Below are 72,089 nucleotides of genomic sequence, written 5' to 3' on the forward strand. Positions count from 1 at the left end.
TGGCAAATCGAAGGTACACTAGTGAAGAGGCCTACACGTTTCTGAGTATGACAGATAGTGAAGAGGAAGTCACTCATCTGTCAAGTTCAGGCTCAGAATACGAACCTGTAGAGGACAGCGGCCACATGACAGATAGCTCTGATGACAGAGTTGTGGTCCCTGCTAAGGTCAGGCGTACCAGACCCCAATCTTCTTCTGTCCTTGAAGTGCAAGAACCGCAGGGCTCTCGTATGGAGCAGAGAAGTACTAGCGCCGCTATTCCTTCTGGTGAACTGGCAAGCACCAGCGGCCTAGTACACCCTGGTCGTACATCCAGCACTGCAGTATCACGTGGTGACGTGGCGAGTCCCATAAGTGCAGTTCAAGCTGGCGAGGTGGCAAGCACTAGTAGTGTCCCGCTGCCACCAAGAAGACAAAGACAGGCCCGTCGTGCCCATAGTGCCCTTCCTGCTGCATTGGCCAATCCGAATTGGGAACCCACCACTTCTGCAGCACCCGTACTTCCCCCTTTCACTGGCCAACCCGGAATTCAGGTGGAAACAGTTGACTTTACGCCACTGGATTTTTATTCACTGTTTTTCACCGAAGATCTCTATAGATCTATTGTGGACCAAAGCAATTTATACGCTGGTCAACACATCGCCGCTAATCCCCAGTCCTCCCTTGCCAGAGATTGGAGACCAATTACGGTCTCCGAATTTAAGACCTTTCTGGGCCTTTCCCTCCTCATGGGGTTGAATAAAAAGAGTAAGTTGCGGTCATATTGGTCCACTGACCCAATTTACCATTCACCCTTGTTCTCTGCTTCCATGGCCAGGGCACGATACGAGCAGATTTTGCGGTTCATGCACTTCAACGACAATGAACTCTGTCGTCCTCGTGGAGACCCTGCATACGATCGGCTCTACAAAATTCGGCCCCTCGTAAACCACTTCAACCAACTTTTGCAGACTTGTTTACCCCCCATCAAGTTGTCTGCATTGATGAGTCCCTGATTAAATTTTCTGGCCGCTTGTCATTCAAACAGTACCTTCCCAGCAAGCGTGCCAGATACGGGGTCAAGATGTATAAGCTCTGTGACAGGGCCACAGGCTATACATATAGTTTTATGGTTTACGAGGGCAAAGATAGTCACGTAGAGCCGACAAACTGCCCTGACTACATAGGAAGCGCTGGCAAGATAGTGTGGGACTTGGTGTCACCCTTATTCGGAAAGGGGTACCACTTGTACGTGGACAATTATTATATGAGCGTGCCACTTTTTAGTCACTTGTTTAATCAGCAGATTGGAGCATGTGGCACCGTGCGACCTAATCGCCGGGGCTTTCCCCAGCGGCTTGTAGATTCCCGTCTTAGGCTGGGGGAGAGAGCCTGCTTGAAGTATAATAATTTGCTCACTATGAAGTGGAGGGATAAGAAGAATGTTTTCGTTCTCACCTCCCTTCATGCAGACACGACGACCCAAATTCCTACGGCGACTGGTGTTGTGGAGAAACCCCTCTGTGTCCACGAATACAACCTTAATATGGGAGGGGTGGACCTCAACGACCAGTTGTTGGCGCCGTACCTAGTTGCCTGTAAGGCCAGACGCTGGTACAAAAAAGTGTCTGTTTATTTATTTCAATTGGCTTTGCTGAACGCTCATGTGCTATACAGAGCTTCAGGACAGACTGGATCCTTCCTTAAATTCCAGGAAGAGATCGTCAGAGCCCTTCTGTTTCCAGACGGTGCTCTACCTCACCTTCCCCAACCAAATGCAGTAAGCTGGCTGCATGAGCGGCATTTTCTTTATGCCATCTCGAGTACCCCTACCCAACGAGCCCCCCAAAAAAGATTTTGTGTCTGCAGCAAGCGCGGATTTAGGCGTGACACCCGGTCTTATTGTCCCTCCTGTCCTGGCAATCCTGGTCTTTGCATGGGTGAATGCTTTGAACGCTACCATACATTAGTTGAGTATTAGCGTAGGGTTCAGCACTGCACAGACTAGGCACACTAACACAGGGTCTCCCAAGATGCCATTGCATTTTGAGAGACCCAAACCTGGAACGAGTTACAAAAGTTAAAAAATACTAAAAAAAAGTGTAAAAAAAAAAATAAAAAATAAATAAAAAAAAATAAAAACACAAAAAAATATATAAAATAAAAAAACCAAAAATAGTTGTTGTTTTATTGTTCTCTCTCTCTCTATTCTCTCTCTATTGTTCTGCTCTTTTTTACTCTATTCTATTCTGCAATGTTTTATTGTTATTATGTTTTACCATGTTTGCTTTTCAGATTTTTTATACTTTACCATTTACTGTGTTTTGTTGGTAACCATTTTATTGTTTTCAGGTACGCCATTCAGTTGCAGCGCGGATTTATTTATCTTGACAGCAACAGCGTTTGCTCCCACGATATATAAAGCCGTGACTCCAGCGCTGTCGGAGGTGATTTCACCACCACAGTTACATACTTCAGCATATATGCCGAAGCGTGGGGGCAGCAGTGGGTGGAGGAGCAATTTGCTCCTGCCTTTTGCGGGAGGATGCCCCCATGCTTCGGCATATATATATTTTAGGCACAGGTTGCGTTAAATGTTTTATTTTTTACTATGTTTTTTTTTTCGTATTTGCTTTGCAGGTATGGTAAGTCTTACTGTTATACTGTAATGTTACTTTGTTTTATTGTTAACCATCATTTGCTTAGCAGGTACGCCATTCAGTTGCAGCGCGGATTTATTTATCTTGACAGCAACAGCGTTTGCTCCCACGATATATAAAGCCGTGACTCCAGCGCTGTCGGAGGTGATTTCACCACCACAGTTACATACTTCAGCATATATGCCGAAGCGTGGGGGCAGCAGTGGGTGGAGGAGCAATTTGCTCCTGCCTTTTGCGGGAGGATGCCCCCATGCTTCGGCATATATAAATGGTGCATGTATGCCCATCATTAGAAGTGGGTGGATGAAGGGAGGTATTCTAATGGTGGGCATACCCACCGATCAATATCTTTTTTTCATTCAGCCCACAGGCTGCATGAAAAAAAAGTTTACAATATATGCCTAACAAGGACCAGCAACGTACTGGTATGTTGCTGGACTTTGAGTGGTTATACCAGAATGATGCCTGCAGGTTTAGGTATCATCTTGGTATCATTCTTTTCAGCCAGCAGTCGGCTTTCATGTAAAAGCAATCCTAGCGGCTAATTAGCCCCCACCGTCTTCCATGTTTTTCTCTGGCTTTCCTGTCCCAACAGGGAACCTGAAAATGCAGCCGGTGATTCAGCCACCTGACCATAGAGCTGATCAGAGACCAGAATGGCTCCAAACATCTCTATGGCCTAAGAAACCGGAAGCTACGAGCATTTCATGATTTCGCCGAATGTAAACAGCGCCATTGGGAAATTGGGAAAGCATTTTATCACACCGATCTTGGTGTGGTCAGATGCTTTGAGGGCAGAGGAGAGATCTAGGGTCTAATAGAGCCCAATTTTTAAAAAAAAGAGTACCTGTCACTACCTATTGCTATCATAGGGGATATTTACATTCCCTGAGATAACAATAAAAGTAATAAAAAAAAAAATAAAAATGAAAGGTACAGTTTAAAAATAAGATAAAAAAGCAAAAAAATAATAAAGAAAAAAAAAAAAAAAAAGCACCCTGTCCCCCCCTGCTCTCGCGCAAAGGCGAACGCAAGCGTCGGTCTGGTGTCAAATGTAAACAGCAATTGCACCATGCATGTGAGGTATCACCGCGAAGGACAGAACGAGGGCAGTAATTTTAGCAGTAGACCTCCTCTGTAAATCTAAAGTGGTAACCTGTAAAGGCTTTTAAAGGCTTTTAAAAATGTATTTATTTTGTCGCCGCTGCGCGTTTGTGCGCAATTTTAAAGCATGTCATGTTTGGTATCCATGTACTCGGCCTAAGATCATCTTTTTTATTTCATCAAACATTTGGGCAATATAGTGTGTTTTAGTGCATTAAAATTTAAAAAAGTGTGTTTTTTCCCCAAAAAATGCGTTTGAAAAATCGCTGCGCAAATACTGTGTGAAAAAAAAATATGAAACACCCACCATTTCAATCTTTAGGGCATTTGCTTTAAAAAAATATATAGTGTTTGGGGGTTCAAAGTAATTTTCTTGCAAAAAAAAATTATTTTTTCATGTAATCAAAAAGTGTCAGAAAGGGCTTTGTCTTCAAGTGGTTAGAAGAGTGGGTGATGTGTGACATAAGCTTCTAAATGTTGTGCATAAAATGCCAGGACAGTTCAAGACCCCCCAAATGACCCCATTTTGGAAAGTAGACACCCCAAGCTATTTGCTGAGAGGCATTTCGAGTCCATGGAATATTTTATATTGTGACACAAGTTGCGGGAAAGAGACAAATCTTTTTTTTTTTTTGCACAAAGTTGTCACTAAATGATATATTGCTCAAACATGCCATGGGAATATGTGAAATTACACCCCAAAATACATTCTGTTGCTTCTCCTAAGTATGGGGATACCACATGTGTCGGACTTTTTGGGAGCCTAGCCGCACACGGGACCCCGAAAACCAAGCACCGCCTTCAGGCTTTCTAAGGGCGTAAATTTTTGATTTCACTCTTCACTGCCTAGCACAGTTTCGGAGGCCATGGAATGCCCAGATGGCACAACCCCCCCCCCCAAATGACCCCATTTTGGAAAATAGACACCCCAAGCTATTTGCTGAGAGGTATAGTGAGTATTTTGCAGACCTCACTTTTTGTCACAAACTTTCGAAAATTGAAAAAAGAAAAAAAAAAAACATTTTTCTTGTCTTTCTTCATTTTCAAAAACAAATGAGAGCTGCAAAATACTCACCATGCCTCTCAGCAAATAGCTTGGGGTGTCTACTTTCCAAAATGGGGTCATTTGGGGGGGGGTTTGTGCCATCTGGGCTTTTTATGGCCTTCAAAACTGTGATAGGCAGTGAGGAGTGAAATCACAACTTTACGCCCTTAGAAATCCCGAAGGCGGTGCTTGGTTTCGGGGCCCCGTATGCGGCTAGGCTCCCAAAAAGTCCCACACATGTGGTATCCCCATACTCAGGAGAAGCAGCTAAATGTATTTTGGGGTGCAATTCCACATATGCCCATGGCCTGTGTGAGCAATATATCATTTAGTGACAACTTTGTGTAAAAAAAAAAAAAAAAATTGTCACTTTCCCGCAACTTGTGTCAAAAAATAAAATATTCCATGGACTCAACATGCCTCTCAGCAAATAGCTTGGGGTGTCTACTTTCCAAAATGGGGTCATTTGGGGGGGTTTTGTGCCATCTTGGCATTTTATGGCCTTCAAAACTGTGATAGGAAGTGAGGAGTGAAATCAAAAATGTATGCCCTTAGAAATCCTGAAGGCGGTGCTTGGTTTTCGGGGCCCCGTACGCGGCTAGGCTCCCAAAAAGTCCTAAACATGTGGTATCCCCGTACTCAGGAGAAGCAGCAGAATGTATTTTGGGGTGTAATTCCACATATGCCCATGGCATGTTTGAGCAATATATCATTTAGTGACAACTTTGTGCAAAAAAAAAAAAAAAAAGTGTTACTTTCCCGCAACTTGTGTCAAAATATAAAATATTCCATGGACTCAATATGCCTCTCAGCAAATAGTTTGGGGTGTCTACTTTCCAAAATGGGGTCATTTGGGGGGGTTTTGTGCCATCTTGGCATTTTATGGCCTTCAAAACTGTGATAGGTAGTGAGGAGTGAAATCACAACATTACGCCCTTAGAAATCCTGAAGGCGGTGCTTGGTTTTCGGGGCCCTGTATGCGGCTAGGCTCCCAAAAAGTCCCACACATGTGGTATCCCCATACTCAGGAGAAGCAGCTAAATGTATTTTGGGGTGCAATTCCACATATGCCCATGGCCTGTGTGAGAAATTTATCATTTAGTGACAACTTTGTGCAAAAAAAAAAAATTGTCACTTTCCCGCAACTTGTGTCAAAAAAGAAAGTATTCCATGGACTCAACATGCCTCTCAGCAAATAGCTTGGGGTGTCTACTTTCCAAAATGGGGTCATTTGGGGGGGTTTTGTGCCATCTGGGCATTTTATGGGCTTCAAAACTGTGATAGGTAGTGAGGAGTGAAATCAAAAATTTATGCCCTTAGAAATCCTGAAGGCGGTGATTGGTTTTCGGGGCCCCGTACGCGGCTAGGCTCCCAAAAAGTCCCACACATGTGGAATCCCCATACTCAGGAGAAGCAGCTGAATGTATTTTGGGGTGCAATTCCACATGGGCCCATGGCCTGTGTGAGCAATATATCATTTAGTGACAACTTTTTGTAAATATTTTTTTTTTTTTTGTCATTATTCAATCACTTGGGACAAAAAAAATAAATATTCAATGGGTTCAACATGCCTCTCAGCAATTTCCTTGGGGTGTCTACTTTCCAAAATGGGGTCATTTGGGGGGGGTTTGTACTGCCCTGCCATTTTAGCACCTCAAGAAATGACATAGGCAGTCATAAACTAAAAGCTGTGTAAATTCCAGAAAATGTACCCTAGTTTGTAGACACTATAACTTTTGCGCAAACCAATAAATATACGCTTATTGACATTTTTTTTACCAAAGACATGTGGCCGAATAAATTTTGGCCTAAACGTATGACTAAAATTGAGTTTATTGGATTTTTTTTATAACAAAAAGTAGAAAATATCATTTTTTTTCAAAATTTTCGGTCTTTTTCCGTTTATAGCGCAAAAAATAAAAACCGCAGAGGTGATCAAATGCCATCAAAAGAAAGCTCTATTTGTGGGAAGAAAAGGACGCAAATTTCATTTGGGTACAGCATTGCATGACCGCGCAATTAAAAGTTAAAGCGACGCAGTGCCAAATTGGAAAAAGACCTCTGGTCCTTAGGCAGCATAATGGTCTGGGGCTCAAGTGGTTAAAGTTGCCACGTTGGCAGAGCACGAAGTTTACAGCACGGGACAGTTTCTTGTTTTACATTCACCTGTTGTTGTGGGGAAGCTTTTATCGGCACGGGAAAAACGCAGAGTATATGCATACTAACTTGATCAAGACCATATTGTTCTCATTGTATACGCCGGATCCAGAGGAACCACAGCGCGGATGAGGATACACCGACTCACATATTTGCAAATGCATGTCCAGCCACCGAACACTGTTCATCGGAAAGCATGGCGGACATCCCTATAGTATCTTGGAACGTTAGGGGTCTCCACTCCCCCTTAAAGCGCACCATTATTCCCATGTGCTTAAAGAAATACATCCCCGGAATACTTTGTGCAAGAGACCCACTTGACTGCGGACACTGTGAGTTTTCTGAGATACTGCTGGGTGGGAAAGGCCTATCATTCCACACACACTTCCTACTCTAGGGGGGTGAGTGTGCTGATTCACGCAACACTGGACTATGAAGTATTTGCAAGTGAAATTGATATTGAGGGTCGTTATGTTTTTCTCCATTGCAGGTTGGGTACATTGATATGTGTGTTGGCTGTTGTATACATTCTTCCTCCTTTCACGGCGGCGGTGCTTAGGTCTCTGCTTATATTTCTGGATGATAGGTCTGACGCGTCGTTGGTGACGAGGGAACTTTAATTGTTGTCTGAACCCAGTTGAGGATAGACACCTGGGCCCAGGACCCTCTGCCCTCACCAGAGGTACCCCCCTGTCGCGGTTGTTGCAAGAGGTGGGCTGGGTGGATATCTGGAGACACCGGAACCCCGGGGTCAGACAGTTTACTTGTTTTTCCAAAACACATGGCAGTCTGTCCAGAATTGATCTGGGGGTGTGCAGCTTAAACATGCTCCCTTTTGTGTCTGACATGATCCAAAAGCCCCACAGTGTATCCGACCATTCTCTGGTGGTTATAATGATTACAATAGCCCCAATACTTACACTACCTAAGGCCCCTTGGAAATGTAACGCCTTTTGGCTAAAACTGTTCCGCTCTTATGAGGGGATAGTGAGGAGCATGCGTGAGTTTTTTCACACCCAGGATCCAAATGAGTCCATTGTTGGGCAATGGGATGCCTTCAAGGCCTATTTAAGGGGAGTTTTAATTGCTGAAATGAATAAAGTCAAACATGATTCTTCTATTCTTAAAACCGAAATGGAGGCCAGAGTCCAGGAAATGGAGCAAATGTATATTACAGACCCTTCAGACTCGACCAAGGAGGCCTGGCAGGCAGCTCTTTCTGCATATCACCACCTGCTGTCCTCTTCTGCCGAAAAGAAGAGGTTCTTTGCAAAACAGGCGTTTTTTGAAGAGGGCGAAAAAACGGGCCGCATATTGGCGAGGATTGCGAATTCTTATCAGAAGTCATCAACCATAGGTGCCGTTAGAACTAAGATGGGTAAGATAGTTAACACACCTGAAAAGGTGTTGCAGGAACTAGCTGATTTTTATGAAGACCTATATAGGCCGGGTACATCCTACACATCAGAGGATCTAGAGCAGTACTTAGGACAGATTGACTTCCCTGAATTAAATGAGGGTCAGAGAGCAGACTTAGAAAGCGCCACTTACTGTAGAAGAACTACAGAATGCAGTTACTGAATTACTGCCACAACTACTCAAAGTTTTCAATAGATCCCGGGAGGAGGGACACTTACCAATGTCCAGGGCCAATATTGTTTTGCTCCTTAAACCGGGCAAAGATCCAGTAGATCCAGGGGCATATCACCCGATCTTATTGCTACAGAGCGAAGTGAAAATATTAGCTAAAGCACTGGCCATTAGAATGAATGGAGTAATTACCTCTATTGTGCATGGAGACCAGGCTGGCTTCATGCCCAATAAATCAACTGCCGTCATTCTCAGAGGGTTATTTCTTAATATTCAGTCTAGAGCTGACAATGTGGGTAGTAGGGCCCTATTATCGTTAGATGCTACTAAAGCGTTTGACAGCATAGATTGGGACTATTTATGGTCAGTGCTGCATAAATTCAGATTCGGCCCGAATTATATTTCCTGGGTCAAACTCCTTTACAGCCAGCCGGTGGCCGCTGTTAGGGTGTCTGGCTTCCTGTCCCCGAGCTTCGCGTTGAGGAGGGTACAAGGCAGGGATGTCCCCTGTCTCCCCTCCTCTTTGCGCTGGCCATTGAACCATTGGCGATTGGGATCAGGGCAAATTGGGGCATCACTAGCTTTTGCTATAGAGACATGCAGGAAAAAGTTATGTTGTATGCTGACGATACCATGCTTTTACTTGTTGACACTGACCTTTCCCTTCAAGAGGCCATGTCAACCATATCCAAGTTTGGGAGGTTTTAGGGTTTACTTATAAATTGGTCAAAGTCTGCCCTTCTCTTACTGGACGGAGATGTCTCACAGACGGTGAACACCTCTTGCCCCATACCGATTGCTAACGCCTTTAAATATTTAGGGATTCAAATTACTTCCCAGCCTAGGGATTTCATCCACTTGAACATTTTTCCCTCCTACAATGATTCTGGGACAAAATTAAAACTTGGAACTCTCTCTTTCTGTCAGTAGCGGGTAGAGTGAACCTAATAAAAATGATTCTTATGCCACAGTTACTTTACCTCCTACATAATACTCCCATGGTTATTCCCTTAAAGATATTCCATATAGTTAATGCCATCTTCCGAACCCTCATTTGGAAGAATAAACCTGCCCGGATCAAATTAGAACACTTACAGAGGCCCAAAGACAGCGGTGGTCTGGCATTGCCCAATCCATGGTTATATTATTTGGCTGCCCAATTGCAACACTTGATAGGTACATTTGTACCATCACAAGACTCGTCTCATAAACTAATGATTCACACAGTAGGAAGGGGCCCGATTCACATGGCTCTGGAAGCCTTAGCCTTCACTAAACCACACAGAAAATACCCAACTTTCAGTTTGGTGCAAAAGGTATGGAATAAATCCAAATACCTCCCGAATGTGGATGGCTATATAGAGTATGGCATAATGATACCTATGGGGAACTAGCCAAATTACAATGTGGGGCTCGATGGAGGAAGTTCGGAGTTACACACATTAAACATATATTTAGGGACAGGGTGTTGCGTACGTTTGCTGACCTGAAGGAAACGTATAATTTGCCTCCCTCAATGCATTTTTATTATATGCAACTTAGACATGCGGTGGTGGTTCAGGGCTGCTCTTCGGAGTGGCATTTGTCCCCAACCCCTGTATTTAACCTTCTGGGGATGCTGGCTTGTCTAAAGGATTTATCTCTCAATGCTATGCCATCCTGTTGCAATCCGTGATGAGGCGGCATCCCCTGAAGGTAAGGGAGAAATGGGAAACAGAGGTGGGACAGCTAGACGGTGATCAGTGGGAGGAGATTTTTCAGGCGGTGAACCTTTATTCACTCAATGTGTCCCAAAATCTTACCCAACTCTACATACTGTTGAGAACGTACTATACTCCACACAGGCTACATCTCATTAATATGCAGGCTGAACCGACATGTACGAGATGCAAACGAGACCATGGGGACCTTATACACATGCTGTGGAGGTGTCCCAAGCTACATACATATTGGGTGGGAATGGTGCGGAACATCAACTCAATCTTTACTGTGAATCTTCCACAGGACCCTAGAGCATGTCTCTTGGGAGCTCTGGAGGAGTATGAGTGGAAAGGTCACTGTAGAGAAGCTGTACATAGAGTACTTTTTCAAGCTAGAAAACTGATTATGACTCACTGGAAGTCTGAGACGCCCCCGACTATTAAGGAATGGACTGATAATGTTAACGTAACTCTGAGATTGGAAAAGTTGATATATCAACGTAGAGGTAGCATGCAAAAATTTGAAAAATTATGGGCGTCATGGTTAGATGTACCGGGATTGGCCCCTATGGAACTAGTGGCTGACAGGTTACTGGGAATCAATGCTGGGTGAAGTACAGATTAAGTTAGGCTATAACTGGGATTAAGTGTTAATGCTGTTACTTTGAGGTTGATGATTGTTAACCGGATTGTGTACTGTACAGAGGTGTTTTATGGTCTTGAATACAATGAATACAATGTCTGTAATGTTTTTCCTGCAAATTTAATAAAAATCTTGTTTAAAAAAAAAAAAAAAAAAGAAGATTATTTGGCCTCCCATGGCCTACCTGACATTCCAGCAAGCTCTGTCTGGGACTTAGAGAAACCTATTTCTGTCACATAATTTTCCATAGCACTAAAGCAAATAAAGCCTGGCAAGAGCCCTGGTCCTGACAGTCTTGTTAATCAATATTACAAGAGTTTCTCAAACTCTTATGCCCCAATTTTTATGTACCTTTAACTCTCTCCCACAGCATTCCTCACTCCCTACACAACTATTGGAAGCGCACATTACTATCATTCATGAGAAAGGAAAAGTCCAATTTTACTTTTAGACATTGATGCCAAGATCTTCTCTTAGATCCTCGCTAATAGACTGTTACCTCCTCCACCATCTCTCATATCATTGGACCATGATACTTTTGTCCTGGAAAGGGAGGTTTGTGAAAATACTATAAAATCTATCAACATACACCACTGTTTGTCCAGTTCTGGTACATTAGATATAGGCCAAACACTCCCAAGTTCAGTTCACGCCAGAACTCTTAAACAAACATCGCAAAAGTTCAGACCCAAACGGTTAACTCCATTGAAGTCTATGGGACCTGAAGTTGAAAAATCAAAAATCCTCATTTTGAAGGCTATTATTAAAGTTATTAACCATAAAAAGGATATGGGGGCCGGGCTACTGCCCTGGGGGACATATACCCATGCAAAAAAAACCTTTTAAAAAACATCATTTTTAAAGGAGCAGTGGTTTTATTGACACTTAAAGTGAAACAATAAAAATGAAAAATTCCTTTAAATATAGTGCCTCGAGCCCCCCTTAGTCTGCCTGTAAAGTGGCGCATCTGTACCGTGTAACGAACTTTATAACAAATTTCTATCATCGCAAATAATAATAACCTTAATCACTAAATAGTTATATGTGTAGTAGTTAATATTACAAAAAATCCTGAAAAAAATACCCCCTCATCTGGCTGCTGCACACACAGAAAATGCATTCACTTCACATATAAAATATACATAACAAAACAGTTTTGCGCTTCCTAAATAACTCCCAATAAATCCTTAAATAAGAATATGTAATTAACTTGCAATATAGCAAGATACTGAGTGCACAATCAAATATTCATGTTCCCTGACTGGGAATAGTGAAAAATAGACAATGATGAAATATACTTGTTCCCTAACTGGGAATAGTGAACAATAAACAATAAAGATAAAGTCCACACACTCAAAAAATGAAAGGAATAAAAATACAAATGCACAAATATAATCCTCAGAGTCTTCTGCGCAAAAAACGCACAACACACCACCAGTGCATAAACGTTGAAAATGCAAGTGCTTGCATTTTCAACGTTTATGCACTGGTGGTGTGTTGGCCACCATGCTGTAGCTCAGTTTCAGGGTCTTGTCAATCTTCTTACAGGGCATAATACTTGGCTATGTGTTTTACTTCAAATGATAGTTTGGGAGTAGGCAGTTAGATTAAAAAAAATAAAATGTAAAATTAACAAGGGACACCAATATAGTTGTATCTTTGATCTTAAAAACTATTTGATAATGGTGTTGTGGTAACTTGCCCAAATAAAAAAAAAAAAAAAAAAGCATAATAATATTATTTTTGATATCACTAGAAAAAAAAGCCTTTGAATATCTGTGTGCAATAACTCCATCAGTATCACTAGGAAAGCAGCTTAATTATTATCCCATTAAAGAAAAAGAGAATGTGCGCTGCATTTCAAGATTTCATAATTTGCCACGTCACGAATGTTAATTCTCAATTAAGAAAAGAAAAATGTGACAGTGCTGCAATTGTACAAACTATATGAATATAAACAACAACTGACTGTGCAATATGTGTGTAATAATTGCAAAAAAAGGTCCAAACAATAAAACAGAGAAAATAATTCTTCAACTGATGTGAAAAAATGTGTGTGATGTTTCTTCAAAAAAACCTCCTCATCCAGAGTGCTCCCACCACCACATGCAATGCTCGCTCGCCTCCTTTACACGACCCTGCAGGGGGTTAAACACACCTTGCACGTTGTGCCAATACTCCCTCCAAGGGATCCTCAGTGATCTTTACTTGCTCAAGGAATATAAAAAAAACGATCTATAACTGGTGTATGTTCCATCCACTGTGCTGCTTCAAACCTTAATCCACCGATATATGACCGATAGATGCAGAAATACATGGAAAAAACAAAAAAAGTGCCTCCTATAGTGCTGTATCCAAGGGATTAGTAATGAAACCTCTCCACCCCAGCTAGCAATACACTCACATTTATTTAAAAGATTAAAAGCATTGATAATATAATCAGAACAGTCTCACTCAGTTGGGATAAAAGTCCACTGCCAGGCTCCACCTCTACTAGTTTCACCACCTCCCACGTGGCTTTATCTGGAGGAATGTGCCAAGCAGCTGTGATGGGACCAATTTATAATGTACAATATGGAAATAATCAATTAGCTTATGCATTAGGCAGCTGCCGCTTTCCCAAGACGCCTGCACATGAGCAGTAGAGATGCCTCACGTTAGTACGATGCAATGTAAATACACATCGCGCTATTATGACGCACTTCCGGGTGAAAATCGGAAGTCACTGGATGGTGACTGCTTCCGGTCACGGACTAAGGTAAACATAAAGAGCTTCAAGAAAATGGCCAATTATTGAGGACATAATGTTAGGAGATAGAGCTGGAACCCTCAATGGAAATGATATTTCACCAGATATCTTTAAAATAACACAAACAATGAATATATAAAACTTAATTAGCAAATATATCTGTAAACATCTGGACAATATCTATTAAGAAGTGGAGATCAACAAAAATAAATGTTTAGAAAAATATAACATTACATTTGATATTGTTTTATAAATGATTTCTAAGGTCATATTTCTCTTTATATTTCAATTTTATTTTTCATTTCTGTGAGTCCTTTTACATTAGATATATATAGGATAATATTTTATTTTTATATATATTTTAAAATTACTTCTGGATTATTATGATTCATTTTTATCCTGTAATTTTAGTATATTACTTTAAAATATTTTTATTAATTTTTGAATGGACATTAAGGACATTTAATTTTAGGTATCATGAACGATTTTGTATTATTGTTTGTGAAGATTGTTATATTTTTCTAAACATTTATTTTTATTTTTGTTGATCTCCACTTCTTAATAGATATTGTCCAGATGTTTACAGATATATTTGCTAATTAAGTTTTATATATTCATTGTTTGTGTTATTTTAAAGATATCTGGTGAAATATCATTTCCATTGAGGGTTCCACCTCTATCTCCTAACATTATGTCCTCAATAATCGGCTATTTTCTTGAAGCTCTTTATGTTTACCTTAGTCCGTGACCGTAAGCGGTCACGATCCAGCGACTTCCGGTTTTCACCCGTGCGTCATAATAGCGCGATGTGTGTTTTCATCGCATCATACTAACAGGAGACATCTCTACTGCGCATGTTCAGGCGTCTTGGGAACGCTGTCTAATGCATAAGGTAACTGGTTATTTCCATATTGTACATTATAAATTTGCCCTGCCACAGCCACTTGGCACATTCCTCCAGATGAAGCCATGTGGGGGGTGGAGAAACTAGTAGAGGTGGAGCATGGCGGTGGACTTTTATTCCAACTGAGTGAGACTGTTCTGATTATATTGTCAATGCTTTTAATCTTTTACATAAATGTGTTTATTGCTAGCTGGGGTGGAGAGGTATCATTATTCATCCCTCAAATACTGCACTATAGGAGGCACTTTTTTTGCTTTTTCCCCATGTATTTATGCATCTACCGGTCATGAATGTGGATTAAGGTTTGAAGCAGCACAGTAGATGGAATTTATACCAGTTATAGATCATTTTTTCTATTCCTTGAGCAAGTAAAGATCACTGAGGAACCGTTGGAGGGAGTAGTGGAACAAAGTGCAAGGCATATTTGACCCCTTGCAGGGTCGTGTAAAGGAGGTGAGCGAGCACTGCATGTGGTGGTGGGAGCACTCTGGATAAGGAGGTTCTTTGAAGAAACATCACACACACGTTTTTTCACATCAGTTGAAGAATTATTTTCTCTGTTTTATTGTTTGGACTTATTATTTGCAATTATTACACACATATTGCACAGTCAGTTGTTTATATTCATATAGTTTGTACAATTGCAGTGCTGTCACATTTTTCTTTTCTTTTGTTGTTATCTGTGGTAGCACATAGTGATAGCTGCAGCGATTTTAGGTCTATTATTATTAGTTTAATTATCCAATCATTTCTGCATATTAGCGCGCCACTTCCTTAATTCTAATTCTCCATTACAAAGGCTAGTTTTCAAGACCGACCGCTTCTGGCATGTCCTTGCTTCTGAGCATGCATGTTTGTACTTTGGACTTTTGTCCGACGGACTTGTGTACACGCGCTCTGAAAATCCGACAACAGACATTTGTCCGTGGAAAATTTTAAAACCTGCTATCCAACATTTGTCCCCGGAAAATTCGACAACAATTGTCCGATGGAGCATACAAACGGTCGGATTTTCCGCCAACAGCCTGTCATTACAGATTTCCCTTCAGAAAATCCGATCGTGTGTATGAGGCTTTACTCTCTACACTCAGAGTCACAAGAATACACTAACTAGTTATCACTGTCTGAGCCCTGCTCTATCTCCACTCCAACAACACAATACAAAAGTTTTCTGTGGGAAGGAACCTTTTATAGTGTGGGGTGGGACTATGAGCATTGAGCCATGATTGGGCTCTGTGCCCTAATTGGGCAAAGCCTTGCACCTGATCAGCGGACTTCATCCAATTAGGGCTCTAGAATGCACTGTGCAGCGAGTGCCCCACAAATTCAGGGGTTTGTCAAATGAGTGAACAGGCAATATTCAGCCAGAAATTATTATGTCTGCACTGCTCTCCCATACAAGCAACTATGTTCAACTATGCCCCCCTGCCAAACTGAAAACTGCGAGACCTTGGAGGTGTCCAGGCCCGCCAAAACCGAGTAAAGAGTGGATAAGGTTTTATTCTCCCCCTCCTCGCTCAACAACCGTTCAAACCCAGTGGTTCCCAGCACCGTTGGCGTGGGAAACTGGGATTTATAGGCATGACGGAGTTGCAGGTACCTGAAGAACATGCGGTTAGGTAGCCCTCTTTGTTGCATCAAATGAGAGTATGAGAGACAATCACAAACACATAACATTTAAAAAAATTCACATATAGATCAAAAACATTATCAAAAACCGTATGAAAAAGCACACCCAAATAATAAAGCTTAATTCTCAGAAAAATTTGAAAAAAGGGGGAAAAGAAAAAAGCTTCCAAAAAACATTCCATGTTACAGCACAATCCCCTTCTAACCTATAATACCATATAATAAATAAACAAGATTACACAAGTTGATGTATCAAAAAAGTAGAAATGGGGGGCATCCCTGTGGCAATTCTTACAGGGAAAAAAAGGAATAAAAAAAAAAAAATGAACATTGTGGTTGTCAATAGCAAAGAAAAGCAAAAACCTTATTCTGGCTGCCCACAGCAACCAAAAAACACATTTTTTGGTTGCTCATAGAAACAAATAAACATTATGATTGTCCATATCTAAATAAAAAAATATATATAATATATTTTATATATATTGTGGTTTACAGTAGCAACCAAAATCATTGTGGTTGATCATATCAACAAAAGGACATTATGATTTTCCATAGAAAAAAAAAACAACACATTGAAATTGCCCATAGCAATGGAAGAAAAAAACAAATCAACTCCAATAATTACTTTTAAAACAAACTCAAACCCCAACGATGGTTCAATTCTTCAGGTGTCCTAGACCGATAACCTGTGTATCCAATATACCTGCTCCAATAACTTACCAAGTAGGTCACTTCCTCTCTTACCCAGAGTAAACTTCTCTATACCATGAAAGGAAAAGAAAGTTACTTTCCCCCATGCATCTCCAAAAAATGCTTGGATACATTATTAGGGGGTCTTGAAGCCTTATGCCGTGTACACACGATCGCACATTCCTACAACAAAATCCATGTTATTCCGATGGAAAATGTCAAATGGAGCCTACACACGGTCGGAATTTCTGACAACAAGCTCCCATTGAACATTTTCCGTTGGAAAATCCGACCGTGTGTACAGGGCATTAGAATTCTGTCCATCACCTATCTGAATTTGCAATGACCTTATTGTGCATCCTACATATTGTACATTACAGGTCTCACATGTGATCAAATAAATAACATTGCATGTGGTACTATTAATATATTGTATAACAGAAGAAGCCTGTCCTGTGATCGCAGACATCACTTATTTCACTTTTGATGTATCTTGCACAATTTGCACATTTTCCATCCACACATGTAGAAGCCTTTTGTTTTTAACCAATTATTCTTCCCCTTCTCGGTACTGGTATATAAACTCTGAGATAATAAAGATCTTAAAAAGAAGATGCTAACAACTTACTAAGCCATTTATAACTCTGCCCCCAGCTACATCACTAACCTAGTCTCAAAATACCAACCAAATCGCTCTGATTAAAGAAAGAAATAACTGAGTTGTGGGGTGCCATCATCCCTGCTATGAAATATATTAAACAATTAACCTCTAGAATTGGGACTATGTGGGCACTTGGTAGTAGTCAAAAATTATGTTATTTTAAAAAAAATATATAATTTTATTAGTACAAAAGATTAAAATTAGAACACATATCTGAAGTAGCACTATATAGGTACAAGTATAGCAACATTTTGACAGAAAAACATATACAAGCATATTAAATGACACTTAACACGTTTCAAGAAGGTGTCAAAAGGATAACGCAGAAAGGTAAGTAACAGCATAAGTATAAAAGCATTAAACATAAAGAGATGCATTTAAAACAGTGAATACTACTATACTGTCCAAAAAATGGTGGTGGAGAGTGTGCTTCTGTAAATTAAAACCAAAATCAAAGGAGGGAGGAAGGGAAGTGTGCTGATGCCTACACCAAGAACCCACTAGTAGCCCTTCTTTTTACTTTTGCTTTCATCTAGCCCCTCTGATTGCCAGCACTACTAAGTACAGTCTTAGTATTTTAAATTACCACTTACACCTCAAAGGACCCACATTTACTGACCATTAGGGGTGGGTCACATTACCTCATCTTTAAAATGTAAGAAACTGTTGTCTGTAATAATCTCTAGAAGTACATAGGTATAAATTTATTGTTTGATATATGCTGTTTCTCCTTTCCCCTGATACAAGGACTCTCATTTGGTCCTCTATTATGAATTTCTGCTTTATGCCCTAAGATCTGGCCTGTTCATTTACGTTGGCTTAATTTTCAACATACTCTTTACAAGAAGCCCAGCCTTATAGTTGCTTGTGAATTCGGGGAGATCTTTTGCAGCCCGGCATTCATTTTGGGTGGTCCAATCTGATGGTAGGGGCCTCCTTAGTGTAGGCATCAGCACAGTTCCCTACCTCCCTCCTTTGATTTTGGTTTTAATTTACAGCTGCAAACTCTCCACCACCATTTTTGGTCAGTACAGTATTATTCACTGTTTTAAATGCATGTCTTTATGTTTAATGTTTTTATACTTATGCTATTACTTACCTTTCAGAGAGTTTTCTGCGTTATCCTTTTGACACTTCTGAAGAAAAGTCCTTCGAAGCATGTTAGATAAAATTTAGTATGCTTGTATATGTTTTTTTTGTCAAAAATTTTCTATACTTATGCCTATATGACTGTATTGTGCTACTTCAGATATGTGTTCTAATGTTAATCTTTTGTACTAATCAAATAATATTGTTTGTTTATATAAAAATAACTTAATTTTTGACTACTACCAAGTGTCTACACTTGTTTAATATAAAACAAATCCCTCTCTTCCTTCTTCCTAAGACCTCCTGCTCTCCTGCTCCCTTGTCACCACCTCCCATGCTCACCTCTAATCCTGCGTACACACGATCGGATTTTCCGCCAACAAAACTGTGGATTTTTGTTCGAAGGTTGTTGGCTCAAACGTTTCTTGCATACACACGGTCACACAAATGTTGGGCAACAATTCCGAACGTGAGAACGCAGTGGTACAACATGTACGACGAGTATATAAAAAGGAAGTTCAATAGCCAGTGCACCACAATTTGGGCTCCTTCTGCTAATCTCGTGTTTATCTCGTGTTAGTAGAAGTTTGGTGAGAGATGATTTGCACTTTTCAGCCTCATGCTTTTCAATTTGTTTCTGCTTTTTAGTTTGTGCTTGTGGGTTTGTATCTGTTCTTCAGTGCATGTTGTCAGTTCGTTCCTGTCTTTCAGTGCGTTCTATTAATAGTTCGCTTCTGTTTTTCAGTGCGTTCTTGTGCACTCGTTTCTGATTTTCAGCTTGTTCTTCTTAGGTCCTTTCTGATTTTCAGTGCGTTCTGTCAGTTCGTTCTGAGCAGCTGTTCATTTTCTAGCCATGTTGCAGTTAAATATTCATCGTAGAGTTCGTGATGTTGTTGGGCTTTGCATTGGAGTTCTTGCTTTGACCTAAGTCCAGTTCATGAACAGGGTGAGGAGTAGTTCATGGACCAAGAATTGGTTACTTAATCGTGACCAATTCTCTCACATGCCTTTGCTGGGAGCCCCCCAGACGATGTCCAAGGAGATGAAACGCATCGGTTAGGACCCCACTGCCGCCATTTTATTCATACAGCGCTGTTTTATCCATTTTGTCATGTGAGTGTATTTCCTTTTTTAAATAAATTGGTACACATTTTATACAGAGTTACATTATGTGGCCTTTTTTTCCTTTTTCCTTATTCGTTACCATTTCCTTTCATTGTGGACATCACGCCTGAGGGACATACCGGTGGACAGACCATCTTAGGATTTTCCTACAGTCTCTACAGAAACCCATCAGTTGCTCTCCATTCAAACTTGTTTGACCCAATCGAGTGTACGCTTTTTTGGGTCCAAACATTTCAGTAAGCCTCTCCAATATCGGTGGTGGTGTTCCTTTCATCATGGATGTTACGTGCACATAGATACACTTATGGAGCCTTATTTGTATTGAGGACTATCACTTTTTTATAGGAGTCACAAATTCACTGAGGACTTTCATTTTGTTGAATGTACCTTCTCTGCTGATAATCCGCTTTTTTTGAGTTTATTATGATGATGTAATGGTCTTCTCAGGCTATTTTATTCATTTCCGTTATTAGCGCTACACTTATTTTGTTTTCTGATTTATGCACATATCCTACTGGCCGTGTTAGCTGCTTATTTTTTAGGGCAGCACAGAATTATTTGTTTTATTTTGCTGCAGGAGCTGCAGGAGAATAATCCTGACGATTTCAGGAATTATCTCCGGATGACGGACCCCGTTTTTCACCGTCTGTTGGCTTTGCTTACCCCCTATATTACCAAGCAGGACACCTGCATGTGGAAAGCCATCACTTCCGAGCAAAGGCTATACCACCACCTTGTGGTACTTGGTGATGGGGAGAAGTCTACAGGATATTACGTTTACAACTGGGATCTCCCCCAAGGCTCTGAGAATCATTATTCCAGAGACCTGTTCTGCCATTATTCAGGTCCTGCAGAAGGACTATATTAAGGTAAGTTTTATCCTTTAACATCACATTCTATGTATTTAATGGTTGCTAATGTATTGTATTTATTTCATCATTCCATAATTATCATGATTGTAATATGCTGTGAATGTCCTCTTTGTCCTCATGCATGTTGTAAGCTTTTAATGCTCCTTTCTTGTCCTTCATGCATATTTGCCTTCACTAACCTCCCCATGCTATCCTGGGCCCATACACACCTAGCCTAGTCATTTAACAATGTATTTTGTCTGCTCCATTGTAGTGCTTACCCTAAACACCCTCTAAAATGTGTAAAAATGTTATTGTTGTGCTTAAATTCATGCAGAGTGCAATAGGCTTTTTTTCTGGGGCCCAAACTCATTTGGAACCCTCCCTCCCCCCCAACCGCTAAGTCAATTGATACCAATACTCTGTCTGCTGACTTTTACAAACCCATATACACTATACCTACCTCTTTTGTGGTCAGATTTATGGATGTATTCACCAAAGCATGTAGTGCAAGGGCCTGCCTGAATATTTTCAAATGATACTGTTTAAAGATTTGTTCTCCTATTTTCTTGATAGGTAATTGCAAAATGTAAAAATGTGCTTCAATTTGGACAGTGTGTATTCATATTTTTGGATTATGACACTTCTTACCTGTTCATTGGGCTGCCAATAGTGTAAGTAAGGAGGGGCTGGCCAAAGTAACACACATTATTTATGCATTCAGCTACCTGTCCAAAACATCTCCCCCCACCCTAAAATTTTTGCAATGGGCCATCAGAGGGGGTGAGGAATCTGATAAGTGGACCTTATATTTTTTACTTTAAATATTCATTTAAATAAATGTTATACTTATGTTGGCCCAGAATGTTTGTGTCTAATCTGCTTGCAATGTTATGTGCAAAAGTACAATTTTTTTTCTTGTTTGACTTCACAGTTTCCTTCCAACCCACAGGAATGGCAGACTGTGGCCTCCAAATTCACCCAGCAGTGGGACTTTCCCAACTGCGGTGGTGCGATAGATGGGAAACACGTCCAGATCATCCCACCCCCAGCTCGGGGTCGTACTACTATAACTACAAGGGGTACAGTAGTATTGTGTTGTTGGCAGTGGTGTCAGTGACTTATGAGTTTTTGTATCTGGACGTGGGGAAGAATGGCCGTATGTTGGATGGAGGAGTCATCACCCAGGCTGAATTCTACAGGCATCTCCAGAATGACAGCTTGGGCTTGCCACCTCCAGCAGACAACGTGGCGGGCCTCCCATTTGTGTTTGTGGCAGTTGAGGCATTTGTGCTGGGGGACCATCTGATGCAGCCGTTCTCAACGAGGACCCTTACCCCGGACCAGAGGGTTTTTAACTACTGGCTGGCCAGAGCCAGAAGAGTGGTGAAAAATGCCTTTGGCATAATGGCCAGCCGGTTCCAACTATTCCTAACATCAATAAATATGGCCGAATACAAACCTAATCATATTATTCTGTGCTGCTGCATTTTGCATAATTTTATGAGAAAAAATGCAGCCAACTATCAGGGCCTTTGCGACTGAGGCCGGCTCACCAGAAGAAATCATGATGGCTCTTGAGGCTGGCCGCCCTAGCCGCACATTGTTGAGTATAAAACATTTTACTCCAAACACATTCACATGTGTGTTATAAAAGGGTTTTTAAACAAACCAACATCTTTGGTGTATAACATGTATGTTTGACATTAGATATAGCCATTTTTGTGGCTAAACAGGCATGTTTAAATCCATAACATACACATCCCCGACTCAGGAACTTACAAAGTTCAACTTTGATAAAGTGAAGGCCACATGAGACATTAGTATGTCAAAACTGTGTTGATTTTGCCTTCATCAGATTCCTTTAAATTTCGTACCTGGGGGGTGTCTATAGTATGCCTGTAAGGTAGCGCATGTTTCCCGTGTTTATAACAGTCCGAGAGCAAAATTACATTTCTAAAGGAAAAAAAGTAATTTAAAAGTGCTAGCGCTAGTGCCGGCTATTAATGAATTGTCGGTCCCGACAATACACATAAAAGTCATTGAAAGTCATTGAAAAAAAATGCATGGGGGTCCCCCAAAATTCCATTACCAGGCCCTTCAGGTCTGGTATGGATATTAAGGGGAACTCTGCACCAAAATTTAAAAAGAAATGGCGTGGGGTTCCCCCCAAAAATCCATACCAGACCCTTCAGAAATGTCATTTTGCTCTCAGACGGTTATAAACACGGGAAACATGTGCTACTTTACAGGCATACTATAGACACCCCCCAGATACGAAATTTAAAGGAATATTTCACTTTTATTGTTTCACTTTAAGCATTATTAAAATCACTGCTCCTGAAAAAACGGTCGTTTTTTAAAACTTTTTTTTTGCATTGATACATGTCCCAGGTCCCCAAACACTTTTTATGACACTATCTTGCATATTAACTTTTAAAATTAGCACTTTTGATTTTTCATGTTCGTGTCCCATAGACTTTAATGGTGTTCGCGTGTTTGAACAAATTTTTTGCCTGTTCGCATGTTCTGGATGCGAACCAAACAGGGGGGTGTTCGGCCCATCCCTAATTATAAATATGCAGGCATACATCTATTACCCAAAGCTGTGGTCTCAGACACTGACCTGTTGTTGTCACCATTTCGACCACTTTCTGAACCTCAGAATCCACATTCTCAGGTTGTGTGCCAAGTTCCCCTTCTTTAGGAGGTGTGGGGTTCCTGGTGTCCTCAGATGTCCCGATTCTTTTCTCCCCTATGTGAATAAAAAAAAGGTATACTTAGCAGAGAGATATTTGGGGCGAGAAATAGTAATATGAAACATTGCTTGGAAGTGTCATCCAATTGTCTATTGGCAGAGTTCCAAGCTGAAGACCTGATTTTTTCCCAAACAAAAGCTGGAATACTTACCTATTTTGTTAAAGTTTCACACATGGAGAGACCCCTAGTATCCACTGGAGCACCTGCATGGGACACCATAAAAAGGTTGTTCTGGTGTCCCACACTAGTGCTCCTGCGTCCAGATGTGTAAACAGCTGCTAATTGTCTTCTACTTACACTGAATCAAGTTTGCATTTCATTCTAGTAACAAACACATCTAGACAACAATGTAATAAACTTATTTTAATAAAAATAGGCATTAACAAATGTAATTAACCTGCATCTGCCAAAAACGTTGTATTAGTGGTCGAACGAACAATGTTTAATACGAACAATTACTGCACATGTACCAGCACGAAAGTACTTTTAATAGGAACACACGACAAATACTTACTTTTTTGTAGCACTTTCCTGATCTTTCTATACTGATCGTGCGCCCTCAATTTCAGGTCTGACCAGCGTTTCCTCAATTGCTCCTTGGATCGTTGTACCCCAAAATTCCTGAGCAGACTTCTCACAACTTTAGTCACGATCATATCAGCCCTCTTCAAGATGTCAACCATCCCCATCATCTCTACAAAGGACATATTTGAGGCCTTATATCTCGTCCTGGATGTGGAACTGCCTTGCTCCAGGCTTTCCTCGTCCTTGTCATTGCTGCTCTCTGCAGGCACCTGGTGTATCTCCGCCATGTGCTCTCCCTCTGCCCTGAAAGAGAAGAGGTGGGGAAAACACTAGAGAGAAGGACAGGGGCGGAGTTTCACACACAGTGTATATAAAGCATAACATGTGGGCATCGTACATACGATCTGTGTGTGGAGGACAGAGGATCATAAGCGTGATCGTTTAAACAAAGGTACAATTGTAACTTGGGACATCAGTGGTTAGTGGCCTATACTGCTTATAGTTTGAGGCCTATATTGGGACAAGATTAGGAGAGTTTAGCCTGACATTAGGGTTTGTCTTGTGTTGTGTCTTGCAGCTAAAATGGTGGATAAATTCACTGATCCAGATTTCCTGCCCAAATTCTTTGACATGTACAGGGAGCTGCCATGTCTCTGGCAAGTGACATGCAGAGAATACGCCAACAAGCAAAAGAGGAAGGCAGCGCTGGAGAAACTGCTGGAATTGGTGAAGCCGGTGTTTCCCACGGCAGACATCAACTATTTGAAGGCCAAAATTGGTAGCCTGAGGACCACATATAATAGGGAGTGCAAGAAGGTCCAGGATTCCATGAGATCCAGAGCAGCAGCAGATGACGTATATGTACCCAGGCTGTGGTACTACGACAGACTGCGTTTTTTGTCAGACCAAAGCGAACCCAGGCCATCATTATCTACACTTCCTTCCATATCAGCTGAGGCTCCTGAAGTCCAACCTGGGCCTTCCACCCAGGAAGAAGATGTGAAGGAGCCCAGCTTGAGCCAGGTATAGCACTGTTGAACATATTTCTTGTCAAAAATTGAATGATGTTAACTAGATGCTATCATCGATCACTAATTTCGGATTTAACAAAGTGGTTTACATATCAATAGACAATAGTAGCCAAAAATGATTGGGAGAAAAATGAAAAATGCTGGAGTCAGAATGATAGTCTTTTCTAGTTGTTAACATTGAATTTGCAACAGTCATGAGCTCAAAATTGTGTGTGATTGATGACCAAAAAACTAAAACTATGTATCATTTTCATACACAGGAAAGTCTCAGCCAGGAGGAGGCCGTGGAAAGCAGCCTGACCGAATCCCAGGTTCCTCCCCTCCACCTTCCAACCAAAAGGACCAGGAAGGTGAGAAACCTGGAGGAGTCCGTGACTGCTTTAGTTCGCCAGGCTGCAGCGGTACTTACAACGACCCTTGGTGGCACCGAGTCATTTGGAGGTGTGACAGCAAGTAAACTCGAACACATGGAGGCCCTAAACAAGGGGATGAAGGGCCAACTCACAAATAAAAGCCATGTGTGTGAGTTGGACTATACTCTTCCAGTAACACCACCAACACCACAGCCACCCAACCCACCACAGCAGCATGGAAGGAAGTGTTGAGATAAGAATTCAGTTTGTCAGAACTCTGTGAATATCAGCAGCAAAGCAATTTCATTATTCTAGCATTATAAAGAAGATTATTATTATATCATTATATATCATATTATATCATTATAAAGAAGAAGAGCATGCGCTGCATTGAGAGATTTCAAAATTTGCTGCGTGACGAATGTGCCATCTCCATTACGAACGTTAGCTTTACAAGACCGAGCGCCTCCTGCTCGGTCTTGATTCCGAGCATGCGTAAACTTTTGTGCACGGACTTATGTACACACAATCAGGCTTTCCGACTACAAAGTTTTGTTGGCAGAAAATTTGAGAACCTGCTATCAAACATTTGTTAGCAGAAAGTCCAACAGCAAATGTTCGATGGAGCATACACACGGTCAGACTTTCCGACAACAAGCTCACATTCAACATTTCCCGTCGGAAAATCTTATCATGTGTACGCGGCATAAGGCTTCTCCCAAGCCTCCTCCATCCTCTGGAACTCCCAATAACAACCTGTCTAACTATTTACTACTCTGTCCACTTTTAGGTGATCTCTGAAAATCCTTCTCTTCAGAGAAGCCTATTCTGCCTCCACCTAAAAACTGTACATTTATTTTCGCTATCAGTCCATTCCCCACAGTTATTACTCTTTGTATCACTTGATCCTCACTTTTAGATTGTAAGCTCTAATGATCAAGGCCCTCTGATTCCTCCTGTATTGAATTGTATTATAACTTTACTGTCTACCCCCATGTCATAAAGCGCTGCACAAACTGTTGTCGCTATATAAATCCTGTATAGTAAAAATAGAAGAAGTTGGTCCTTTTTACTAGAAAATTTACATCCATCCTGTAGGACTTGTAATAATTAGTCACCGTAAAGTATGGGTATATTATTTTTTACAATATCTATGATCTGTGAATACTGTGCATGTAGTGACAAAATTAACCAACCTTTCTGTCTCACATGTTTGTTTTCTCTAATCAGTTACTTACTGAAAAAATTTGTTGATTTACTAAAGGCAAATAGACTGTGCACTTTTCAAGTGCATTTTGCACACTGCAAAGGCATTTGCTTCAAAGCTTAGTAAAAGAGGTGAAACTTCGCTTTACAAAGAATACCCAATAGCATGCAAAATAAAAAATACAATTGATTTGATGATGTAAGTCAGCAGAGTGTCCCCTTATTTACTAAGCTCTGGAGCAAATATTCTTTCAAATTGCAACTGCACTTGTACAGTGCAAAGTCTATTTGCCCGTACTACATCAACCCCAAAGTTTCTCTTTCCCTCTTATTTACACTCTTTTTAGCATGTTGTATTAACATATCTGCATACAAACTCTTTTCTTCAACAACTTGGTTATTAATTCCGATTCATTCCATTAGAATTTGTCACTTGAACAGTTCCTGAGTACCCAAGTAAATGATCCTAATTGAGTGGCTTGGATGGTGTGGAAGTAGTGACAACTAGTAGCTCACAGGACAGTATTGCCCACAGCTTCTGAAAGGTACAGGTTAAAATGCCACCATTCCTCCCATCACCCTACAGCAATATGTCATGGAAATTTATTATTACAGGATGCCAGCAACAAGTAAATTGTAAATCACATTTATTTGTATTCAAGATTGTAACAAATTGTTCCCAAACAACAAATATATTACCCCTTTTACCAATTTTAAAAAAACATTGTCTCAGTCTCATCTTGAGTATGCAGTTTAGTTGTGGTTCCCAATCAAACTGCAAGTGAATCAACATTTTACAGAGCATCTTTCTTTTTAAGTCTGATGGCTACCCTCTCAACCCTGTAATATGCTTCTTCTCTCTATCCTTACTTGCCAAATTACTGTCCTCTTACCTCAAATTTTTCTTTCTTATTATTCTCTTCAGCCCACAGCCTACATATTTCACCCTCGCTTCTACCCTCTATTTATCCACTCACCACCTCCTCTGAATACTGAACCCATATGCTGAAATAAACACTGGAAAAGTAGGGTATATTCACTGTTATACATCTCACTCCCATCTTAATTGCTTCACTTTCCCACTTCCCCTAACGTCTGGGTATTTTTCCTCTAATCCTGGTCCTCCTCTATCTACTGTAACTGTCATCAGGGCCAGATTAAGAACATCATGGGCCTGGTGCTGAGGATTTTGGTGGGGCTTTTTATAAAAAAAATAAATGAAACCATTTTTTTTGTTATAACAAATTAAATTAAATAGAGAGAGGGAGGATGAGAGAGAGAGAAAGGGGATGAGAGGGAGGTGAGTGGTAAGGGAGGGAGGATGAGAGAGAGAGGGGGGATGAGAGAGAGAAGATGCGCATGAGCATGCGTGGGAATGACAGCAACGCAGCCCGGCCAAGGCAAGTGAACGAAGAGCACAGAACCCGGAAGGAAGACTGGATGAAGATGGATGAAGATGGATCTATCACAGCGCAGCGCTGGAGGGCTCAGTCTGATAGGTGAGTGTACCCTAATGTGCTAATATGCTGTGCATACTTGTACATTATGGAATAACCTACCTCAGGGCCTCTAGAAAGTAGTAATGTTAGTGAAGTTTACTACCGCTTTAATATCACAGGATCCCAGGAGCCTCTCATGGGACCCCCTACTGACCTGGTGGCCCTTGGGCAGTGCCCAAGTGCATAGTTGTCAACATTTCAAAAATATTTTCAGGGACACTTTTTTTACCAGTGGTATATTTAGAGTAGCTGACATCCCCTATGTTCCTCTATACATCACAGTAGTAATCACAAAATGAAATGAGTACTACTAATGGGCAGAACAAATATGAGGTCTGAGATTTCCTTTAGTTGAAGAGGCATAAGGAAGGAGTATGGATGATATAAAAGTGGAAAGTATGTGCAGGTGAGGGAAACTAATATGGAAGGTATAACAGTGGGCACTATGTACAGGAGAGGGGTGTGGAGGGTATGGCAGTGGGCACTATGTACAGGAAAGGAGTGTGGGGGTATGACAGTGGGCAGTATGCACAGCAGAGGAGTGTGGAGGGTTGACAGTGGGCACTAATTACAGGAGAGGAGTGTGGAGGGTATGCCAGTGGGCAGTATGTACAGGAGAGGAGTGTGGAGGGTGTGATGGGGCAATATGTACAGGAGAGGAGTGTGGAGGGTATGATAGGGGCAGTATGTACAGGAGAGGAGTGTGGAAGGCATTATGTACAGGAGAGGAGTGTGGAGAGAGACAGTTGGCATTATGTACAAGAGAGGAGTGTGGAGGGTATGACAGTTGGCAGTATGCACAGGAGAGGAGTGTGGAGGATATGACAGTGGGCAGTATGTACAGGAGAGTGTGGAGGGTATCATAGTGGGTGGTATGTACAGGAGAGGAGTGTGGAGAGTATGATAGTGGGCAGTATGCATAGGAGAGGAGTGTGGAGGGTATGACAGCCAGTACTATGTACAGTAGAGGAATTTATGAAAGTGGGCAGTATGTACAGGAGAGGAGTGTGAAGGGTATGACAGTGAGCAGTATGTGCAGGAGAGGAGTGTGAAGGGTATGACAGTGGGAAATATGTACAGGAGAGGAGTATGGAGGGTATGACAGTGAGCAGTAGGGATGAGCCGAACACCCCCCAGTTCGGTTTGCACGAGAATCTGCGAACGGACTGAAAATTTGCACAAACTTTAGAACCCCATTGAAGTCTATGGGACTCGAACGTTCAAAATCAAAAGTGCTAATTTTAAAGGCTAATTTGCATGGTATTGTCCTAAAAAGGGTTTGGGGACCCGGGTCCTGCCCCAGGGGACATGTATCAATGCAAAAAAAAGTTTTAAAGACGGCCGTTTTTTCAGGAGCAGTGATTTTAATGATGCTTAAAGTGAAAAAAAAGTGAAATATTAATTTAAATATCGTACCTGGGGGGGTATCTATAGTATGCCTGTAAAGTGGCACATGTTTCCCGTGCTTAGAACAGTCCCTGCACAAAATAACACTTTTAAAGGAATAAAAGTCATTTAAAACTGCTTACGGCTTTAATGTAATATTCGGTCCCGGTAATATGGATGAAAATCAGTGAGACAAATGGCATGGGTACCACCCGCCCAGTCCATTACCAGGCACTTTGGGTCTTGTATGGATATTAAGGGGAACCCCGCACCCAAATTAAAAAAAGGAAAGACGTGGGGTCCCTAGGCCCTATATACTCTGAACAGCAGTATGCAGGTGGTGCAAACAAGACAGGGACTGTAGGTTTGTTGTTAAGTAGTATCTGTTTGTAATTTTGAACTGGTACATTTTTAAAGTGTAGCTCCAGCCAAAAAATCTATTTTTAAGCTTTTTGGAAACATAGGGAAGGGTTATCACCCCTGTAACATTTGTTTTACTGTCTGTGCACCTCTTCAGAAGACTTCACCTCACTTTCTGTCCCAATGACAAATTTTTTTTGAAAATTTGGGGTTTTTAGTAAAACAAGGATTGGTAATAAAGCATCAGTGAAGAGGAGACACGTTTTCCCCATATTAACTCTTACAGGAGAGAATTTCCCTTCCTGGGGTAGATTTCATCTCACTTCCTCTTGTCTCCTTCCGTTTGCAAGTATGAGTCACTTGTAAGTTGGATGTTTGAAAGTAGGGGCTTTCAAGTAAGTAGGGAAAGTTCACGATTTAAAAATAAAAATTAAACTTTTCATTACAGAAAATGTTGCAGCAACCACAGCACTGCTCTGACACCGGCCCTAAACATGGCAGCTGTGTACTGTACATTGTATCACATAGCCGAAGAGGGTTTAAAAAAAAAAAAAAATTATTAGACCAGTGGTCAAGTAAACAGGCTCTCACAAAGAGGATCCCAAGTATATAGGGCAGCTATATACTCTGCAGAAATTGGGGCCTTAGGTGTTGGTGTTGCCACAACACTGTAAGTCCTCACAGTTACTCTTGGTGGGCGCAGGAACGGGCTCTGCTGTGAAATATTAGATCAAGAATTGTAATTACATGTCCCTGTTGAACAGGGGCAACAAAATTGGGCCTTAGGCACTGGTGCCACAACACTGCAACCCCTCACAGATACACTAGTTGGAGCGCAGGAATGAGCCCTCCTGTAAAATATTGCATCAAAAATTGTAATTACACGCCCCTGCTAAACAGGGGCTGAAAAATTGGGCCTTAGGCACTGGTGCTGGTGCCACAACACGGCAACCCCTCACAGATACTCTAGTTGGAGTGCAGGAACAAGCCCTGCTGCAAAGTATTACATCAAAAATTGTAATTACATACCCCTGTTAAACAGGGGCTGAAAAATTGGGCCTTAGCCACTGGTGGTGGCGCCCAGAACCAAAAATATTCTTACAAGCTATCAGCATGATCAGTGAGGAGAAGGAGGATAGTCACTCAGCATAACAGGATAGTCACTCAGCATCAGCATAGGCAGTCTTGAAGGGATCTGACATTTCAAAAATAATTATTCGGTTACATCAGCATCAGGTGCTTGTTAGCTGGTGGTGATCCAAGACTGATTCATTTTTATGAAGGTCAGTCGATCAACCGAGTCGGTGGACAGGCTCACCCTGTGATCAGTTACAAAACCTCCAGCAGCACTGAATGTGCGTTCCGAAAGAACGCTGGATGCAGGACAGGCCAGTAGCTCAATTGCATACTGTGCAAGCTCTGGCCAGTGATCCATCCTCAAGACCCAGTAACCCAGAGGATTTTCGGTGGGAAAGGTGTCCAAGTCAGATCTTCCCCCTGGGTATTCCTACACCATGTAAAATAGACGCTGGCGATGATTGCTGGAACCAATCATACCTTGGGGCTGCGGACTAAAAAATTGTCTGAATGCATCGGTCAGATGGCCACCTTCTCCACCACTCCTTCTTTGACTGACCGATGCCTCAGCGACACATTGTCCAGGAACAGGAGTTTGTAACCTCCCAGTCTCTGGGAACGCGTTGCACAGACCTTTCTGCAAGGCCTCCCGAAGATGTTTCATCCTCTGCTCTCTTTGCGATGGCAAGATAAGGTCCGCAACCTTACCCTTGTAACGTGGATCAAGGAGAGTTGCCAGCCAGTATTGATCCCTCTCCTTGATACCACGAATACGAGGATCCTTCCGCAGGCTTTGCAGTATCAGGGAGGCCATGCAGCGTAGGTTTGCTGAGGCATTCGGTCCGGAGTCCTCTGGGTCACTAAGGACAACATGATCCGCATCCACCTCCTCCCAGCCACGTACAAGTCCATGGGTTTCTTGGGACTGTAAATGATCCCTTAAAGACTGCTGCTGATGCTGAGTGCCAGGCTCCACCTCCATGCTGACACAATCCTCCTCTTCCTCCTCCTCCTCCTCCTCCTCTTCCTCTCCCTGTGTGATCGGCGGGCACGCAGGAACACTGTCTGGATAAAGGGGGCCTTGAGAGCTAAGGAAGTCCTCCTCTTCCTCCTTTTCCACGCAGCGTGTGCTCCAACAGGTGGACAAGGGGGACAGTGTCACTGATGCATGCACTGTCACCGATACCCATCCTCATGGCCACCTCAAATGGTGACAGGACAGTGCATGCATCCCTGATTATGGCCCACTGAGCGACTATGGCCCCTGTCCTGGTGCCATGGTCGCACAGGTACTCATTGATGGCCCTCTGCTGCGTGTGCAGCCGCTACAGCATGGCCAACGTTGAGTTCCACCTGGTGGGCATGTCACAGGCTGTTCTTGGGCAGGTTAAATTCCTTTTGGAGGTCATCCAGCTGAGCACTGGCATTATATGACTGGCGGAAATGCACAAGACTTTCCTGGCCTGCCTCAGGACATCTTGTAAGCCCGGGTACCTGCCCAAGAACCACTGCACCACCAAGTTAAGGACGTGAGCCAAACAGGGCACATGGGTCATTTGTCCCTGTCGGAGGGCGGAGAGGAGGTTGGTGCCATTGTCGCAAACCACCATTCCTGCCTTAAGTTGGCGTGGCATCAACCACCTCTGAACCTGCCCCTGCAGAGCTGACAGAAACTCTGCCCAAGTGTGGCTCCTGTTCCCCAAGCACACCAGCTCAAGCACCGCATGGCATCTTTTGGCCTGCGTACTTGTGTAGCCCCTTGAATGCCTACAGAGCACCGCTGGTTCCGAGGACAAAGCAGAGGAAGAGGCCATGGAGGAAGAAGAAGAGGAGGGGACGGAGGAGAGAGGTGTGTCAGAATCACCAGTAGTAGCATTTTGGAGGTGTGGTGGCGGAACAACCTCCAACACTACTGCACCTTGTCCTGCATCCTTCCCAGCTGCCAGCAGAGTCACTCAATGTGCCGTGAAACTTAGGTAACATCCCTGTCCATGCCTGCTGGACCATGAGTCAGCGGTAATATGCACCTTACCTCTGACCGCCCTGTCCAGCGAGGCATGAACATTGGCTTCCACATGCCGGTAGAGAGCCAGATTCACCTTCCGTGAGAAAAAGTGGGTACCTGCCACTGAGGAACCGCACATTCCACAAACTCACAGAAGGGGGCAGAGTCTACCAACTGAAAAAGTAGCAGTTAAAGTGCTAGCAATTTTGCCAAGCTATTATTCAACTGCTGGGCATGTGGATGGCTGGGAGCGAACTTCTTTCAGCGGTGCAGCAGCTGGGGCAGGGAAATTTGCCTGGTACAATCTGATGTTGGTGTACTGATAGCAGATTGCCCACAAGTACATGGCTGTGACACACCTAATTCTACACCTTCATTCCTCTCAGTGCAGGTCTCAGAGAGGACTGAAGGTATAGTGGGGTTGGAGATCTCAGCTGATGAGGAGCAAGGAGAGGTCCTCTTTGTTCTTTGGTGTGGGTCTTTTAGGTACGCTTGCCAAGGAACTGCATGGCAGGTCAACATATGTTTGGTCAAGCATGTGGTGCCCAAGCAGGAGATGTTTTGGCCACGTGAGATATGCTTGAGACATATGTTGCAAATAGCAGTGGTGCGATCTGATGGACTCATCTCAAAAAAGGCCCACACCAAAGAACTTTTGGAATAACGCGCAGAGACAGCAGCGCCCTGCACATGCGGAGCTTTGCGGTGTGATGCAGTCAGTGTGCTGCCCTTAAGCTGGCCCCTGGAGGGCATCCTGCCTCATTGGTGATGTGCCTCCTCCTCCTTCTCCTCCTCCTCCTCTCTCCTATCAGGCACCCACGTGGAGTCAGTGACCTCATCATCCCCTCCCTCCTCATCACTGGAGCAAACCTGGCAGTATGATGCAGCAGAGGCAACATGACTGCCAGGTGCTGTCCTTCTTGGGCACCCTCTCTGTCTGGGCTCACATTACTGCCTTCCTCTAACTGAGTACCATCATCAGAGCCTTCAAAACGCCGGGCATCCTCCTGGAGCATGTACCCAACACTGTGGTCAAACAGTTCGGGGGACTCCTCAGGAAGACATGGTGGGGCTACGGAAGGAGTCACTGATTCCATTTGGCCGAGGGAAGAGGCCGGGTAGGAAGCTGCTTTGCCAGATAAAGTACCCTAAGCCTGGGTGAGAGAGGATGAGGACGGCTTGGTCATTCACTCGACCAAGTCTTCCGCATGTTGCGGCTCAATGTGGCCAGCTGCCGAGAAAAAAGCCAAGCGTGTCCCACGGCCACGTGCTGATGAGGATGCACCATGTCCACAACCAGCACTGTGGCCTCTAGACACAAAGCCTGCTTGCCCTCTTTTATTGGCTTGTGACTGCCTGCCTCTCCTTGTTGGCCTTCCAGACATACTAATGGCCTGCAGTGAGATGTAGCTGCACTAAGCTGGGATATATATATATATATATATATATATATATATATATATATATATATATATACTGATACTACAGCTAGCAAAATCAACTGCCTGCCTGTAGTATTATTAGTATGAGAACACCAATCTTCTACAGGTAGCTTTTGCTGAACACTGTGCAGAGGACATACTACACTAACATTTAAATAATGTAGCTGCCTGCGGTAGTGATAGGATCAGGAAAACACCACCATCCTTTAGGGATGACCCGAACACCCCCCTGTTCGGTTCAGACCAGAACACGCGAACAGGCAAAACATTTTTTTCGAATACGCGAACAATGTTAAAGTCTATGGGACACGAACATGAATAATCAAAAGTGCTAATTTTAAAGGCTTATATGCAAGTTATTGTCATAAAAAGTGTTTGGGGACCTGGGTCCTGCCCCAGGGGACATGGATCAATGCAAAAAAAAGTTTTAAAAACGGCCGTTTTTTCAGGAGCAGTGATTTTAATAATGCTTAAAGTGAAACAATAAAAGTGTAATATCCCTTTAAATTTTGTACCTGGGTGGTGTCTATAGTATGCCTGTAAAGGGGCGCATGTTTCCCTTGTTTAGAACAGTCTGACAGCAAAATGACATTTCAAAGGAAAAAAAGTCATTTAAACTATTCATGTCTATTAATGAATTGCTGGTCCGACAATACACATAGAAGTTCATTGATAAAAACGGCATGGGAATTCCCCACAGGGGAACCCCGAACCAAAATTAAAAAAAAAAATGACTTGGGGGGTCCCCCTAAATTCCATACCAGGCCCTTCAGGTCTGGTATGGATTTTAAGGGGAACCCCGCGCCAAAATGCAAAAAAAAACGGAGTGGGGTCCCCCCAAAAATCCATACCAGACCCTTATCCGAGCACGCAACCTGGCAGGCCGCAGGAAAAGAGGGGGGGACGAGAGAGCGCCCCCCCTCCTGAACCGTACCAGGCCACATGCCCTCAACATTGGGAGGGTGCTTTGGGGAAGCCCCCCAAAACACCTTGCCCCCATGTTGATGAGGACAAGAGCCTCATCCCCACAATCCTGGCCGGTGGTTGTGGGGGTCTGCGGGCGGGGTACTTATCGGAATCTGGAAGCCCCCTTTAACAAGGGGACCTCCAGATCCCGGCCCTACCCCCTGTGTGAAATGGTAAGGGGGTACAAAAGTACCCCTACCATTTCACTAAAAAACTGTCAAAAATGTTAAAAATGACAAGAGACAGTTTTTGACAATTCCTTTATTTAAATGCTTCTTCTATCTTCTTTCTTCTATTTTACTTCAGTTTCTTCCTCCATCTTCTTCTAGTTCTTCTGGTTCTTCTGGTTCTTCCTCCAGTGTTCTCGTTCAGCATCTTACTCCGCGGCGTCGGCGTCTTCTTCCCGTCTTCTCCTCGGGCCGCTCCGCATCCATGATGGCATGGAGGGAGGCTCCCGCTCTTCTCTTCATCTTCTTCTCTTCATCTTCTTTTTGGCCGCTCCGCATCCATGATGGCATGGAGGGAGGCTCCTGCTGTGTGACGCTTCTCCTCTTCTGACGGTTCTTAAATAATGATGCATGGTGACTTGACAGGACTTCCCTGTGGCGTCACGGGGGAATGCCACAGGGAAGTCCCTTCAAGTCCCCATGCTTCAGAGGGTGGCAGGGTCACCGGGTGGCCCCACCCCCGTTATTTAGGATCCGTCAGAAGAGGAGAAGCGTCACACAGCGGGAGCCTCCCTCCATGCCATCATGGATGCGGAGTGGCCCAAAAAGAAGATGAAGACAAGAAGACGAAGAGAAGAAGACGAAGAGAAGAAGACGAAGAGAAGAAGATGAAGAGAAGAGCGGGAGCCTCCCTCCATGCCATCATGGATGCGGAGCGGCCCGAGGAGAAGAAGGAAAGAAGACGCTGACACCACGGAGGAAGATGCCGAACGAGAATATTGGAGGAAGAACCAGAAGAACCAGAAGAAGAAGAAGATGGAGGAAGAAACCGAAGGAAGATAAAAGATAGAAGAAAGAAGAAGCATTTAAATAAAGGAATTGTCAAAAATTGTCTCTTGTCATTTTTAACATTTTTTACAGTTTTTTAGTGAAATGGTAGGGGTACCCCCTTACCATTTCACACAGGGGGGAGGGCTGGGATCTGGGGGTCCCTTTGTTAAAGGGGGCTTACAGATTCTGATAAGCCCTGCACCCGCAGACCCCCACAACCACCGGCCAGGGTTGTGGGGATGAGGCCCTTGTCCTCATCAACATGGGGGCAAGGTGTTTTGGGGGGCTGCCCCAAGCACCCTCCCAATGTTGAGGGCATGTGGCCTGGTACGGTTCAGGAGGGGGGACGCTCTCTCGTCCCCCCTCTTTTCCTGCGGCCTGCCATGTTGTGTGCCTGGATAAGGGTCTGGTATGAATTTTTGGGGGGACCCCACGCAGTTTTTTTTAAATTTTGGCGCGGGGTTCCCCTTAATCCATACCAGACCTGAAGGGTCTGGTATAGATTTTGAGGGGGACCCCCCACGTCATTTTTTTTTTTAAATTTTGGTTCGGGGTTCCCCTGTGGGGAATTCCCATGCCGTTTTTATCAATGAACTTCTATGTGTATTGTCGGACCGGCAATTCATTAATAGCCGCAAGTAGTTTAAATTACTTTTTTTCCTTTGAAATGTCATTTTGCTGTCAGGTTGTTCTAAACACATGCGCCCCTTTACAGGCATACTATAGACACCCCCAGGTACGAAATTTAAAGGGATATTACACTTTTATTGTTTCACTTTAAACATTATTAAAATCACTGCTCCCGAAAAAACGTCCGTTTTTAAAACTTTTTTTTGCATTGATCCAGGTCCCCAAACCCTTTTTATGACAATACCATGAATATAAGCCTTTAAAATTAGCACTTTTGATTTCTCCCATAGACTTTTAAAGGGTGTTCCGCCGCATTCGAATTTGCCGCGAACACAATTGTTCGCTGTTTGGCGAACGTGCGAACAGCCGATGTTCGAGACGAACATGAGTTCGACTCAAACTCAAAGCTCATCCCTACCAACCTTCTACAGGTAGCTTTAGCTGAACACTGTGCAGAGGACGCACTACAGTAACGTTTAAATAATGTAGCTGCCAGCGGTAGTGATAGGATCAGAAAAACACCACCAATCTTCTACAGGTAGGTTTAGCTGAACACTGTGCAGAGGTCGCACTACACTAACTTGTAGCTTTAGCTGAACACTGTGCAGAGGTCGCACTACACTAACTTGTAGCTTTAGCTGAACACTGTGCAGAGGTCGCACTACACTAACTTGTAGCTTTAGCTGAACACTGTGCAGAGGACGCACTACACTAACGTTTAAATAATGTAGCTGCCTGTGGTAGTGATAGGATCAGGAAAACACCACCAACCTTCTACAGGTAGCTTTAGCTGAACACTGTGCAGAGGTTGCACTACACTAACATGTAAATAATGTAGCTGCCTGCAGTAGTGATATGATCAGGAAAACACCACCAACCTTCTACAGGTAGCTTTAGATGAACACTGTGCAGAGGACTCACTACACTAACGTTTAAATAATGTAGCTGCCTGCGGTAGTGATAGGATCAGAAAAACACCACCAATCTTCTACGGGTAGGTTTAGCTGAACACTGTGCAGAGGTCGCACTACACTAACTTGTAGCTTTAGCTGAACACTGTGCAGAGGTCGCACTACACTAACTTGTAGCTTTAGCTGAACACTGTGCAGAGGTCGCACTACACTAACTTGTAGCTTTAGCTGAACACTGTGCAGAGGACGCACTACACTAACGTTTAAATAATGTAGCTGCCTGCGGTAGTGATAGTATCAGGAAAACACCACCAACCTTCTTCAGGTAGCTTTAGCTGAACACTGTGCAGAGGTTGCGCTACACTAACACGTAAATAATGTAGCTGCCTGCGGTAGTGATGTGATCGAGAAAACACCACCAACCTTCTACAGGTGGCTTTAGCTGAACAGTGTGCAGGGGACGCACTACACCAACATGTAAATAATGTAGCTGCCTGCGGTAGTGATATGATCAGGAAAACACCACCAAAATTCTACAGGTAGCTTTAGCTGAACACTGTGCAGAGGACGCACCACACTAATGTTTAAATAATGTAGCTGTCTGCGGTAGTGATATTATCAGGAAAACACCACCAACCTTCTACAGGTAGCTTTAGCTGAACACTGTGCAGAGGACTCACTACTAGGGATGAGCCGAACACCCCCCTGTTCGGTTCGCACCAGTACATGCGAACAGGAAAAAAGTTCGTTCGAACACGCAAACACCATTAAAGTCTATGGGACACGAACATGAATAATCAAAAGTGCTAATTTTAAAAGCTTATATGCAAGTTATTGTCTTAAAAAGTGTTTGGGGACCTGGGTCCTGCCCCAGGGGACATGGATCAATGCAAAAAAAAGTTTTAAAAACGGCCGTTTTTTCAGGAGCAGTGATTTTAATAATGCTTAAAGTCAAACAATAAAAGTGTAATATCCCTTTAAATTTCGTAGCTGGGGGGGTGTCTATAGTATGCCTGTAAAGGGGTGCATGTTTCCTGTGTTTAGAACAGTCTGACAGCAAATTGACATTTCGAAGGAAAAAAGCCATTTAAAACTACTCGCGGCTATTGCATTGCCGGTCCGACAATACACATAGAAGTTCATTGATAAAAACGGTATGGGAATTCCCCACAGGGGAACCCCAAACCAAAATTTAAAAAAAAAAATGATGTGGGGGTCCACCTAAATTCCATACCAGACCCTTCAGGTCTGGTACAGATTTTAAGGGGAACCCCGTGCCAAAAAAAAAAAAATGGCGTGGGGTCCCCCCAAAAATCCATACCAGACCCTTATCCGAGCATGCAACCTGGCAGGCAGCAGGAAAAGAAGGGGGGACAAGAGAGCGCCCCCCCTGAACCATACCAGGCCACATGCCCTCAACATTGGGAGGGTGCTTTGGGGTAGCCCCCCAAAACACCTTGTCCCCATGTTGATGAGGACAAGGGCCTCATCCCCACAACCCTGGCCGGTGGTTGCGGGGGTCTGCGGGCGCGGTGCTTATCGGATTCTGGAAGCCCCCTTTAACAAGGGGACCCCAAGATCCCGGCGCCCCCCTGTGTGAAATGGTAATGGGGTACTTGTACCCCTACCATTTCACTAAAAAACTGTCAAAAATGTTAAAAATGACAAGAGACGGTTTTTGACAATTCCTTTATTTAAATGCTTCTTCTTTCTTCTTTCTTCTATCTTCCTTCATCTTCTTCTTCTGGTTCTTCTGGCTCTTCTGGTTCTTCCTCCAGCGTTCTCGTCCAGCATCTCCTCCGCTGCGTCTTCTATCTTCTTCTCCTCGGGCCGCTCCGCACCCATGGCATGAGGGAAGGCTCCCGCTCTTCTCTTCATCTTCTTCCTCTTCTTCTTCATCTTCTTCTTTTCTTCTCTTCTTCTCTTCTTCTCTTCTTCATTTTCTTCTCCGGGCCGCTCCGCATCCATGCTGGCATGGAGGGAGGCTCCCGCTGTGTGACGGTGTCCCCTCGTCTGACGGTTCTTAAATAATGGGTGGTGGGGCCACCCGGTGACCCCGCCCCCTCTGACGCACAGTGACTTGACGGGACTTCCCTGTGACGTCACGGGGAATGCCACAGGGAAGTCCCGTCATGTCCCGTGCGTCAGAGGGGGGCGGGGTCATCGGGTGGCCCCACCCCCCGTTATTTAAGAACCGTCATACGAGGAGACGCCGTCACACAGTGGGAGCCTCCCTCCATGCCAGCATGGATGCGGAGCGGCCCGGAGAAGAAAATGAAGAAGAGAAGAAGAGAAGAAAAGAAGAAGATGAAGAAGAAGAGGAAGAAGAGAAGAAGATGAAGAGAAGAGCGGGAGCCTCCCCCCATGCCATGGGTGCGGAGCGGCCCGAGGAGAAGAAGATAGAAGACGCCACGGAGGAGATGCTGGACGAGAACGCCGGAGGAAGAACCAGAAGAGCCAGAAGAACCAGAAGAAGAAGATGAAGGAAGATAGAAGAAAGAAGAAAGAAGAAACATTTAAATAAAGGAATTGTCAAAAACTGTCTCTTGTCATTTTTAACATTTTTTGACAGTTTTTTAGTGAAATGGTAGGGGTACTTACCATTTCACACAGGGGGGGGCCAGGATCTGGGGGTCCCCTTGTTAAAGGGGGCTTCCAGATTCCGATAAGCCCCCCGCCCACAGACCCCCACAACCACCGGCCAGGGTTGTGGGGATGAGGCCCTTGTCCTCATCAACATGGGGACAAGGTGTTTTGGGGGGCTACCCCAAAGCACCCTCCCAATGTTGAGGGCATGTGGCCTGGTACGGTTCAGGAGGGGGGGCGCTCTCTCGTCCCCCCCTCTTTTCCTGCAGCCTGCCAGGTTGCGTGCTCGGATAAGGGTCTGGTATGGATTTTTGGGGGGACCCCACGCCGTTTTTTTTTTTTTTGTTTGGCGCAGGGTTCCCCTTAAAATCCATACCAGACCTGAAGGGTCTAGTATGGAATTTAGGGGGACCCCCACATCATTTTTTTGGAAAATTTTGGTAGGGGTTCCCCTTAATATCCATACCAGACCTGAAGGGCCTGGTATGGAATTTAGAGGGACCCCCACGTCATTTTTTTTTTAAATCTTGGTTCGGGGTTCCCCTGTGGGGAATTCCCATGCGTTTTTATCAATGAACTTTTATGTGTATTGTCGGACCGGCAATGCAATAGACGCGAGTAGTTTTAAATGGCTTTTTTCCTTCGAAATGTAATTTTGCTGTCAGACTGTTCTAAACACGGGAAACATGCGCCCCTTTAAAGGCATACTATAGACACCCCCCAGCTACAAAATTTAAAGGGATATTACACTTTTATTGTTTGACTTTAAGCATTATTAAAATCACTGCTCCTGAAAAAACGGCCGTTTTTAAAACTTTTTTTTTGCATTGATCCATGTCCCCTGGGGCAGGACCCAGGTCCACAAACACTTTTTATGACAATAACTTGCATATAAGTCTTTAAAATTAGCACTTTTGATTTCTCCCATAGACTTTTAAAGGGTGTTCCGCCGCATTCGAATTTGCCACAAACACCCCAAATTGTTCGCTGTTCGGCGAACTTGCAAACAGCCAATGTTCGAGTCGGACATGAGTTCGACTCAAACTCGAAGCTCATCCCTACTCACTACACTAACGTTTAAATAATGTAGCTGCCTGCGGTGGTGATAGGATCAGGAAAACACCACCAACCTTCTACAGGTAGCTTTAGCTGAACACTGTGCAGAGGTCACACTACACTAACTTGTAGCTTTAGCTGAACACTGTGCAGAGGTCGCACTACACTAACTTGTAGCTTTAGCTGAACACTGTGCAGAGGTCGCACTACACTAACTTGTAGCTTTAGCTGAACACTGTGCACACGTCGCACTATACTAACTTGTAGCTTTAGCTGAACACTGTGCAGAGGTCGCACTACACTGACTTATAAATAATGTAGCTGCCTGCGGTATTGATAGGATCAGAAAAACACTACCAATCTTCTACAGGTAGCTTTAGCTGGACACTGTGCAGAGGACGCACTACACTAACTGTAAATACTGTAGCTGCCTGACTGTGGTACTAATAGATTCAAAAGAACACCAGCAATTTTCTTCAGGCAGCTGTAAATATTGTAACACTTGCCTGCCTGTCAGTAGGAAGAGAATAACAAGAACAGATCTAGCTAAACTGAATACAGTGTGTATATATATATATATATATATATATATATATATATATATATATATATATATATATATATATATATATATATATATATACACATACACACACACACACACATAACACCTGGGATGCATATATATACACAATACACTGTAAGTGCAGCTAACTGACTGTCCTGCCTAATCTATCTAACTTAAATCAAATGACACTGTCTCTCTGTCTCTGAACGCCGGAACACACTACACAGGGCCGACATGCAGGCGGCCTTATATAGTGTGGGGCGTGTACTAAACCCCCTGAGCCATAATTGGCCAAAGCCACCCTGGCTTTGGCCAATTACAACTCTCTGTACAGACGGCGCTGTGGCCATTGGCCAAGCATGCGGGTCATATTGCATGCTTGGCCAATTATCAGCCAGCAATGCACTGTGATGCCGCAGTGAATTATGGGCCGTTACGCGCCACTCGAATTTGCCCGAATGGTCCATATCGTTCGCAATACGGCGAACGACTGAACAGGCAATGTTCGAGTCGAACATGGGTTTGACTCGAACACAAAGCTCATCCCTAGTGAGCAGTATGTACAGGAGATGAGTGTGAAGGGTATGACAGTGGGCAGTATATACAGGAGAGCAACATCCGACCGTGTGTACGCTCAATCGGACAAACTTTTTCTGTTTCCATCGGACTTTTGTTGGCTGTGCGAATGGACAAACTTTCCGGCAACAAAAGTCAGATGGAGCAAAGTCCGATCGTGTGTACACAAAAGCATCGGACTTTTGTACAAACTACAGTATGCGGCTGCTAGAATGTTTCCAACGCGAACACATCACGCTGGTTCTCGGCGACAGGGTACTGTACATCTCGCGCTGGCTGCAATAGGAAAAACACATTTTCCTATTGTGGGGAGCACGAGAGGGAATTCCCCTCTGGGGGCATGCCAGGCCCTTAGGTTTGGTATGCATTTTAAGGGGAACCCCTTACGCCGAAAAAACGCTTGTCCCCACCCCCTTTCCTGACCAGCTGGTCTGCGTGTTTAAATAAGGGTCTGGTATGGATTTTGGGGGGGACCCCCACATCGTTTTTTTGGCATAGGGGGTTCCCTTTAAAACCCATACTAGATCTAAGGGCTTGTTATGCCCCCGGAGGGGAACCCATGCCGTTTTTTTATTTAAAATTTGGCGTGGAGTTCCCCTTAAAGATTCATACCAAATACAAGCCTGGCATTGGCGGGGATCCAAGTTGGAACCCAGCACCAGTGAACCCGGCGTCAATCTCGCCAATAAAAGTGGCGAGATTGACACAATATCAGACAACAATACAGAAGTCGACCAAAGGGTGGTGGTAAAGAGCTGAAAAATCACGTGATTTGGTGAAAGTTGGCTGGAAAAGTCCTGTCATCTATATGCAAGACAAACTTCTGGCCAACGCCCTTTGCACAAAAATCTAAGGGAAAGTTTGTACAAAGTCCTATTGTGTGTATGGGGCTTAAGACAGTGGGCAGTATGTACAGGAGAGGAGTGTGAAGGGTATGACAGTGAGCAGTAAGTACAGGAGATGAATGTGGAGGGTAAGACAGTGGGCAGTATGTACAGGAGAGGAGGATGAAGGAATCTGGGAAGGAAAAATGTAAAGGTTTTTGGAAGGATGTTTAGGAACTGGGTAGTGTTTAAGCAGGCCATACACGGATTGAAATTAAGCCAATTAAGCAGAGACCAGCCATAGTCGATCTCTGTATGAGCTAGCTGGTTGTACACAATTCAATCTATTAATCAACTTGAGTACAGCATCATTGTATTGTGTACACAATAACACTGCCGGAGTGATTCCCCCATCCACAGGTCAGCAAGTGAGAGGGTGTGTGGGGACAGGCTGGGGAGAGAGGACTGTCAGCAGGGGGGTGTGAGGTGGTAATGGAAGGATACCAATCAGCCAGTGGGGGGAGTAGCTGGGAGTGATATATTTTGGAGTAGGGTCTGTCATCTGCAGGTTGGGAAATGGTCACCTGTGATATGAGTTGAAGGGAGGTGGCTAACATGAGAAGTGGCTGGGGAGTGACCTGGTTGGTGGTGAATAGGGATGGGCCGAACCCCCCCTGGTTCGGTTCGCATCCAAAACATGCGAACGGACTGAAAGTTTGCGCGAACATTCGAACATTGAGTCTATGGGACTCGAATGTGAGAAATCAGAAGTGCGAATTTTAAAGACTAATATGCAAGTTATTGACCTAGAAAGGGTTTGGGGACCCGGGTGCTGCCCCAGGGGACATGTATCAATAGAAAAGAAAGTTTTAAAAACAGACGTTTTTTCAGGAGCAGTGATTTTAATGATGCTTAAAGTGAAAAAATAAAAGTGAAATATTCCTTTAACTATCAAAACTGGGGGGTGTCCATAGTATGCCTGTAAAGTGGCACGTTTCCCGTGTTTAGAACAGTCCCTGCACAAAATGAAATTTCTAAAGGAAAAAAAGTAATTTAAAGCGAAGGTTCACACAAAAATTGAACCCCCGCTTTTTGGAACCCTCCCCCCTTCCAGTGTCACATTTGGTACCTTTCAGGGGGAGGGGGTGCAGATACCTGTCTAATACAGGTATTTGCACCCACTTCCGGGCGTAGACTCCCATGGGAGTCTACGCCACTTCCTGTCCCCCCGCCATGTCTGCTGGGGGACACACAGGTCCCAGAGACAGCAGGGATCGTTCTGATTGCGCAGCGCGACTCACGCATGCGCAGTAGGGAACCTGGAAGTGAAGCTGCAAGGCTTCATTTCCTGATTCCCTTACAGAAGATGGCGGTGGCACCCGAGAGTCGAGCGACGGTTCGGCCTCGGGTGCCGACATCACTGGACCCTGAGACAGGTAAGTGTCCTTATTTTAAAAGTCAGCAGCTGCAGTATTTGTAGCTGCTGACATTTAATTTTTTTTTCGCAGGACTCCCTCTTTAAAACTAAGCTGTAATGTGATGTTGCCCCCCTCCCAGCCCATTACCAGACCCTTTAGGTCTTGTATGGATATTAAGGGCAACCCCGCACCCAAATTTAAAAAAGAAAAAGGCGTTGGGCCCCCAGGCCCTATATACTCTGAACAGCAGTATACAGGCGGTGCAAAAAAGACAGGGACTGTAGGTTTGTTCTTATGTAGAATCTGTTTGTAATTTGGAACAGATACATTTTGTAAGTGTAGCTCCAGCCAAAAAATCTATTTTAAAGGTTTTTGGAAAACATAGGGAAGGGTTATCACCCCTGTAACATTTGTTTTGCTGTCTGTGCCCCTGTTCAGAAGATTTCACCTCACTTTCTTTCCCAACAACAATTGGATTTTGAAAATTTGGGGTTTTTAAGGGAAACAAAGATTGGTGATAAATCAGTGGAGGAGACACCTTTTTCTCATATTAACTCTTACAGGAGAGAATTTCCCTTCCTAGGGGTAGATTTTCTCTCACTTCCTGTTGTCTCCCTCCGTTTGTAAGTAGGAGTAATTTGTAAGTCGGATTTTTGAAAATAGGGGACCGCCTGTATATACTATATGGCCTGTCCTATACACTCTGTGGAAAATTGGGCCTTAGGTGTTGGTGGTACCAGAACACTGTAAACCCTCACAGTTACTCTTGATGGGCGCAGGAACAGGCCCTGCTGTGAAATAGTAGATCAAAAATTGTAATTACACGCCCCTGTAAAACAGGAGAAAAACAGTGAAATATTATATCAAGAATTGTAATTACATGCTCCTGTTGAACAGGGGCAGAAAAATTGGGCCTTTGGTGGTGGTGTGGTGGTGGTGCCACAACACTGTAAGCCCTCACAGTTACTCTTGGTGGGCGCAGAAATAGGCCCTGCTGTGAAATAGTAGATCAAAAATTGTAATTACACGCCCCTGTAAAACAGGAGCAGAAAAATTGGGCCTTAGGCAGTGGTGGTGGTGCCACAACACTGCAAGCCCTCACAGATATACATGTTGAGCACAGGAACGAGCCCTGCTGTTAAATATTACAGCAAACATTGTATTTACAGGCCCCTGTTAAAAATGTTCTTAAAAGCTATCAACATAAACATTGAGAAGGAATAGGATAGTCACTCAGCATAACAGGATAGTCACTCAGCATCAGCATAGGCATTTTTCAAGGGATCTCACATTCATAAAAAAATTAATCAGTTACATCAGCATCAGGCTCTTGGTAGCTGGTGATCCAAGACTGATTCATTTTTATGAAGGTGAGCCGATCAACTGAGTCGGTGGATAGGCGCACTCTGTGATCGGTTACAAAGCCTCCAGCGGCACTGAATGTGCGTTCTGAAAGAATGCTGGATGCAGGACAGGCCAGTAGCTAAATTGCATACTGTGCAAGCTCTGGCCAGTGTTCTATCCTCAAGACCCAGTAACCCAGTGGATTTTCTGTTGGAAAGGTGTCCAAGTCAGATCTTGCCCCTAGGTATTCCTCCACCATGTATAACAGACGCTGGCGATGGTTGCTGGAACCGATCAGACCTTGGGGCTGTGGACTAAAAAATTGTCTGAACGCATCGGTCAGACAGCCACCTTCTCCACCGCTCCTTCTGTGACTGACCGAAGCCTCAGCAACACGTTGTCCAGGAGGACCAAGAAATTGTAACTTCTCAGGCTCTGGAAACGCATCACACAAACCTTTCTGCAAGGCCTCCTGAAGATGTTTCATCCTCTGCTCCCTCTGTGATGGCTGGATAAGTTCTGCCACCTTACCCTTGTAACATTGATCAAGAAGGGTTGCCAGCCAGTACTGATCCCTCTCCTTGATACCACCAATCCGAGGGTCCTTTTGCAGGCTTTGCAGGATCAGGGAGGCCATGCAGCATAGGTTTGCTGAGGCATTCAGTCGGGAGTCCTCTGGGTGACTAAGGACGACATTATCCGCAGCCACCTCCTTCCAGCCACGTACAAGTCCATGGGTTTCTGGGGCCTGAAAATGATCCCTTGAAGACTGCTGCTGATGCTGAGTGCCAGGCTCCACCTCCATGCTGACACAATCCTCCTCCTCCTCTTCCTGTGTGATAGGCGGGCCTGCAGGAATACTGTCTGGATAAAGGGGGCCTGGAGAGAGGTAAGGAAGTCCTCCTCTTCCTCCCTCTGTTCTGCCTCAAGTGCCCTGTCCATTTTTCCACACAGCGTGTGCTCCAACAGGTAGACAAGAGGGACAGTTTCACTGATGCATGCACTGTCACTACTCACCATCCTTGTGGCCAACTCAAATGGTGGCAGGACAGTGCATGCATCCTTGATCATGAGCCACTGGCATGGCGAAAAAAATCCAAGCTCTCCTGACCCTGTCCTGGTGCCATACAAGCACAGGTAGTCATTGATGGACCTCTGCTGTGTGTGCAGGTGCTGCAGCATTGCCAACGTTGAGTTCCACCTGGTGGACATGTCACAGATGAGGCGGTTCTTGGGCAGGTTGCATTCCTTTTGGAGGTTAGCCAGCTGAGCACTGGAATTATATGACCGGTGGAAATGCCCACAGACTTTCCTGGTCTACCTCAGGACATCTTGTAAGCCCGGGTACCTGCACAAGAACCGTTACACCACCAAATTAAGGACGTGAGCCAAACAGGGAACATGGGCAGAGAGGAGGTTGGTGCCATTGTCACAAACCACCATTCCTGGCTGAAACTGGTGTGGCGTCAACCACCTCTGAGCCTGGCCCTGCAGAGCTGCCAGAATCTCTGCCCCAGTGTGGCTCCTGTCCCCTAAGCAGACCAACTCAAGCAAAGTATGGCATCTTTTAGCCTGAGTGCTTGCGTAGCCCCTAGAACACCTATGGAGCACCACAGGTTCCGAGGACAAATCTGCACAGGAAAAGGCCAAAGAGGAAGAAGAAGAGGAGGGGTGAAGGAGAGAGGTGTGGCTGAATCACCACTACCAGCATTTTGAAGGCATGGTGGCGGAACAAGCTCCAACAATACTGCACCCTGTCCTGCATCCTTCCCAGCTGCCAGCAGAGTTACCCAGTGCACCGTGAAAGAAAGATAACGTCCCTGTCCATGCCTGCTGGACCATGAGTCAGCTTTAATATGCACCATACTGCTGACCGCCCTGTCCAACGAGGCCAAGACATTGCCTTCCACATGTTGGTAGAGAGCCGGAATGGCCTTCTGAGAAAAAAATTGGTGTTTGGGAACCTGCCACTGAGGTACCGCATATTCCACAAATTCTCGAAAGGGGGCAGAGTCTACCAGCTGAAAAGGCAGCAGTTGGAGTGCTATTAATTTTGCCAAACTAGCATTCAGCCACTGAGCATGTGGATGGCTAGGACCAAATTTCTTTCGCCAGTTTAGCAACTGGAGTAGGGAAATTTGCCTGCTACAATTGGATGTTGGTGTACCGCTAGCAGATTGCACGGAAGTGCTTGGGACACCTAATTCTACACCTTCATTCCTCTCATTGCAGGTCTCGGAGAGGACTGAATGTATAGCGGGGTTGGAGACCCCAGCTGATGAGGAGCAAGGAGAGGTCCGCCTTGTTCTTTGGTGTGGGTCTTTTAAGTACGCTTGCTAACGGCCTACATGGGAGTTCGACATGTCTGGTCAAGCATGTGGTGCCCAAGCGGCTGCTGTTTTGGCCATGCTTGATACACTTCAGACATATGTTGCAAACAGCAATGGTGTGATCTGCTGCACATGTCTCAAAAAAGGCCCACACCAAAGAACTTTTTGAAAAATGCGCAGAGTCAGCAACGCCCTGCACATGCGGAGCTCTGCAGTGTGATGCATTCAGTTGGCTGCCCTTAATCTGGCCCCTGGAGGGCATCCTGCCTTGTTGGAGATGTTCCTCCTCCTCTTCCTCTTCTCTTCTATCTGGCATCCACGTAGAGTCAGTGACCTCATCATCCCCTCCCTCCTTGCCACTGGAGCAAACCTGGCAGTATACTGCAGCTGGGGGAACATGACTGCCAGTTTCTTGTCCTTCTTGGGCACCCCCTCTCTTTGGGCTTATGTTACTGCCTTCATACTCAACCTGGGTACCATCATCAGAGCCTTCAAAATGCTGTGCATCCTCCTGCAGCATGTACCCTACACTGTGGTCGAACAGTTCGGGGGACTCTTCAGGGCATGATGGTGGGGCTAGGGAAGGAGTGACTGATGACATTGAGCCAGAAGAGGCTGCTTTGTCAGTTGCATTGGCAGACAAAGTACCCTGAGCCTGGGTGACAGAGGATGAGGAGGATGAGGACGGCTTGGTCATCCAGTCTACCAACTCTTCTGCATGTTGTAGCTCAACATGGCCAGCTGCCGAATAAAAGGACAAGCGTGCCCCACGGCCACGTGCTGATGATGCACTGTATCCACTGCAGCTCACTGAGTCACCTACCTGAAAGTGTCTTTGAACACGTACTCCAGGAATGGCCTACAGTCAGGTATAGGCTTGGCTGGACTACAATGCAGTGGATATATATTTTATGAACTGAACCTCACTGAGTCACCTGCCTGAAAGTGTCTCTGAACACATACTCCAGGAATGGCCTACAGTCAGGTATAGGCTTGGCTAGACTATATTATATATATATATACACACACACACACACACACACACAAGCCTGTATATATATATATATATATATATATATATATATATATAAATATATATATATATATATATTAAATGCACTACAGCTAGCTGAATCAACTGCCTGCCTGAAGTATATTAGCAACAGTTCAACAGGAACGGTCTGTAGTGAGATCTAGCTAAACTGTATACAGTGCATATATGTATATATATATATATATATATTATATATATATATATATATATATATATATATATATATATATATATATATATATATATATACACACACACATACACTAGACTGGTCAAGCATATATACATATGTACATATATGCACACTAGACTGACTGTATATATGTATATATATATATATATATATATATATATATATATATATATATATATATATATATATATATATATATATGAAATACACTGCAGCTAACTAAATCAACAAACTGCCTGAAGTATATTAGAAACTGTAGAGCAGGAATGACCACAGTTGGGAAAGACCGTTGGGACTTTCCCAACTGTGGAGGGGAAATTGATGGGAAGCATGTCCACATCGTCCCACAACCCCATTCAGGGTCATACTATTTTAATTATAAGGGTTTCAATAGTATCGTGTTGATGGCGGTGGTGTCAGCGACATATTAGTTTCTCTATGTGGACGTGGGGAAGAATGGCCAGATGTCGGATGGTGGAGTCTTTGCCCAGACTGAGTTCTACACATGTCTCCAGAGTGGTGGCTTGGGATTGCCACCTGCGGAAGAGAACATGAAAGGACTCCCATTTGTTTTTATTGCTGATGAAGCGTTTGGTCTGGGTGATCACATGATGAGGCCATTCCCCCAGAGGACCCTCACCTCGGAGAAGAGGGTTTTAAATTTCCAGCTGGCCAGAGCCAGAAGAGTCGTGGAGAACACCTTTGGATAATGGCTAGCCGGTTCCCCCTATTTCTAACGGCTATAAATATGGCGGAGTACAAATTTAACCACATTGTGTCAGCATGCTGCATCTTGCACAACTTTTTAAAACAAAACGCTAATAATTATGTAGCCTCAGTTGGGCCTGGGGCCGGACTTCATGACCAGCGTTTCCTTCATTGCTCCTTGGATCGTCATACCCCAAAATTCCTGTGCAGACTCTTTACAACTTTAGTCACGATCTTGGCCTTTCTCACATTTTCTCACATTTGGGTTTAGGTACGGCCCATACTTCTCATCATAGTTGGCCCTCTTCAATTTGTCCACCATCTCCACAATCTCTACAAAGGACATATTTGAGGCCATAAATCTTCTCCTATGGGATCGGGATGTTTCATGTTCTGGGCTTTCCTCCTCCTCGTTACTGCTATTACGCACCTGCTGTGTCTCCGCCATGTTCATCTCTCACTGCGCCGAAAGAGAAGGGGCGGGGAATAATCTAGAAAGAACGTCAGGGGCAGGTGATGCGGGCGGAGTTTCACGCATGCGCAGTGTATATAAAGAGTAACACGCGTGTGTCGTACCTATGTTCTGTGTGCGTAGGAAGGAGGACCAGAAGCACCAAACGTTCTAACGAAGGTAACATTTTAACTTGGGACATCAGTGGCCTATACTGAGGCCTATATTGAGATAAGATTAGGAGAGTTTAGCCTGATATTAGTGTTTTTGTCTTGTATTTTGTCTTGCAGCAAATATGAAATGATTCAAAGACCCTGATTTCATGGGCCATTTCATTGACAAATACAGGGATATGCGTAATTTGTGGGAGGTTAAAAACCCGTTATATCGCAATAAACCAGCTAAGAAGGCATCGCTGGAGAAACGACTGCAATTTGTGAAGACGCAGGTCCCCAACGCAGACATCGAGTTTGTGGAGAGGAAAATTGGTAGCTTGAGAAGCACATATAGGAAGGAGCTTAATAAGGTCCAGGCTTCCATGAGATCAGGAGCAGCAGCAGAAGACGTGTATGCACCCAATCTGTGGTACTAAAACATGATGCGGTTTCTGGAAGACCAAATGGAAGTCAGGGAATCACTTTCTACACTTCCATCCAGCCTTCCCTCAACCTTTCATTCTTTGGGACAAGAATGAAAAATTCTGGGCTCAGAATGATAGTCTTTTCTATTTATTAACATTCAATTTGCAACAGTCATGACCTGATGTCCCTTTTTCATACACAGGAAGACCTCAGCCAGGACGAGGCTCTGGAATGTGGCACACAGGGGAAGGCGGGGGTAAGTGTCAGCCAGGTGGTGGTGGGGGTAAGTGCAGCCAGGAGGAGGCCAGGCCCAGTAGGAGCCACACCCAATCCCAGGTGCCTCCCCTCCACCTTCCAACAAAAAGGGCCAGGAAGGGGAGTAACATGGAGGAGGCAGCACTGGGCCTCATTAAGGACTCTAATGTGACCCTGAAAAGCTACCGATGCTGAAGAGGCCTATTGCTGCTATGTAGCTGCAACATTGCAGCAAAAGGAGGAGGGCCAATGCCTCAGGCATGAGAAAATTATTTTTGAGGCCATTCATAAGGGGTTGAGTGGCCAAATGAGTGATAACATGCACTTAGTTTCACTCACCCATCCTCCTCCTCCTCCTGCCACAAGTCCACCTCCAGAGCCACAGCCACCAAGGAAGGCTGCAGGGAAGCGCGGAGGGAAGGCTGCAAGGAAGACAAGAAAGTGATGGCCCTGGGTTCAGTCTAGTCTGACAGAAGACGCAGGCTGTTGCAGTACCACAGCCTGGGGACAGATATGTCATCTGCTGCTGTTCGTGATCTCTGGGAGTCCAGGACCAGATTGTGCTCCCCATTATATGGATTTCTCAGGCTACCAATTTTTATTTACAAACAGTTGGTGTGTGCCCTGGGGGCCAAAGGCTTCCCAAATTCAAGCAGTTTCTCCAGCATTGCCTTCCTCTTTATTTTGTTATGAGCCGGAATAAATGTTTTTTTTTTTATATGAAAATACTTGCCTATGTGTTTTTCTTCAAATAGGACAGTTTGTGAATAGGCAGGTACATTTCCAAAATACAATGTCTAATTAACAAGGGACAACAACCAACCTCCTTGAGCTTTATAAAAATACAAGATAATAATGTTGTTGTGGAAACTTGACGCACCAAAAATAAAATTATGGAGATCAGTAGAAACTAATTTAAAAATAATCCAAAAAACAGGAGATCGAGCTTGCCGTGGTTTCAGCCATCTGGCAGATCTTAAGTATTCTAGATTTTTATGGTCAGTGTATATTAATACTGGATGGACAGCACCTTCCAACAAGTATATCCACTCTTCTAATGCTACCTTGATGGCAAATAATTCTCAATCTCCAAAATCATAATTTCTCTCTGTAGGGAGAAAAAGACCACAGGATGCATTAAGTCTTTGATACTCTGGCGTGAGAGATAACCGCCCTGCTGCTATTTCGGATGCATCCACTTCAAGGATGTAGGGCAGTGATGGATCAGGATGACTGAGGATCGGGGCTGAGGTAAAGTCTCTTGAATGTCTCAAAAGCATTTTGGGCTTCCGAATTCCAGTGGAATCGCAAGTCCTGCTTGGTCAGCTGAGTAATGGGATTGATTATGGCAGAGAACCCTTTAATGAACTTCCTGTAAAAATTTGCGAAGCCTACAAAACGTTGCACTCCTTTCTTGTCCATAGGCACAGGCTAATCTAATATAGCAGACACCTTATGGGGGTCCATCTTAATTCCAGTTGTGGAAATCACTAATCCTAGGAACTGGATGCTCTGCTGCTCAAACTCGCATTTTTCTGCCTTCACATACAATCCGTGTTTGTGAAGCCGGCATAACACCCTGCAGATATGTTCCCAATGTTGGCCAAGTGATCCAGAGAAAATTAAGATATCGCCCAAGTAGACAATTACAAAAATGTCTAGGAAGTCTTTAAACACGTCATTGATAAAATGCTTGAAAGTGGCAGGGGCATTGCAAAGCCAAAATGGCATGACCAAATATTCGTAGTGGCTGGTACAAAAGGCTGTCTTCCACTCATCCCCAGCTCGGATGAGGACCAGAATATAGGCTCCCCATATATCTACCTTAGCAAAGATAGAGGCAGATCATAACCTCTAAAACAGCTCAGGCATCAGGGGCAAAGGATAGTGGTTTTCGACCATAATTTTGTTTAACTCATGGTAGTCCACACATGGACGACGAGTTTGGTCCTTCTTTGTTACAAAAAATATTATGGCACCTGCTGGAGAGGAAGAAGAATGGATAAAACCCTTTTCTAGATTTTCATTGATGTACTGCTTTAGTGCTTCCTGATAGTGGAAAGATGCGCCCAAAGGGAATCTTGGCTCCAGGGAGGAGCTTGATTGGGCAGTCATAGGGGCGATGAGATGGAAGGGTGTCTGGCCCTCGTTTACTGAAAACATCAATAGATTCATGACACGGTGTGGGCACTGACTGGAGGGTGTCTTGATCAGAGTCCGTGCATAGCAGTGTGGTTGGTGGCTCTGGGGCCTTGATATACAATGTTCCTGAAAGTAGGAAGACAAGAACTTGACCTCCTCTAATATCCAATGGATTTGGGGATTGTGGGCCTGGAGCCAAGGTAGGCCCAAAATCACAGGGAATAATGGAGAGGAGATGGTGTTCAGGGTCAGTAGCTCCTTATGATGGGAGAGGATAGTAACAGGTAGCGAAGATGTTTCATGGGTTACTCGTCCTGACTTAATGCCATCAGCCAGATAAACAAAGTCTGTGTGTTTTTTGTTGCAGAGGAATGTGTTGCTGACTGGCAAAGGTTGAGTCAATAAAGCAGCTGCATGCTTCAGAGTCAATGATGGCGTTGACTGAAATTGTCCTTTCCGGGAGCTGGAAAGAGAAAGGGAGGGCAAAACGAGTTGCATTGGCAGATAATGTTGATAGAGAAGCAGGAACAGGAGATGGGCACTTACGCATCTTGGCAGGGCAGCTGTGCACGTAGTGGCCGGCCTCACCACAGTAGAGGCAAAGGTTGTGCTGTTGGCGGTGTGCTTGCTCTTCAGGGGACAGAGCTGGTTGCATCAATCCTAATTGCATAGGCTCAGAAGTGTCAGGTATTGAGCTGACAGGATTGTAAGGGCTGGTACCAGGTAGCGGAAGGCAGGAACTGCAGCTCTCAGGGTCATCCATACTGGGCCGCTCTACAGGGTGGACCGTTCTGACTGACGCTCACAGAGATGATCGATCAATCTGGATAGCCAGGGTGATCAGTGCTTCAAGGGTGTTAGGTGTACCAACTCGGGCAAGCTCATCTTTAAGATTTTCGGAGAGTTCCATGCGGAACTGGTATCGCAGAGCTCCGTCATTTCATTGGGTGTCTGTCCTCCAGTGTCTGAAGTCCGTAACATAGTCCTCAGCCTCTCAGCGGTCTTACTGGAGCCCAAACAGAGCAGACTCTGCGGGGGCAGTCCGCTGAGGGTCTTCATAAAGATGGGCCATGGCGTCAAAGAAGGATGACATAGCATGCGTTTGCAAATTTAGCAGGGTCAAGGCAAGCTGAGGTCAGGATTGGCGATATCTAGTAAGTCAACAGAGTCGGGTCAATACAGATGATCAGATGGCAGGTACAGGTTTTCAGGACACACAAGCTGCAGAGCAAACAGCACTGCACTTGTGCAGCTGCTGTTCTTTTAAAGACCCATTGGCGCAAGCACCGTCTAGCGTGTGCACACATGCATCTGGCACGTGCCCTTACACACGTGCACACACACACACGTGCCCTCGTGCACACACACGCTGCTGACCAGCTCCTTGTACTGGCACCCGTGTGCACATGTGCGCACGCACGCACCTCTGTCTTGCCACAGTAAGTCCCTGACACCCGGAAGGAAGAGGGGCGAAGATGGATGCAGCCACCAGTGGGGACAGCATGGGCTTCGTTTGCAGGTAAATGGCACATATTGGGCCAATATGTGATGCATACTAGCCCATTGTGCTTTTACCTTGCTGGGGAAAAAAGAGGAAGTAAAACCCATCAGGGATTACTTCCTCTTTAAATAAAGTCATATTATCATCACTGCTACCCAGATGTTCTTTTATATGAAAATTAGTAATAAGCTATGCATGGCTTGAGATTACCAGGTCCAGCAGAGTATCATTTCTAGCTGGAGCCACTATGAACTGTACCATAAAATTTGTCTTGTAATAGGTTAATACATTTTTGAACTTTAACTGTTCCAGCAGTGTAATTTCTCCAGTCAATCTCCGGGTAGTTAAAATCCCCCATTATCACTGTCCCACCCCCTGTAGCCCTTTCTAGCTGTGCAAGGACCTAAGTCTCCACCTCCTTATTAACACTGGGTGGCCTATAACAAATGCCAATGATTAATGATTAACTTTGTAGTAAGCACACACATATGCAATTCCACCCATAATAGCCTTGTCACACTCTCCATCAACTAGGTCCTCTTTCACACTTGCTTTGAAACCAATACTTTATTCCAATATCCACTTACATCTAAGAAGCTTGCAAACTGCATGTAGAGGTGCTGTGGTATTGTGTGTGATGATCCAGGCCGGTAGACAGGGTGGACTGGAGGGCTGCTGTGAGTGTCTGGACACGCTGGTAAAGACAGCCGAGGCTGACAGCATCAGTAAACCCATAACCCTCCCCCCATATTTCCCCATTACACCCACCAATAGGGGCTGACCCCTGTCTGACCTGTATGCTCAATTATAATCTATTTCACCCTCCCCTCTCAATCCTAGTTTAAATACTCCTACAGCCTTCCCATAAACCTCTCCCCCAGCACAGCGGGCCCCTTCCATTTAGGTACAGACAATCTTTAGCAAGCATATAGGTTGTACCCCAATGAAAAGTCAGCCAGGTGCTCTAGAAACCAAAATCCTTCCCTCTTACACCATGTCTTTAGCCATGCATTCAGTTCTCTAATCTCCCCCTGTCTTTCCTATGTTGCGCATGGTGCCTATTTCAGAAAATATCACCTTGGAGGTCCTTCCCTTCAACGTGCAGCCTAGTTCTTTAAATTGGTTCTTAAGTAGCATCCCTTTTATGTATTCTGTCATTGATTATAACATAGACCAAGACAGCTGGGTCATGCCCATTCCTTCTCAGTAATTTATCAATCCGGTCCACCACATGCTGAACCCTGACACCAGTAGCAGTGACATCCAGGGCTGTCACCTCTGAGTTTGCCACAATCCACATCTTCACCCAATTTGGCAAATCTGTTTGGGTGCTGGCCTTTCTTTTCTGTGAGCTACTACCACTCACTCTGACTACAGTAACCCATATTCCTACCTAAAAATCCTGACTTACCCCTCTACCCTCCACACCAACCCCATTAGCCTGAGGACCCATTTCAAGGTTGCCAGTTCTGCCCAGTGTTGCAATTGGCTCCTCCAGATCTTTAATGTGAGCTTCCAGAAGGGCAACCAAAACCTTCAGCCTTCCTAGCACTCATTATCCCAGTTACAATATTAAAAATACTTACAGGAAATGTCAGATGTTACTTACAGATTAGAATACTCCTGTTATAATTTCCTGTATTCAATCTCTGGTTTTTAACTCACCACTTAAATGTCCCACTTTGTCATATTTTCAACAAAAAAAAAAGATGGGCAAGCTCAGAGTGAGTTTCTACAGAAAGTTATATAGTACCTGTAGCACCTGTGAACAATTAACCACTCCCCTCAATAAGCAGACTGAAGGAAGGAAAGGAAAAAAATGATCTTTAATTATTTTCTGTGTCCCATTCACACTGAAACACAGCCTGGAGCAGCACACTGTACAGGATTGCATTTCACTGTACAGCAGTGCAGTGCATCGCCTTGTTGTACAGTGACACAAATTAAGTGCATGTTTGTACACTTCAACTAAAGTTTGTTCAAGTACCAAAAAACAGAGCTGGATGTGATACACTGAATCACACACTACACTGCCCCCTACGGCAGTGGGGAATGGACTGCTGCCGGAGTGGTAAAAAGTGTAAACTTGGCCTTAGACCAGGGGTGCCCAACTGTTGGCCCGCGGCGCCCTCCAATGTGGCCTGCCATGTCTTGCTCTGAGATGGTGGGTCAGCAAGCCCAGATCGCGGGTTCCCGACCCGCCATCTCTGAGCATTAGTGCAAAGAACGGAGCCGCCGCTAGAAAAAGCAGAGCCGATGCTTCCTGTATAGGGCCGGCTTCTTCACAGGTGGAGTAATACCAAATGTACTCTGCTTGTTACAGGAACCATCGGCTCTGCTCTCTACTGCAGCTGCATGCTTCTGGCCCAATATGCTCAGGAGTGGCATGTCGGGACACAGGAACCCGCTATCTGGGACAGCAGCCACCAGTATCAGTACCAGCCACCAATATTAGTACCAGTACCAGCCAGCAGTACCAGTACCAACCAGCAGTACCAGTACCAGCCAGCAGTACAAGTCATCAGTACCAGTACCCGCCAGAAGTACCCGCCAGCAGATCCAGTACCCACTATCTGTACCAGTCATCAGTACCAGCCAGCAGTATAAACCAGCAGTACCAGCCAGCAATACCTGCCAGCAGTACCAGTACCAGCCACCAGTACCCAAAAGAAAAAAAGCCCTAAGGCTAACGTTGCGCTAGATGATAATCAACAACTGAGGTAAATAATATAAAATTTAAATGTAAAGCAGCCAGCACCTAAAGTTCAATACTAAAAACTTCCAATAGAATAAATAACAAAGTGAGTGCAGCGCTAATATTGATATAAAAATAATTGTGATATCATTGTGATGAAAAAAATATTTGAATAATCAATAAATAAGTGATAAATACAATAAACAATTGAACTGATAATAAGTGAAACCAAAAATAACTTGATTACTAAAAAAAGAAAAAAAAATTCAAAAAAGAAGAAAAAATAGAAGAAAACGAAAGCAACGTCCCATAGTGATCAATGAGAAAGTCTGTGTATATTAAGCCTCCAGGAGGAAAAAGGATGAATTGCAGGAGAAAAAAAAGTTGTGACACCAATCTTCCAAAAACAAATCAAACATGTGCTCAGGTCAACACCCGAGTGTGAGGTAGCTTGCTTACCAAAAAGCCGTGACTGCTGATAACAGTCTCGCCCAGCACAGGGAATTAACAGTCTCCCCAAAACTTATAGGTATCCGGACCACCCGATGTTCTATTGTTACTCAAAGATTAAAAATAAAAACTCCCATAGTGCAGTATATCAATTCAGATAATTTAATAAAAGAAGAGTTTGCACTTACAGCAGCGAAGTGTCAGGCGGTTGTGTCACATGAAAGCCGCGGGCATCTCTATTAGCTTCTCCCTATTTCCTAGAGCTTTGTCTCACCACCGTCGCGGAAGGATAACGTAATGACGTCACCGGAGGCTTCACCATATGCGTTTCGTCACAAGTGGATGTCTCCTGGGGATTGGCCGAGGCTCTGTCAAGGATCTGTCCCCTTCTGTCTGGGTGGATCAGAGGGCCCTTAGGGTAGAGTGGGTTGCATCCATGTCTGCTCTACATATGCAGAGTGGACACAGACCTGCCATCCCCGTTTACGCTCATTGTGGCTCGCGACCAGTTACCAAGTCAATAAAGTGGCCCTCGCTCCTCAAAAGGTTGGGCACCCCTGCCTTAGACTTTAGCTCATTTGCTTTAAGATTTGTACAGATTTCCTGGGCATAATGTGAGAAACATGAATCCATGCTGAATTATTGTAGATCAGTGAGAGAATAGACAGTTTTCTGTTAAGAAAAATGTAATGCATCCATTATCCTAGTTTACAAGGAAGGAGGAACTTTTTAGAAATTAAAGTCTGGGGGGAGGGCTAGGTGTTAATTTTTAAATAAGTCAGATTGTAAATGTCAAGCCTTTTTTATGTTAGTAAAAAATATAAGCAACAGGGACACCTGTTGAATATATAGCATGTATGATGACATTAATTTACGTCATTTTTATTTTATCTAAATGCATGAGATAAATAACTTAACTTATAGTTTAAACTTTATATATACTGTCTAGCGGTGCAGCTATTACATTAAATTATTTATATTCTTTCAATAATCCACATATTATGAATTTTAGTGAAAGAGGTTTTGGGATTGAATGAAAAAATATATTGTTTAGCCAAGTGGTAACCAAAACAGGAGTTACAATGCACTATTATGTAAGTCATACTCAGGTAAACAGTACATTTTATAAAAGAGCAATTAACTGGGAAAAGTAATTACCCTACTTTGTATATTTTAGGAATTCATTGATTTGGCTGTCTAATTTGAACATGTGCACTTTTTTTCAAAGAACCTTTTGGTTATAGGATGGCTGCTTCACCACACATTCTAATTTAACAATGTAGCTAGAGCTGCTCCACTGGGAATTAATTATCTAGTGAATTACTTGTTAACTTCATTATATAGGCATGGCTGCATTAAAGAGCAATTCATAATAACTTTTTAAAATATTGGTTCTGTTCTAATCCCATACAGGTCAGATAGCCATTTTACTTGCATGTGCTACAACATTTTAATTAGAAAAATATTATGAAATTAAAAAAAAAACAAAAAAACAGCTAAAATCTAGCACTATATAGCACTTAAAAATCATTAGCTTGTTTAAAATTTTTAAATCAAAATCAGTGACTAAAAGCAGACTAGATCTGCTTGTTCTATATAAATTACATAATTGGATATATATTATATATACAGCAATTTTCTATTTTCTTTTTTTTTTATTCCATAGAATTTTATTGGTAAGTAAAGAGAAGGTTTACATCACATTTGAACAGGGTGCCGGAGGCAGTAATATTCAACACAACAGGTTTAACAGCAGAGTTGATCAGCATTGATTGGCAATAATAGTTGTAGTAAAGAAGTTCCAGCTTAAGTCAACAGAGTGCGCATTTGGAGAGGACATGAGGTTCGGTTGTAGTTATTTCTCTAGATGGCAATGCTTATCCCAGTATCAGTGGATATATTTTGTTGGATAGTCTTTGGATATGGAGATTAGTTCTTCCATTTCTGCAATTTTTTCCACTCATTTGAGCCATTCAGAGACGGTTGGAACATGGGTTGTACCCTAATAAAGAGGGATACACATTTTGGCTGCATTTATCAGAGGTGGTATTAGCGTTTTGTGATAGTCATGTGTGGGTAGGTGAGAGTGGTGAAGGAGGAGCTGAGTTGGGGTATGCTCTAGGGTGTATGGAGAAATCTGTGACGTCAGTTCTCGGACTTGTGTCCAGAATGGCTGGATTAGGGGGCAGGACCGCCATATGTGTGCTAAAGTATCTGTTCCTTTGGAATATCTCCAGCATTTTTCAGAGAGGGCAGGATTATATTTGTTGAGAATTACTGGTGTTCTGTACCAGCGCATTAGGATTTTATAATTGTTTTCCTGGATCGAGACATTGTGGGAACCTTTATGAGTTATTGTCGATGTGTTCCCATTGTGCCTCTGTCATCTCTTTTTGCATGTCTCTTTCCCAGCTTAAACATGCTTTGTTAGTTTTCATCAAGCTTTGAGAGGAGAGTAAGTTATAAATGATTGAGATCACATGCTGTTGGGGTGTAGAGCGAGAGCATAGCAATTCAAAAGGAGTGAGCGGGCGAGAGACGGAGGAGGCGCAATCAGCTTCTTTTTGGAAATGTCTGATCTGGAAATATGTCCAGAGAGGAAAGGCATTGTTATCCATATTAGCTGGTAGGGAGGAGCATTCTAAAAGTAGGCCCAGTTGGAAGAAGTGGTAGCCTAGAACCTCTGAGTGTTGCCAGATGTCTGCTAGAAAGTGTGTGGACATACCAGGTGGGAATGCTGGATTGAGTCTTACAGATGTAGGGGGTCCAGGGTTAGAGGAGATGTGTAGTTTTCGGCAGGTGTCTTTGAAACACCGGAGTGTCAGGTCAATGCCCGGGTGAACCTTCAGGATTCACTGGGTATGTTGGGTTGAGGACCAAGGCAAAGATCATAGTGGTAGGGGGGAGAATGTGTGCTTGAGAGTGACCCAGTCTTTGCAGTGGCCATGTAATGACCAATCTACAATTCTAGAGAGGTGACAGCCCCATTAGTATTACTGAAGGTCTGGGAGACCAATGCCCCCTTTTGTCTTATATTTCATTAGTTGCTCATATGCTATCCTTGGCCTTTTCTGTCTCCATAGAAACCTAGTACACAGTCTTTTGTATGATTGGAAGAAGGTTGGGGGGGCTTAATGGGAATGGTTTGCAGGATATAAAAAATGCGGGGAAGTATGTTAATTTTTAGGATTGCTGCCCTTCCAAACCAGGAAAAATGAGGTTTGTCCCACTTACTTAGGTCATTTGTAATGGTTGTGAGGATGGGTTGGTAATTTTTTGTAAAAATGTCAGAAAAGTTTGCTGTTATGCCCCGTACACACAGTCTGATTTTCCAATGGAAAATGTGCGATCGTAGTGTGTTGTCAGAAATTCCGACCGTGTATGGGCTCCATCGGACTTTTTCCATCGGATTTTCCGACACACAAAGTTTGAGAGCAGGCTATAAAATTTTCCGACAACAAAATCCGATCGCGTCAATTCTGACCGTGTGTGGACAATTCCGACGCACAAAGTGCCACGCATGCTCAGAAGAAATTCCGAGACGGAACAGCTCAGTCTGGTAAAATTAGCGTTCGGAATGGATATAGCACTTTCGTCAGGCTGCAGTGTTTAAAATTGTTTAATACAGCTCACTCTCTTCTTCTTTATAATGCAGGAAGAACAAAGTAGTTTGCTGCTGATATTCACACAGACTTCTCACAAACGTATTTCTTTATTATTTATCGTGATTCCCTCAATATGATATGATTTGTCACATCTGACAAAAAATCTATATAAATTTTTTTTTGTTTTTTTGTTCAAGCCTGATGTGATTTTTTTTTTTGGTTTGTATTTTTTTCAAGGCTGATCTTGTTGTTATTTTTTTTTTTAGTTATTTAACATCCTGAATATTTTTGTGTGTTTTGTGTGTCAAGTTACCACAACACCATTATTATCTTGTATTATTTAATCTCAAGGAGATTGCTTGGTGTTGGTGTCTCTTGTTAATTTCATATTGTACTTTAGAAATGTACCTGCCTCCTCACAAACAAACTGTCCTTTTTGAATGAAAACACACATAGGCGAGTATAATTGAAACCAAAAAACCTTTATTAAGGGCTCATAACCAAACAAAGAGGGAGGCAATACTGGAGAAACAGCAGAAATTGGTGAAGCCTTTGACCCCCAGGGCACCCATCAATTATTTTACTGCAAAATTGGTGGCCTGAGGAGTCCTTATCTAAGGGAGTGCAGTCTGGTCCAGAAGTCCCAGAGATCCTGAAAGCAGCAGATGACATGTATGTCCCCAGGCTGTGGTCATACAAGAGCCTGCATCTTTTGCCAGACAAGACTGAACCCAGGGTCATCACTCTCTGGTCTTCCTTCCACGCTGTGGCTGTGGTGGTGTAGTTGTGGCAGGAGGAGGAGGAGGGGGGGAGGAGGAGGAGGAGGAGGATGGTCCAACTCACTCAGGTGGGTATTGGGTGTGATTTTGCCCCTCACCCCCTTAGTTAAGACTTTATAAAGAAGGTCCTCACACAGCTGGCGTTGGCCCTCCTGCATGCCCTGCAGTTTGGTGGTAGCCATGCAGGCAAAGGCCTCTTCAGGAGTGGGGGTGGCTCTGAGGGACACAGAAGCCTCCTGAATGAGCCCGAGTGTTGAATCCTGCACGTGACTCCCCTTCCTGGGTCTTTTGGTTGGAAGGCGGAGGGGAGGAACCTGCGATTCTGTCAGGCTCCTACTGGGCCCAGGCTTCTCCTGGCTGCCACTTAGCCCTGCCTCCTCCTGGCTGCCACTTAGCCCCGCCTCCTCCTGGCTGCCACATTCCACAGCCTCCTCCTGTGTGCCACATTCCAGAGCCTCGTCCTGGCTGAGGTCTTCCTGTGTATGAAAAAGGGACATAGTTTTACTTTTTTCTTCATCAGTCACACACAATTTTCATCTCATGACTGTTGCAAATTGAATGTTAACAAATATAACAGACTATCATTCTGACCACAGCATTTTTCATTCTTGTCCCAATTATTTTTGCCCACTACTGTCTATTGATATGTAAAACACTTTCTTAATTCAGCAATTAGTGATCACTAATAACATCTAGTAAACATCATTTATTTATTGACCAGAAATCTGTAGAACAATGCTATACCTGGCTCCAGCTGGGCTCCTCCACTTCTTCCTGGCTGGAAGTCCCAGGTTGGACATCGGAAACCTCAGCTGGGGTGGAAGGAAGAGTGGAAGGAAAGGTTGAGAGGGATTCCCTGACTCCAGTCTGGTCTGACAGAAATCGCAGTCTCTCATAGTACCACAGCCTGGGGACATAAACGTCATCTGCTGCAGCTCCTGATCTCTGGGAATCCGTGACCTTCTTGCGCTCCCTAAGATAAGTGCTCCTCAGGCCACCAATTTTGGCTTTTAAATAGGGGATGGTTGCTGTGGGGACCACCGGCTTCACCAACTCCAGCAGTTTCTCCAGCGCTGCCTGCCTCGTTTGTTTATGATTATAATGTGGGTGTTTGACCTGCCACAGACAGGGCAGCTCCCTGTACTTGTCTATGAACAGGGGGAGGAAGTTGTGGTCATTGAAGCCATCCATTTTATCTGCAATACACAAGACAAACTCTAATGTTAGGTGAAACTCTCCTAATCTTGTTACAATATAGGCCTCAATCTAGAAGCAGTATAGGCCCAAGTTTTGATCTTACCTTCGTTATCACGATCAGCGCCTCCGATACTCCTTCCTCCGCTCACAGATCGTACGTACTACGCACGCGTGTTACGCTTTATAGACACTGCACATGTGTGAAACTCCGCCTGCCCCTGACGTTCTTTCTAGTCTATTCCCCACCCCTTCTCGTTCGGCGCACTGGGGGAAGAGCACATGGCGGAGACACAGCAGGTGCGTGCAAATTACAGCAATGAGGAGGAGGAAGAGGAAAGCTCGGAGCCTAAAACGTCCCGATCCCGGAGAAGATGATTTAAGGCCTCAAATATGTCCTTTGGGGAGATGTTGGGGATGGTCGACATCCTAAAGAGGGCTGACTATGACGGGAAGTATGGACCTTACCCCAACCCCAATGTCAGAAATGCCAAGATCATGGCGAAAGTGGTCAAGAATCTGCACCGGAATTTCGGGGTACGACGATTGAAAGATCAGCTCAGGAAGCGGTGGTCGGACCTGAAATTAAGAGAGCATGAGCAGTACAGAAGGATCCAGAGAGTGCTGCAAAAAAGTAAGTAGTTGTCCTGTGTTCCTATTCTTTATGCTCATTACGTTTGTGCTGCTCCATGTGCTTTTCTTAACTGTTGTCCAGTTTAAAATGTCAACTTTCATGTTCATGGGCACATTATTCGTTCATATAAAACATTGTTCGTTCGGCCTAGAAAACACCATTGTTTTGGCCATATGCATTTGCCAACATTTTTAATGGCCTACTTGTCTGAAAATAATTTGGTTGTGTAGATGGGTCTGTAACTAAAATGAAATGCAAACTAGATTCTGTGTAAGGAGAAGACACTCAGCAGTTTTCACATCTGGACGCTGGAGCACTAGTGTGGGACATCAGAACACAGTTTTTATTAGGGGGTCCCACACAGGTGCTCCAGTGTATACTATAGAGGTGTCTCCATCTGTGAAGCTTGTACTAAACAGGTAAAGTATTGAAGCTTGACAAAGGACAATCAAAATTCTACATCTTGGAACTCTGCCAAAACAGACAATTGTACCCCACTTCCAAGCAATGTTTCATATTCCTATTTCAGTCATCAAATATCTGTGTGCTAAGTATCCCTTTTTTTTACATAGGGGATAAAAGACACCCCTCATCCGAGGAGACCAGAGACCCCCCACCTCATGAAGGAGTGTAGACCCACCCAAGCCAAGCAGCGCAGGAGGAGGAAGACGTGGTGGAAATTGTCACCACAACAGGTGAGTGTCTGCGACCACAGGCTCAGGTAAGAGATGGATGCCGGCAGATTTATAATACATGGTGTGTTTTTGTTTCTATCTTTTTTAGGTGATCGTGATGTTGTGGATCCAGGGCATTTCACCTCAGAAAGTGCACAGATCCTGATTGGGGAGATCATGGGGTGTAATAGGGACTTGGAAAACATCCAGAAAAGCATCAATGATGTTAAAAAAAAAATGAACATCATTGATGTTTTAGGGAGAGTTTAAAACCCCTTGAAATCCCTTTGTTTTTTGTGCTTTTTGTGAGCTAAAACTTTTGACCATTTTTTGACATATTTGTGAAAAGCCAAATTTAGAAGATGCACACAGTGTGTCAACATGTGTTATCTGCCATCACAGGAGATCAATGTATGCGTTTTGGGGGTGCAACCCCTTCCTCAATAATAAAGTAGGTGTGAGGAAGGGGTTGCACCCCAAAAACACGTCCCTTGATCCCCCATGATGGCAGCTAGCATATGTTGACATTCGGCAATTTGTGTGCATCTTCAAAATTTTGCTTTTCTAGGGGTGACTTCACCCCATCTGAACGCAATATCAAACACAGTTTCTAAATACTCATGTCTGATATTGCCTTCAAGTTCTACCAGATGTGAACTTTGTAAGTTCAAGATTTGTGTCTTTCTTGTTGGTTTTAAACATGCCTGTTTTATCTTAAATGGACATTTCTCCATTTTCTAATGTGACCCCAACAATTGTTATACAACAAACATGTTGGTTTGTTTTAAAAACCTTTTCTAAATGCACATGTGATTGTGCTGATATTAAAAAGATTGCTAATCAAGAATGTGTGGATTATTGTTTCAACGCTCCAAAACTTTTGTTGTGCTCTAATTGGTGTTTTCAGTTACAATGGGGGTTATTTCCTAAGGGAAAATCCACTTTGCACTACAAGTGCAGTTTCAACTGCACTTGTAGTGCAAAGTGTCTTTGACTTTAGTAAATAACGCCCAACAATGCTTTGTAATGTTACACAATCACGCCATTTTCAGGACTCACCACATTTCTGTCAGGGTCAGCTAAAAGAAACACAAGCAGTAAATGTCACCAAAGATTTTAGTAGTTATTTTTTTTTTAATTTAAAAAAGGTTTCAGACATTGTCTGGCATATTGATAGCCCCCCTACCCACAAAGTATTCAAGGTATCTTAGACAGACATCACGGGCACTCGGGAGGGGAAAGCCAGGACGGCCACTTTCAAGCGCCGTCAGGGTTGGTTCATTTTGAATTCCAGCCTCAGGCCCAACTGAGCCAGCATAATTGGCAGAATGTTGCCAGAAAAAGTTGTGTAGAACACAGCATGCCAGGATGATATGATTCAGTTTGTACTCCGCCACGTGTATGGGTGTAAGAAATAGGCGGAACCGGCTGGCCATGATTCCAAACGTGTTCTCCACCACTCTTCTGGCTCTGGCCAGCCGGTAATTAAAAACCCTCGGGTCCGGGGTGAGGGTCCTCATCGGAAATGGCCGCATAAGATGGTCCCCCAGCGCAAACGCTTCATCCGCTACGAAGACGAATGGGAGTCCTTCCACATTGTCTTCTGGAGGTGGCAAGTCCAAGCTGCCATTCTGGAGACACCTGTAGAACTCCGTCTGGGCAATGACTCCACCATTGGACATCCGGCCATTCTTCCCCACGTCCACATACAGGAACTCGTAAGTAGCCGACACCACCGCCAACATCACAATACTATTGAACCCCTTATAGTTGACCCCGAGTTGGGTGGTGGGACGATGTGGATGTGTTTCATGTCAATTGCCCCTCAGCAGTTAGGAAAGTCCCACCACTGGGCAAAATGGGAGGCCACAGTCTGCCATTCCTGTGGTGTGGAAGGAAACTGTGGAGTCAAACAAGAACAAAAAATTAGTAATTTTGCTCATAAACAGGGAAAGCAGATTAGACACAAACATTCTTGGCCACCATCAAGATAAGATTTATTTGAGGGAGTTTTTAAAGACCAAAGTATAAGGTCCACCTATCAGATTCCCCTCCCCCCTCATGTGCCATTTCTAACATTTTAGGGGGGGAGATGTTTTGGACACGTAACCCTCTCCACTTCATTGAGAGATGAATGCCTAAATAATGTGTATTATTTTGGCCAGCCCCTCCTTAGTTACACCATTGGCAGCCCACTGGACAGGTAAGAAGTGTCATAATACAAAGATATAAATACACACTGTACACATTTAAGCACATTTGGAAATTCTGCTATTACCTATCAAGATAATAATAGGATACAAAAACTTGAAACAGTACCATTTGAAAGTATTCAGGCAGGCCCTTACACTACATGCTTTGGGGAATTCATCCATACATCTGACCACTAAAGAGATGGGTATGGTGTATGGGTTTGGCAAAGTCAGCAGATAGATGATTGAGGATAGATAGAGAATTGTTATCAGCTGACTTAGCAGTTGGGGGGAGGGAGGGTTCCAAATGATTTGGGGACCCCCCAAAAAAAGCCTCTGGCACTTTGCCAGAATTTAAAGCACAAATCACATTTCAAAACATTTTAGGGGGTGTTTGGGGTAAAGCACTACTATGGAGCTGATAAAATACATTGTTAAGTGACTACATGAGGTGAATATAGGGCTAGGAGAGCATGCTGGGGAGGTAAGTGAAGGCAAATATGTATGAAGGACAAAAAAAATGACAGAAAAATCCAGCATGCAGGAGGACAAAGGGTACATTCACAGTATATTACAAACATGGTAATTAGGGAATGAGGAAAGAAATACAATATATTATCAAACATTAAATACAATAAATTGTGATGTTAAAGGATAAAAATCTTAACTTAATATACTCCTTCTGCAGGACCTGAATGATGGCAGAACAGGTCTCTGGGATAATGATCCCCAGAGCCTGGGGGGAGATGCCTGTCGAGAACTTGAGGTCCTGCAGGCTTCTCCCCGTCGTTTGAAGTGACAGCTGTTTATAGAAAGGTAACTGTTGGTGTCTACATCTTTAAAATGAGTTTTTGTGATCACTTTGTCATCTTTCAAGGAAATATTCAGATCCAAAAAATCAATTGACTTATTATCTATTTTCCATACCAGACTTTTATTTTTATCGTTATCATTTAGTCCCTTCAAAAAATTTTCTAGCGTATCCTCACTTCCATTCCAAATTATTATTAAGTCATCTATGTATCTTCTGTACATAGTTAACTCAGCAGGCATATTGTTGAATATGGCATCTTCCTCCCAATAGGCCATAAAAGCATTTGCTACACTAGGGGCAAATTTTGCCCCCATGGCAATCCCAGTGATCTGTTTGTAATAGGATTGATTATGCCAAATGTAATTGTGTTTTAGACAAAAGTGTAGGCATGTCACTATAAATTTCTTTTGCTTATAGACTATTGTGCTGTGTGTTCTAAGGAGCCATTTGGCCACCGCACATGCTTCATGATGTTGTACAATAGTGTGAAGTGAGGATACATCTGCCGTGGCCAGTAGGGTTCTCCCTTCTAATACAGGTACAGTTTCTAGTAATTGTAGGGCATGTTTCGTGTCCTTAAAATATGCCTTTGTATTTTGTACTGCTGGTTGCATAAAATAATCTATGTACTCTCCTAACCTTGAGGTTAAGGAGTCAATGCCATTCACAATAGGCCTGCCTGGTGGTTGCTCTTGATTTTTATGTATTTTGGGAATGGTGTATATTATTGGAATTCTGCTTGTTTCTGGTATTAATGGGATTAATTCTGGGATATGATCACTCCTGGATTGACAAACAAATACAGCAAGTCAGTGAAATGGATAGGTCCAACATGTTACAAGATAATCCAATAAGGAAGGTACATTCACAGGAGGCCCCTTTTTTGATACTTGACTATAATGTCCAACATAAAGAGGTGGCCAGACTTATCCAATGACATTGGCATATATTGAAAAGTGATAAAGATCTGAAAGCTATTTTAACAGTCAAACCCAACATAATATATAAAAAGGCTCCTACCCTGAGAGACATGATAAAGGCAACTACCACAGGACAAACCTATGAAATTAGGGATTTCATTGGTTGCCATACCGAAGGAGTGGTTTATTGCCTTCAATGTAGCTGTAATTTACAATATATAGGAAGAACTAAGAGAGCACTCAAGGTCAGGATAAAAGAGCATGTTCAAAATATCATAAACGGTTTTCCTAAACATAATGTCTCTAGACATTTTGCTGCAGTCCACAATAAAGACCCATCCCAGCTACAATTTTGGGGTATTGAAAGATATAATGCATCATGGAGGGGTAGTCATAAGATCAGGACTATTAGTCAAAAAGAGTCGAGGTGTATATATAATATGAGAAGTTTTACACCTGAGGGCCTGAACATAGATTTTGATCTTAACTGCTTTCTCAGTAATTTTTGATACATTTTTGTGTATTCAATATTCACTTTTAATGAACAAATGTATTTAGTACACGTTTATTGTCATTTTAAATCTCTATCTATACAATATATAGTAATCACCTCATTTCCGGTATGGGATCTGTATTTTTACATTTTTATTCCATGTTTTATTAATTAATTTTTATCTATTTTTACCCGTCCCCTTTTTGCATATTATTTTAGTTTACATATTACCAATAAATATTTAATCATGTTTTATTATTAATCATGTTTTATTATTGTTCTATTAATTAATCACTTACGTGATGATTGATCCATCGTGATTTTTAATACACTTTTGATTGATCCATCGGGATTTTTTGAATATATGTTTTCCATCTATGGCACATTGTGAGTTTCACAATCCTGTTTTTTCATAAATTTTTGCTTTTTGTTATAAGTATTCAGGAGTGCCATTACTTTATGTGTACCATTCTCTATTTTTTTTATTTTTTGTTTTTTATAGTTCCATATATTGCATTTAATCCTATTTACTTCTTTGTCTGTGTCTGACCGACGGAAGAAGCCGTATTCCCCATATAGTAGTCAGACTAAGCAACATCTCCTTTTTAACTAATATACGCAATCTCCGATGTAGAGCTGTCAGCAATGTGTGTTCTCACGTCGATACTCAACAGAATGGCCGCCGTCGTTTAATACAATGAGCTACAAGAAAATGGCCGCATTTTGATTTCCGGTTTTTACATTTATAAACAATCCCACTGCAGCCAATCTGGTTCCCCTGATGAAGTCACGTGATGACATAACGCGTAGGGAGTGGCCGGGAGTGGACGTTACAAGATACCAGAAGTGACATGAGATTGGCGCTAACATGCCACACTGTTTGAAATCCTGCTTGTTTATTTTTGCTTTTATGTAAGAGTTGAATTTGCTTAATAAATTGCTTTATTATGTAAACATACTACACCATTGGAGGCTCTTTCTTCTCCCTCCCCCTACTTTCATTGTGTAGGTGTGTAGATTTGGATACAAGATATCAGCTACACGGTGACGGAGCACACCCTGGTGGTTACCAACCCACACAGCAGAGAAGCGTCCAACTACTTTAATGCTGATTATCCATGGATTGGAGGTGGGAGTCCTGTGAGCGCATTTGTGGATTTTTGATATCATTCCTCTTGTGGGCTATTATATATATACCATCATCACATTCTGGGACTGACCCAACTGAGCTGATTACCCAATAAGAAGAGGACTTGCTATATGAACTTTTATTAATTACCATCATCTTTTCTTTGTCCCATCATTTGTTTGTTATTTATCATTAATGATTTTTTATTTTATTTAATTATTCACTGGTTCGCATCCACTTTTGGTTTATACTGTTTATAATTTATGTAGCAATTATTCACTGTTGCGCAAGATCACTGTTTATTTACTTGTTTTATATGTGTTTGTGACACTATTAGATCTTGCTGCGGACAGCATACACATTGCACTTTATTGATATATTTACATGTTGGACACATATTTCAATTATTTATATCTTGTTTTTTGCAACACACTATAGTAGCGCGAAGGCTTTTATAGTTTTATGTTTTGTATGTAACTTACTCCAAAGCCAAAAATGTATCTGGAGAGGTTTGACAGGAACTAATGTATCCCTGTCTTGTGGGGGGACGGAGGGTGTGGGTACGGAACGGGCAAGATTCAACATCTCTCATCCACAGGAGATTTGTGTAGTTGATTGCGGGAAGGAGCCAATAATTCCTAGTACTAGACCGATTAACTTTAGTTCTAAACTCAAGGGAATCAAACGTGAAGTCATTTCCTAAGGTCACTTAGTAAGTGTAGTAAACAAACATTAACATATTTAAGGTAAAAAGCGTAACATGTTATATTAGTTTGGGAACTAGAGTAATAACACGAGGTCCTCATTACATGTAAGAATCCTGGAGAAGTATCCCCAGGTGAATAGGGATGGGAGAGACCTCCAACATTAAAACAGTATTGTAAGCATTCTATGACAAGAGCTATAGTACCCCTTAAATTGAGACTATGTACACACCAGTAGCTCTTTGTAATGGAGTTGATTAGGTGGGTGTACTCAACCCCTTAATTTTGAGTGAACGGTTGGGAGCCTTCCGACCGATCGAAAAACTGGGTTTTGAGGGTGCAACAGGACAGGTGAGATGCTTCCTTCTAGTGCAATTCAACTATAAAACATTTTTGAAGCATTTTTTCCATATGAGGCAACTAGATGAGGGGAGAAATCATACAGATGCCGAGTCATGGGAGCTATGTAGAAAATCTGGGTCTCTTGGTTGCCT

The sequence above is a fragment of the Aquarana catesbeiana genome, linkage group LG01, assembly GCF_042186555.1.
Source record: "Aquarana catesbeiana isolate 2022-GZ linkage group LG01, ASM4218655v1, whole genome shotgun sequence".
Classification (NCBI taxonomy): Eukaryota; Metazoa; Chordata; class Amphibia; order Anura; family Ranidae; genus Aquarana; species Aquarana catesbeiana.